At 53.8% G+C, this 70,084-nt stretch overlaps 8 non-coding genes across 8 annotated transcripts; 3 read left to right on the forward strand and 5 right to left on the reverse strand.

Annotated features, from left to right (window-relative positions):
* Window positions 1-16,220: 16,220 nt before the first annotated feature.
* Window positions 16,221-16,292, reverse strand: TRNAQ-CUG. Its single transcript has one exon. It is a non-coding gene; the product is annotated as a tRNA-Gln (tRNA).
* Window positions 16,293-24,605: 8,313 nt separating this feature from the next.
* Window positions 24,606-24,679, reverse strand: TRNAT-AGU. The gene has a single exon. It is a non-coding gene; the product is annotated as a tRNA-Thr (tRNA).
* A 6,828-nt stretch (window positions 24,680-31,507) lies between these two features.
* Window positions 31,508-31,579, reverse strand: TRNAQ-UUG. Its single transcript has one exon. It is a non-coding gene; the product is annotated as a tRNA-Gln (tRNA).
* A 7,586-nt stretch (window positions 31,580-39,165) lies between these two features.
* TRNAS-GCU lies at window positions 39,166-39,247 on the forward strand. The gene has a single exon. It is a non-coding gene; the product is annotated as a tRNA-Ser (tRNA).
* A 1,762-nt stretch (window positions 39,248-41,009) lies between these two features.
* Window positions 41,010-41,083, forward strand: TRNAT-UGU. The gene has a single exon. It is a non-coding gene; the product is annotated as a tRNA-Thr (tRNA).
* A 7,359-nt stretch (window positions 41,084-48,442) lies between these two features.
* TRNAI-AAU lies at window positions 48,443-48,516 on the forward strand. The gene has a single exon. It is a non-coding gene; the product is annotated as a tRNA-Ile (tRNA).
* Window positions 48,517-61,297: 12,781 nt separating this feature from the next.
* Window positions 61,298-61,370, reverse strand: TRNAF-GAA. The gene has a single exon. It is a non-coding gene; the product is annotated as a tRNA-Phe (tRNA).
* Window positions 61,371-62,581: 1,211 nt separating this feature from the next.
* Window positions 62,582-62,663, reverse strand: TRNAL-UAA. The gene has a single exon. It is a non-coding gene; the product is annotated as a tRNA-Leu (tRNA).
* Window positions 62,664-70,084: the final 7,421 nt, after the last annotated feature.

The following is a 70,084-nucleotide window of genomic DNA, read 5'->3' on the forward strand; positions in this document are numbered from 1 at the left end:
GGCAAGACAAGGTTTTCCCACACTCACTGCTTCCATTGGGTCACATACCTGTGTGGATTCTCTGATGGCAATTAAGCTGCTGGCGGTGAATGAAGTTTTTTCCACAATCACTGCATTCATAGGGCCTCTCTCCCGTGTGGATTCTGAGATGGGTAAGAAGGTGTGATCTGTGATTGAAGGTTTTCCCACACTCACTGCATACATAGGGCCTCTCTCCTGTGTGGATTCTCTGATGCCCAGTAAGGCCTGAGCTGCGAGTGAAGCTTTTCCCACACTCACTGCATTCATAGGGCCTCTCCCCTGTGTGGAGTCTCTTATGAACAACAAGATGTGATCTGTAAGTGAATGTTTTCCCACACTCACTGCATTCAAAGGGCCTCTCCCCTGTGTGGATTCTCTGATGTTGAGAAAGGGCTGAGCTGATAGAGAAGCTTTTTCCACACTCATGGCATTCATAGGGCCTCTCCCCTGTGTGGATTCTCTGATGTTGAGAAAGGTTTGAGCTGCTAGTGAAGGTTTTCCCACACTCACAGCATTCATAGGGCCTGTTCCCTGTGTGGATTCTCTGATGTTTAGAAAGGCTTGAGCTGCTAGTGAAGGTTTTCCCACACTCACAGCATTCATAGGGTCTCTTCCCTGTGTGGATTATCTGATGTTTAGAAAGGTCTGAGCTGGTAATAAAGCTTTTCCCACACTCACAGCATTCATAGGGCCTCTCCCCTGTGTGGATTCTCTGATGTTTAGAAAGGCCTGAGCTGCTAATGAAGCTTTTCCCACACTCACTGCATTCATAGGGCCTCTCCCCTGTGTGGAGTCTCTTATGAACAACAAGATTTGATCTGTAAGTGAAGGTTTTTCCACACTCAGTGCATGTATTTTTCCTCTTTCCGCTCAGGATTTCCTGCTGGGTTGTGGTTTCCTTGACGCTCTTCTGAGTTCCCCGACAGGAAATAAATTTACCCATTTTCTCCTCTGGCTGGTTTCCTTGCTCTCTTTCTGGTCTGTGCTGAATCTCACAGGATTTTCCCTGCTTATGACTCCAGGACACATTCCTTTTCGATCTTTGCGATAATTCTCTGTGTTTAGCCACTTGCTCAACGTTTTCCTGCTGAGAATTCTGCTCCTCTTTCTCACATACCATTGCGTCACCTGCTGTGATAAGAGACAGAAACCTCAGACAGGGATGGAAAGGGGAAGGCATAACCAAAACAAATGCTTGAGAGAGGTCAAATAAAAACAAGAACTGAACTCCCCCAAACTCTTCCCTAAACAGGAGAGAGGAGGGGATCAATTTGGCCCTCACATCCCATCCAAATTCACAGGGGGAAGGGAGGAAGCTACTGCCTGGTGTCTGCTAGTGTCTACAGGAAGCCATGAGCTATATTTACCCTGAGGATACGATCCCTGCTAGGGACAATAATGAACTGAGAGACCTTCCAAGGGCATTGTAAGGCATCCCAGATGTTTCCTTCAGGCACTTACAGATTCTGAGTTGGTTTAATGTTTCCTCACCTGTGCAAGGAACTCTCAGAATCTCTCTTTCCTCTGAACCCTGGAGGTCTGGGGCCCATGGCTTGTCTCCTTGTTCCAGCTGGGAGATTATATGAGGTTTGGAAAGTGGAAACCCTGCTCAGATGAAAGAAAACAAAGGAGTTCAGTTGATTTCATATGACTGTCATAAAAAACATTATTAATTTAACTTCAGTGCTTAGTGTGAGCTGGTGTGTCTGGGGCAGTCCACACTGAAAATGCCAAGATCAGGGCAGGCTGAAAAAGGGAGAGCAGATGCTCCCAAAACTGGTGGTTAACACGGAAGTTAAATTCACCGATCAGTCACCAACTGCGCTTCTGATCCCCCACACTGGTTATCGAGAAACTAAAAAGAAGACATCACACGGCCCCCTTTACTGCATTCCAGTTCTCTGACTGCCAGTCAGCACCTAGGTCCGGCACAGTGAGAGGTTATTTAAAAACTCTGCTCACATAAACAAAGTGTTCTTCTGACCCCAGAGTCAGCCACATTACCAGGTCTGTATAGGTTTGGATCTTACCCAGAATACTATGATGCCAGCCAATCTTTAGCATCTAAACTAAAGGTTTATAAGCAAGAAAGCATCTAAACTAAAGGTTTATTATAAAGGAGGAAAGAAAAAGGAAGTTGTTAAAATGGGAAAACAGTCAGATACGTTCAGAAATCTATACATCCGGTTCTTAGCAGTATTGGTGAGTTTCTGGCTTGAAAGGCTCTCTGGTACACAGCCACATCATTCAGTTCAGGGTTCAGGGTTGTAGAGAAGTTGCTCCAGAGGTAGGAAGAGGGATTGAAGACAAAATGGAGATGATGCAGCTGCACTTTATATTCCTTTCCCCATGTGTCTTCTACTTCCTGTGTCCCAAACACAAGCTTCACAGCACATGGCATGGAAAAGCCTTGGAGGTCTCAGTACACAGGCATACCCCTGCATGTCTTGCTGACTCAATAGGTGTCTCCCCTTGATCCTTTGAATGGGTTCATCGTTGTCAAGGAGTGTGGGGGAGTCAGGACCCTGCACCCCTGGGCTCCCTGCGATTCACCAGGACTCTCAGCCAGCCAGTAAAGCAGAAGGTTTATTTAGCCGACAGGAACACAGTCCAACACAGGTCTTGCAGGCACAGATAACAGGATCCCCCCTGTTAGGTATCTAGCAAAGCAAAAGGCCAGCGCAACCGAATGCCTGACACTCTGTCTCCTAGCAACTGATGGCCTGGGCACCTCCCCTGCAAAGGTGCAACTAAAGGTGTTGGAGACAAAGGGGTCAGGTGACCTCCTGGCCCGGGAAAGAAGCTGAGCAGAGAGGAGGGGCTGGAGGGGGTTGGGCAGACTGGAGCTGGCTGGGGAAGGAAGAGAGGGTCAGACAGGGCTCTGATCCCCAATGGGGGCTATGGGGCTCCTGGGGCCCCAAGATGGACCTAACAGGGGGGATCCAGTTATCTGTGCCTGCAAGACCTGTGTTGGACTGTGTTCCTGTCGGCTAAATAAACCTTCTGCTTTACTGGCTGGCTGAGAGTCCTGGTGAATCGCAGGGAGCCCGGGGGTGCAGGGCCCTGACTCCCCCACACTCTGTGACAACTGGTGGTAGCGGTGTGATCTACTGCACCCCCTGGACAGCGCTTCCTGCAGTAAGTGACTGGGGAGCAGTAAAACGAAGGGGTGATTAACCCCTGGGAGAATGTGACCAGAGAGAAGGACTTTGCAGTAACAGGGTCCCCCGGGGGATCACAGCGAGCGGTCCCAGGGGTGGAGGAGTCTGCAGCTTCACATTTGAGTTCTTTCAGAACTCTTGGGTGAATGCCATCTGGTCCCGGTGACTTGTTAATGTTGAGTTTATCAATTAATTCCAAAACCTCCTCTAGTGACACTTCAATCTGTGACAGTTCCTCAGATTTGTCACCTACAAAAGCCAGCTCAGGTTTGGGAATCTCCCTAACATCCTCAGCCGTGAAGACTGAAGCAAAGAATCCATTTAGTTTCTCCGCAATGACTTTATCATCTTTAAGCGCTCCTTTTGAATTTTGATCATCAAGGGGCCCCACTGGTTGTTTAGCAGGCTTCCTGCTTCTGATGTACTTAAAAAACATTTTGTTATTACCTTTGGAGTTTTTGGCTAGCCGTTCTTCAAACTCCTCTTTGGCTTTTCTTATTACACTCTTGCACTTAAGTTGGCAGTGTTTGTGCTCCTTTCTATTTGCCTCACTAGGATTTGACTTCCACTTTTTAAAGGAAGTCTTTTTATCACTCACTGCTTCTTTTACATGGTTGTTAAGCCACGGTGGCTCTTTTTTAGTTCTTTTACTGTTTTTCTTAATTTGGGGTATACATTGAAGTTGGGCCTCTATTACAGTGTCTTTAAAAAGGGCCCATGCAACTTGCAGGGATTTCACTTTAGTCACTGTACCTTTTAACTTTTGTCTAACTAACCCCCTCATTTTTGTATAGTTCCCCCTTTTGAAATTAAAGGCCACAGTGTTGGGCAGTTGAGATGTTCTTCCCATCACAGGGATGTTGAATGCTATTGTATTATGGTCACTATTTCCAAGCGGTCCTGCTATAGTTACCTCTTGGACCAGCTCCTGCGCTCCACTCAGGATTAAATCTAGAGTCGCCTCTCCCCTTGTGGGTTCCTGTACCAGCTGCTCCATGAAGCAGTCATTTAAAGTATCGAGAAATTTTATCTCTGCATTTCGTCCTGAAGTGAAATGTTCCCAGTCAATATGGGGATAATTGAAATCCCCCACTATTATTGGGTTCTTAATTTTGATAGCTGCTCTAATTTCCCTTAGCATTTCATCATCACTATTACTGTCCTGGTCAGGTGGTCGATAATAGATCCCTACTGTTATATTTTTACTAGAGCATGAAATTTCTATCCATAGAGACTCTATGGAACCTGTGGATTCGCTTAAGATTTTTACTTCATTTGAATCTACACTTTCTTTAACATATAGTGCCACTCCTCCCCCTGCACAGCCTGTTCTGTCCTTCCGATATATTTTGTACCCCGGAATGATTGTGTCCCATTGATTGCTCTCAGTCCACCAGGTTTCTGTGATGCCTATTATATCTATATCCTCCTTTATCACAAGACACTCTAGTTCACCCATCTTATTATTTAGACTTCTGGCATTTGTGTACAAGCACTTTAAAAACTTGTCCCTGTTTATTAGCCTACCTTTTTCTGATGTGCCAGATTCTTTTTTATGTGACTGTTTATCATCTGATCCGGCCCTTACATTATACTTCTCATTCCTCTGCTCCTGACTATAACCTGGAGATTCTCTATCATCAGACTCTCCCCTAAGAGAAGTCTGTGTCCGATCCACACGCTCCTCTGCAGCAGTCGGCTTTCCCCCATCTCCTAGTTTAAAAACTGCTCTACAACCTTTTTAATGTTTAGTGCCAGCAGTCTGGTTCCACTTTGGTTTAGGTGGAGCCCATCTCTCCTGTATAGGCTCCTCCCATCCCAGAAGTTTCCCCAGTTCCTAATGAACGTGAACCCCTCCTCTCTACACCATCGTCTCATCCACGCATTGACGTGTTACCTCTTGGACAAGATCCTGCACTCCACTCAGGACTAAATGGAGAGTTGCTTCTCCCCTTGCAGCTCTTGTACCAGCTGCTCTAAGAAACAGTCATTTAAAGTATCGAGAAATTTTGTCTCTGCATTTTGTCCTGAAGTGACATGTACCCAGTCAATATGGGGATAATTGAAATCTCCCACTATTATGGAGTTCTTTATTTTGATAGCCTCTCTAATCTCCCTTCGCATTTCATCCTCACTATCACTGTCTTTGACAGGTGGTCGATAATAGATCTCTATTGTTATATTCTTATTAGAGCATGGAATTACTACTCATAAAGAGTCTATGGAACATGCGGTTTCATTTAAGATTTTTACTTCATTTGAGTCTACATTTTCTTTAACATACAGTGCCACTCCCCTCCCCACCCCCCGAGTATGACCTGCTCTGACCTTCAGATGTATTTTGTACCCTGGAATGATTGTGTCCCATTGATTATCCTCACTCCGCCAGGTCTCTGTGATGCCTATTATGTCAATATCCTCTTTTAACACGAGGCACTTTAATTCACCCATCTTATTATTTACACTTCTAGCATTTGTGTACACGCACTTTAAAAACTTGTCACTGTTTATTTGTCTGCCCTTTTCTGATGTGTCAGATTCTTTTGTGTGTGAATGCTTCTCGTCTGATCTGGCCCCTACTTTATCCTCTTCCAGCCTCTCTTCCTGACTAAAACTAGAAAAATCTCTATCACTACACTCTCCTCTAAGAGAAGTCTCTGTCCGATCCACGTGCTCCTCTGCAGCCATTGGCTTTCCCCGCAGCTCTTAGTTTAAAAACTGCTCTGCAACCTTTTTAATGTTAAGTGCCAGCAGTCTGGATCCACTTTGGTTTAGGTGGAGCCCACCCTTCCTGTACAGGCTCTCCATCCCCAAAGTTTCCCCAGTTCCTAATAAATCTAAACCCCATCTCTCTACACCATCATCTCATCCACGCATTGAGACTCCAAAGCTCTGCCTGCCTACCTGGCCCTGCGCGTGGAACTGGGAGCATTTCTGAGAATGCCACCATAGAGGTCCTGGATTTCAATCTCTTTCCTAGCAGATTAAATTTGGCCTCCAGGACATCTCACTTACCCTTCCCTATGTCATTGGTATCTACATGTACCATGACCACTGGCTCCTCCCCAGCACTACACATAAATCTATCTAGATGCCTTGAGAAATCCGCAACCTACGCACCAGGCAGGCAAGTCACCATACGGCTCTCCCGGTCATCACAAACCCAGATATCCTTGTTTCTAATGATCGAATCTCCCATTACTAACAGATGCCTTTTCTTAATGAGTGGAGTTCCCTCCCCCGGTGAGGTAACCTCAGTGCAAGAGGTTACCCCAACACTATCTGGAAGGAGGGTCCCAACTATGAGAAGCTTTCCCTCTGCTCCCGTTGACTGCTCTCATTCCCTGGGCCTTCCATCCTCCTCAACAGTGCGGGGGGCTGTCTGACCGTAGTTGGGACAATTGTATAGTGTCCCAGAAAGCCTTATCAACATACTTCTCTGCCTCCCTTAGCTCCTCCAGTTCCAACACCCTGGGCTCCAAAGCCTCCACACGGTCTCTGAGGGCCAGGAGCTCCTTGCACCAAATGCCCACATACATACATAACATAAGAACGGTCGTACCGGGTCAGATCCAAAGGTCCATCTAGCCCAGTATCCTGTCTACCGACAGTGGCCAATGCCAGGTGTCCCAGAGGGAGTGAACCTAACAGGCAATGATCAAGTGATCTCTCTCCTGCCATCCATCTCCATCCTCTGACGAACAGAGGCTAGGGACACCATTCCTTACCCATCCTGGCTAATAGCTATTGACGGACTTAACCACCATGAATTTATCCAGTTCTCTTTTAAACGCTGTTATAGTCCTAGCCTTCACAACCTCCTCAGGTAAGGAGTTCCACAAGTTGGCTGTGCGCTGCGTGAAGAAGAACTTCCTTTTATTTTCTTTAAACCTGCTGCCTATTAATTTCATCTGGTGACCCCTAGGAAGCTTCTGTTGATTATGCTGCACTTAACCCTCAGTTTTAATTGAGCAAACAGGAGATATCTGACACTGTGGGATACGGCTCCTGTGCTCTGTTCCCAAAGTGTTCTGCAGCAGGGGAGGGTCTCTGGTAATGTGTGTGTCACTGGCATATTGGGGTGATGCTGAAACTGGGCAGAGTAGAGGTGGCATTGTGGGGCTGGCGTAAACCTTCTCTCTCCATTTCCCCTTCCAAGAACCGAGGCGACAGTAACCCTTACCCAGTGAGGTCACATTCTCATAGTTCTCCTGCATGACATCCCAGTAGAGGGCTCTCTGAGTGGGGTCCAGCAGAGCCCACTCTTCCCTGGTGAAATACACAGCCACCTCCTCGAAGGTCACCAGCCCCTGAAAGAGCAAGAGTCCAACACTCAATACCTGCTGCCCCATTCACAGCCCCACTATTTGTGAAGAGAGGAGCCCATCAAAGGGAAGCCCTGGGTGGATTGCAGTCAACAAAGTCCCACCCCCACCCTGCTCAGAGCATCCCAGAAACATCAGAGTGAGGGGACAAAGAGAGCCCCTTATCTCTCCCAGCAGATCCATCACACACCTACTAGCCACAGACTGATAGAGGAGAGGGAGCCACTAGCAGGGACCAGGGAGAGATCCCTGGTAGGAAGCCCAGCACCCTCCTCATTGTGAGGAGCTGGATATGAAGGGAGGGAAATCTCCCCTAACCCTCACTAGTGGGTGCCCCCTTCATATCTCACAGCAGCCACTGGTTAGTCGGGTCAGGCTCCAGCACTATGAGTCTGGTCAGTTTTCCCAGCCCCATTCAAGTGGGTTATTTTCTGCTCCACAAACTAGAGCATTTACACCTCTGAACCTCATGGGTCTGTTCCTAGAATCTAAGCCACTTATTAAACAACTCCCAGCAGGTCTGTCACACCCTGTCCTCCTCCCTTTCTCCACCCTGTGCATTTCCTGCCCCGCTCCAAACCAGACTCTGCAAACCTTCCCATCTCCGCTGTATTTGCTGTCCATCTCCCTCCTGTAGGAACCCACCAACCCCCCCTCAAAAAAATAATCCCTACCTGAGCTGGCTCCACTGCAGCCATTTCTCTTCCCTGTCCCATGGGAGGATGAGATGAGCTGGAGCGAAACACGGACGTCATTCTGCAGCCCTGGCAGGGCGAGAAGGGCAGTTGTGGAGGTTTCAGAACAGGCTTTAGTTAATTTCACATTACGATTCCCCCAGGCCCTTTCCCTCCAGACAGGCATCCTAGACTCTGCCATGCTGGGAACATGCTTGATCTCTTTATTACAGTGTAGACCTGGCCCCTCCTGCCAGGCTAAGCCCACAGAGATATTTTTAACCTCCCTTCTGCCTCCCCTCACCCCGTAACAAAGTCTCTGAGCACAAGGCTAGAAAAGAGCAGAACCAAAGGAGTCACTGTGGGGGATTCCCTCAGACACTGACCCCACGGCAGCCACACCCCAGCAGGGGAAATATGGAGTCAGGAACTGGCTTTTCCTCTGTCTGAGCCTTTTCTTGATCACTGGAAAGTGGTTCTGCCCAGGGATGCTGCAATACATGTGTCTGGGTGCACTAGAGAGCTGGAAATCTCTCCCCCCCACTCATTTCTCCCACTGCCCCTTTCAGTGTCTCCTTCCCCAGTCCTCTCTCCCTGCCCCTCTGGCTGGGACAGTCCCATTCCTGGGGGCTTTGCTCTCCCAGGGCTGGATTTTCTCCTGGCAACTACTAATGGGAGGAGAAATTGGCGGGGGGGGGGGCTGTTTGTGCCAGTCCCCAGCACTTTCCCTGAGGTCTTTCAGTAACCTGGAGTCTGTGGCTCAGAATTTGCATTAACAGGGCCCAGGGCTGCCCTAGGGGGCTAGTACCAGCTGCAGAAAGTCATTACCTAGGCCAGGCAGAGAAAAAAGCTTTAATTAAGGTCACATCCCAGGACAGAATCCCGCTGGGGGAGCAGCAGCTGCTAAGCCTGGCCTCCCAGATCACAATGGAGGCGGCAGCGTCTGACCCAGGAAGCTGAACCCCAATATCCTGAGCAGAGAGGGACAGAGCGTTTGAGCAGCTTCCCTCCTTTAGCTCTCTGGGGAGAGCAGCTAATGAGAGCCCCTCCTCACAGGGAGAGCTGCTGATCTCATTTGCCCCACTGTCCATCTGGAGTCACTCCTTGTCTTTCCATGCAGTGACTCTGGATAAACAATGGTCTCAATGAAACCAGATTTCAGAAAGAAGGAGTCCAGAATGCTGTGGAAGAGACCATTGTGTGGCATTTCTAGCCCCCTTCCCACCTGCCTCACCCCCCAGATCTAGTATAAGGACTCGGGGCACAAATTTTCCCAATGGAACTGGAAGGTCCTGGAGTTTTCAAGATGTTTGATAAGTGGATAGAAAGTTATCACGGTGACTGGGCCTGGCTGGGGAATGCTGGGACGTGCTTGGAGCCAGGATTCTGGCACAAGCTGATGAGCTAGAAGGCGCATGGTTAGTAGCAGCCCCCAGAGCCTCCATCCAGGGGCCCCCAGATACCCCCAGATCCCGCAGCCAGGGTCCCACCAGATATTCCCTGGGACCCATCCCCCAAAATCCCTGAACAGGGACTCCAGATACCCCTCAGCACCCCACTGGCCAGAGAACCCCCACCAGACCATCACTGGCAGGCTGGGAATCCTAAAGGGTTCCCCCCACCAGGTACCCCCAACAGCCAGGGACCACCCCCCCAGGGGACCCCTCACTGGGAATTCAGTCCCTCACTGCCTGCCCAGGATTCCCCTACTGCCTGCCTAGGACCCCCACCTGCCCTCCAGCAGGATCTGCCAGGCCGTTTGCCTGGGACCCCCTGATGCTTTACAACGGGACCCCTCCCTCTGCTTGCCTGGCATCCCGACCTAGTTCCTGGCACTCCCCCACCCAGCTCTGTGCATTGGGCACGACTGAGCCCCTGGCATAGCACCAGGCTCCCTCCAGCCCCCTGCCCCGCCTCCCCAAGAGACGCCCACCCTCACTGCTCTGCACCAACAAGTCCCCAGTGATACCCACCTCCAGGACCCACAGCCTCAGGGCTGGGCACATCAGAACCCACCCCCCCAAACCTCCAGACCCCCTGCCCAGTCACCCAGAGGCCTCCCCCTCCCACAACGCCCCTTCAGCTCCAGCTGCAATCTCCCCACACAGACACCCCATTCCCTACCCCAGCAACAGTTACCTCACTGTGTCTGCTAAGTGGATAGAAAGTTATCACTGCCCCCTGCTGGCCAGTCACCGGGGCAGAGGGATCCCTGGGGGGTGCTGCTTTAACAGGAGAATGGAAGGCCTGGCGGGCAAGAAAGGTCCATGCCCTGTCACTAGCTACATCTTCGCACTGCGGGAAGCAGCCCCTCCCAGAGACCATTTGTCATGGGCTTTGGGACACTTCTGGACCCACGCTGCACTCAGAGTGACCTCCTCATCCAGTGCCAGCTGGAGAAAAGAAAAGGGTCCAGCCAACTCTCCTGTTACCAGCTGGGAACCACTGATCCCCCAAACAGGGGGAGGCCTCTGGATTTGATGGGTATTAAATCCGTTTAGAGAGGAAAGTGGAAAATCAGAGGGATTTTATATCAGTTGTTGATACGAGGTAAAATCTGAGTGTTTCACATCAATATCTGATAACTGAATAGAGAGAAAATGGGCAACATTTGCCAACATTTTATATCCATGTTCAGGAATCTGAGAAAAGGTGTAAATCTGAGATTTTCTTAGTATTTTATAATTAAAGAGACAGGGAAAAATCTCAGGCCATAGTCATTTAGAAATAGACAATTAGAGAAAAAGTGGGGCTTAGGATAATTTTTAGATTTGCAGAGAATACGTATCAGAAACTACGAAGTGATAACATGAGAGGGCGGAGGGATAGCTCAGTGGTTGGAGCACTGCCCTACTAAAGCCGGGGTTGTGAGTTCAATCCTTGAGGGGGCCATTTAGGAAACTGGGGTAAAAATCTGGGGATTGTTCTTGCTTTGAGCAGGGGGTTGGACTAGATACCTCCTGAGGTCCCTTCCAATCCTGAGAGTCTATGAACACCGTCGAGATCTGAGGGGATTTTATATTACTGCTACATAACTAGAGGGAAAAGGGGGGCTGTTGGACTGGATTTTATATTACTATCCAATACATATACAGAAAGTGATGGTTTCCCCCACCATTCCCATGGGCAGCAGGGAGCCCTTTGAGGAGCTGATTTAAGAGGGCAAAGGGGGGGGGGGAGCTGGCAGGTCCCTGGAGGAGGGAAGGGGGCAGCAGTGGGGGATGGGCAGGTGGCTGTGGTGGTAGTTAGGGGCAGTAACTGGGAAACCAGGGTCCGGGCAGCCCCCACGGGGGACACGTGCCCCTCCCGTCCCCCCCCGGCAGAGAACCGGCATCTCACCCCCCCCCCCCGCGCCAGGGGCAGCCACGTGCTGGGGACTGACCCAGGGCAACAATTTCCCACCCGGACAAGGACAAATCGCTGCAGGTAAAACGGGGGGGGGGGGGAGAGACTGAGGGGGGGGGGAACAGGGGAGCCGAGAGAGCGGATCACGGGGGGGGGGCGAATCTCCCCGGATGTTACAGCCCGAGCGAGACCCCGAGAGAGAAACGGGGCAGAACCGGAGAGACTCTGTACCGGGGGCGAGAGGCGCAAACAGGGACAGGAGCCAATTAACTCCCCCCCCCCGCCGCTTCCCCCCCCTGGGAATTTCCTGGCTGCCCAGAGACAGTTCAACCCGCCCCCCCGTCCCACCTCCCAGCGGGGCCGGGGCGGATCCTGCTGCAGCTCCCGGGGCCGAGGCGGCTCCGAGGCTTCTCCCGGGTTCCCCGGGGCAGAGTCACGTGCCCGCCCCCCCCACGGGGTCTCTCACTCACCGGCTCACACGGAGGCGGCAGCAGCAGCTTTGTTCTCCCGCCCCGAGCGGGGCTTGCACGGAGCATGCGCAGTTCTAGCTGCTGACCCCCTCCCTCACCTGGGCTGGGGAGGGCGGACGCGCCCCCGGGGCAGGCTGGGAGATGTTGTTCTGGACTCTTAGTGGAAAGGAAGTGACGTCAGCGAGGGAGGCGGTGCCGGAGCGCGAACGCGCGCGGGGCGCTGCGTTTCTGCCTGGCTCGTGCGGGGCCGTTGGAGCCTCTCCCGGGCCGGAGAAGGGTTTGTGCCGCTGGGGCTCTGGGCATGCGCAGATCGCGGCGAGAGAGACCTTCATTAACCCCCCCGTGGGGGGCTGGGAAAGGGGGGGGAAGTGTCGGTGCAGCCCGGACATGGCCGGGGGGAGGAGCCGGTGACCCCCGAGGAGCGGGGAGAGAAAGGGGGGGGCTGAGACCCCCTCGGATTTACCGCTGCCCCCCCCGTGGGGACTCCCCGCCTCCCCCCGCCCTGCCCCCTTTCTCCCTAGAGAGCCACGAGCAGCCCCCAGGGTGACCCCCCCTCCCCCAACCCCTGAGAAGTTCCCTGTTCCCCCCCCCCCCGATTGTGCCCCATTTTCTCTCCCCTTCGCCAGTGTCCAGCTCTCACTGGGGCTGGTGGGGCTCTGGGGGTGTCTGGGGCCCCTGGCCAGGGACTCTGGGGACTGGGGGCTAGGGAAGATCTGGCAGGACCCTGGCTGGGGCTGTGGGGGTGTCTGGGGACTCGGCTGTGGGGTCTGGGCTCTGGGGGGTGTCTGGGGGCTGCTGCTAACCGTGTTGAAGGGCCTTAATGGAGAGAAAAGATTGGGTATTAAAGCAGAGAAAGGCCTAACAAGCCCCAATGGCTGGACGGTGAAAAGAGACAAATTCATATTACAACTAAGGCACAAATATTCAACAGCGAAGATGATTCACCACAGGAACAAGCTACCAAGGAAAGTGGTGGATTCTCCATCTCCTGATGTCATTTCATGAAGACTAGATGCCTTTCTGGAATGTGTTTGCCCCAAAAGTAGCTCTTGTGTCATACAGGAGGCCTGTGATATGCAGGAGGTCAGATTAGATGCTCTAATGGTCCCTTCTGGCCATAAAGTCGACTAATTTCTGAAAAATTGAGTGTAGCATTGGGAGCAGCATCTGATGTTTTCCTGTCTAGCCGGCTTGCTTCCTAGAACGAATGCTCCTTGAGTGGGGTGATCCACAGGGAGTAGCTCAAACCTCCAAAGTGCCTGGCCAGGGGCAGGACATTAGCACAGCAAGGGAGGGGTGTGGCAGTGACATCACAAAGGCCTTTTGCAGGACCTCAGACTATTGGTCGAAGGTGGTGTGGAGGTGGTGACCTCACAGAGAGATGCTGACATCAGCCAGGCAGGACAGGGGCGAGGGGCCAGGGAAACCTCAGAGACCCCTGTGGCTTTGCTTCAGCAAGTCTCCTTCTCGAGGTCTCTCTTTGAGGACTGAGAGAGTATTCGGGTTCACGGATGTGAGCGCCAGGAGGAACCTCTTTCGAGTTTTCTCCTTCCCTTTTCCTTATTTTACTAGAAAACAGCCTCCCTGTTTAGAAGGTAAGAGCCTCCTCGAGGTTTGAAACCTGTTCAGTCTGATCCATCGGGTGACAGCTGAATTCTAGGCATGGAAAACACAAGCTTAAGGAGGCAGAATTTTATTGCGCACCTGGGATTTTGTCCCTTAGAATCACTGGGGACATTACGGTTTGTCCTTTTTGTTTCACCTTTTCCTCCATCCATCCCTCCCTCCTTTCTCTTTGTCTCTTGCTTCTTTTGTCCTTTCACCTGTGTCCCTCCCAACACCAGGAGGGGTGTGTGTGTGTGTGTGTGTGTTGCGGGGGAGCAGTGTGGTTTTTCCCCGTGTAGCCAGCACCAGACCAGCTCTGCTCCCTTCCTGCCACTGCGACCCCATCTCACCTCCTGACCCTGGCTGGGCGCCCCCGGCTCCTCGTAGCAGGGGGCTGTGCAGGGGGGTCTCCTTGCAATCATGAGTGGGTGTCTGGTGGGTGCTGTCACCTCCGCCAGAGACCCCCAAGAGACTCACTAGCTTCCTCTGCATGCGGGGAGGGGCTCCTACTTTCTGACTTGGGGGGGGGGGGGGAGATTCTGTGATATCAGAGCCTGTGGGGGGAGGGGCTCGAATCATAGTCTGGAGTGGCAGGGCAACCCCCTCCCCCAGTCAGATTCCACTAGGGGGCTGGGCTGGGATCTCTAGTGAGGGAGTCACAGGAAAAAACAGCCACCACTATGGAACCCAGGAGTCCTGGCTCCCACTTCCCCTGCTCTCATCTCTAGTCCCCACTCCGCTCCCAGAACCAGGGATAGAACCTAGAGGTCCTGGTGCCCAGCCCCCTCCCTGCTCTGACTACTCAACCCCACTCCCCTTTTAGGCTCGCTGCCTCTTCTATCCACCCAGCCCACCTGTCCATCCCTTTGCTGCAGGTTTCTGGGGTGTCACCCCTGCTCTGTGCTCCCCCAGTGCAGCCCAAGGCCTTTCTTCCCCCCAATCACACATCCTCTCCCCCCTCATGCTGGATCATCTGCTTGGCCCCCTGCCCCCTCTCGGGGTGCGCTGTGCGGTGTGGCTGGGGATTGTGCAATGGCCCAGCACCAGGCAACGCAGAACGTAAACCACAGGCCCTGCCCTGCCCTGCCCTACCCCACCGCACTGGAGCTGCCTTCCAGGTGCATTGGAGCCCAGCGCCCTGCACCTGTGCCCTCCTGCCCCACAAGGGGTGAGCTGCAGTCCCCACCATGCTCCGCAGAGGGGAGAAGGGTCAAGCCAACCAGCCCATTTAGGATGGGGGAATCAACACCCTTTTTTCTGCACAGCCACTGACCATCAGCAGGATTCCTCCTCCTCCTCCTCCCTTCTGTGCCTCATGTGACTAAATCTCCACACCTAGACAGCCGGTCCATCTGCTGCACCTCAATCCCCCATGCCTGAGCCTCCCTGTCAAAACCCTGCACCTGGCTCCATAGAATCAAGTCTCACATCTCACTGGGAACTTGACTTCTTGTGCCCAGACAGTCTCAGCCCCCCTCAGTAGATGACCTGAGAAACACAGTGTCTGTCTTCTCTAAAGAAGTACTTGGAGACATTTTTCTTGTGTGATCACGTGGCCTAATGGAGAAGGCATCTGACTTTGGATCAGGCGATTGAGGGTTAGAGTCCCTTGGTGGTTGTGTTTGTGCAGTTTTACCTTTGTGTTGAAAGTCCTGCTCCCTTCAGGGCTGGAACCTCTTCTTGGCCGCTCAGGCCAATGCTCTGGCTTCAGCTAGAGCCTCGGGAAGGAGTTGGGGGTTGGGCATCACAAAGGCTGGGGCATGAGCCCCAGGTGCTTCCAGTCTCGCCTTTGCCCTTCCTGACTTGCCAAAGAAACTGGGTGGCTGCCCGGGCTAGCGTGTGGAGCAGTTTCCCTCTTCCAATTGTACGCCTGTCCCTGAGCTTGAGGGGGTTGCTACATAGCACCTTGGGAGCCTGGGTGTTTCTCTGCTTCTCGCCAGCTGGGGAAAAGCCTCTTGGGAAAAATCTCCTGCCCCACTGCCAAAGTGAGCACCGTGAGTGGGAACGGTCAGAGTCCCTACCAGGGGGGCTGGCCCTGCTTTCCTACCGTCTTCTGATGCTGGCCACAGAGCATCAGCAGCTGCCCCGCATGCTGGGTGGCTGTTGGCCTTCAGTGGGGGTTTGGCATGCCAGGGAGCAGGCTGGCCAGGTACCTTTGTGGCTCTCTGCTGGCCACGCATAGGCATGGTTCTCCCCTCCTCTTGCCCAGCCCTTGGTTGCTCTGTGGCTTATAAGCCTTCCCTTGGAGCTGTCAGCACCAGCCGCCTCTGCTCCAAGTGCCCAGAGGAGGAGAGGTGCTGGGCTCCAGCCTGGGACTCTTCCTCCTCCTTACTATGAAGCCTGGCCCTGGCCCTGCTTTCTTCAAGCGCCAGGTGGGCAAGAGGAACAGCACAATGGCAAGTGCCAAACTTGTGGGCATCAGGTGAAGCAGTGAGAATCCCAACCCTCAGGTGTCAGTAGCCAGTTCTAGAGCCCTGACCCACTGCAGCCGTCCCACCCAGAGGCCTGACTCCAGTGGGTGTGAGTCACCCAGCAGGAGGGGAAAGATTTGCTCTTGCACAGCTGGAGACAGGGAAGTTGAGCACTGTGAGCTCCACAGCTTTACCACAAGCCAACACAAGGTCCCACTGAGATTTGAACTCAGATTGCAGGATTCAGAGTCCTGAGTGCTGCCCGTTACACCATGGGACCAGCTCATGCTCCCTTCTCTGCACATCAGTGACCCTCACAGGACTGGCTTGTGTAAGGGACTGTTGATCCCTTAATAAAACTTAGTGGGGGTTTGGTTGGATAGTTCCCAGTCCCAGTAGAAGGGAGAAGGACCAATGAGAAATCAGGACCCTGAGACTGACAGTCCCCAGGGGCAATGGGGAGAGGCCAAAGCTCCAAGTTAGCCGCACTGACAGGCCAGGCAGTGTAATGAGGGAGTCACCAGGCCAGGGGGTCCCATCCTCCGTGGGAGCTGGAACTGCCTGGGCCAGAGTGGGGCAGAGCTAAGGAGAGAGCAGGAGCCCGAGAAGAGCCGGGGAGCAAAGCTGCACAGGTGTAGTGCCAGAATCTGCTCCCTGTAGGACTTTGCTACCTGCAGCAGTTACTGAGACCTGAGGTTGTTCTCATTTGCGGACTTGTCCTAATTGGCTAAAACTTGACAGTGGTGGGGGATGGAAGCATAAAGGCTTCGTCCTCCAAACGACTCTGCCTGGTGTCCATCTGTATCTATTACCTCTTCACACAGGATAGTAAAAAATAGAGTGAGGTCATTTAAACATCATTTATTTTGCAGCTTCATTTACTGTGCTAACAATGTAGCATCCTGACACTGATACTTCTGCCCATGTGACCTGTGGGTTGGATTCATTATAATGGGATGCGGGACATGTGGAGGATAATTTAAACTCTTAATTTCCTTAGGGTTTCCCTGCAATATATTTCGATGCTGGTGCGATTTCTGACCATTGCACGTCTATTGTATTTATTACAATAGCACAAGTAAGTCACACAAGTGACATAGTCTAGGGCAGGAGTCGGCAACCTTTCAGAAGTGATGTGCTGAGTCTTCATTTATTCACTCTAATCTAAGGTTTTGCGTGCCAGTCATACATTTTAACATTTTTAGAAGGTCTCTTTCTATAAGTCTCTAATATATAACTAAACTATTGTTGTATGTAAAGTAAATAAGGTTTTTAAAATGTTTAAGAAGCTTCATTTAAAATTAAAGTAAAATGCAGAGTCCCCCAGACTGGTGGCCAGGACCTGGGCAGTGTGAGTGCCACTGAAAATCAGCTCACATGCCACCTTCGGCACCTGTGCCATAGATTGTCTACCCCGGTCTAGGGGCTTGGCTACATTGGAAGTTAGCGCTCATTAAAGCAGCCCCGGGCGCCCTAATTCCTGACGTGTTCACACTCGCAAGGCACATGGAGCACCTGGGCTCTGGTGCGCTCCTGGTAATCCACCTCCATGAGAAGCATAAAGCTCGCTGAGCCTCGGCTGAAATGCCCGGGCGTCAGGGTGGATGACGTGTTGTGTTACTGCACTGTGATCGGCCTCAGGAAACATCCCATAATCCCCTGAAGTCAAGTGCCCACTCTGGTCATTGTTTTGAAATCGGCTGCAGGCATGCGGATATCCCCTTTCAAAGCTCCGTTTCTGACAGCCGGCTGCTTATCTGCTCTGGGACAAAGCAACCATTAGTGTGGAATGCTGCTGTTGTGAGTGTGTGTGTGTGGGGGGGTGTCTGCTGCTGTCTGAACACACAAGACAGCATGCTGACACACTCTCAGCCCCCAAACACACTGTCACTCCCCCCACGTACACACAACACACTCCCTGTCACACTCCACCGCCGTCCCCCATTCCAAAAGCACGTTGCAGCCACTTGCATTCTGGGATAGCTACCACAGTGCACTGCTCTCTGTGGCATTGCCAGAGCTGCTAATGTGGCCACTCCAGTGCGCTTGCAGCTGTCAGTGTGAACAAACGGCAGCGGTTTCCCTGCTGTGGTTTAACTCTCAGTGCTCTGCATCTGCAAGTGTAGCCAAGCCCTAAATTTGCCAGACCAACCGAACTCAGTAACTGCCCTCCACCACCATGTGCAGGGAGTAGGGGCACCGTGGAGCACACGCCGCACTTACTGGCTCAGCCTTGTGCATGCTGGGGTGGCCACCTCCCCGTTGATGAGACCTGGTCCCACCATCTCCATGGAGCTCCAGTCTGCCCTGCTGCCATCCCTGTCTGTGTTGTCTTCTCTAGCAGTTGACTGGAAGGTGCACATTGGCCGCACCTTCCATGTAGCTGTGTTGTCTCGAAGGGCGAAAGCAGGAGGAATGGTGCCTTCATAGCCCACCCAATATTCCATAACAGAGTTAAGGAAAATATTTCTCAATGAATTCTCAGTAAAAGATCAGAAGCAGCCAGTGTCTGTATCAGTCTATGAGCATTGGTATTTTCTTGAAATTTGTCAGACCAACCTAACTAACACCTAACACACATTTGAAGTTCTTCTTTTCACACTGTTGGCTCATTCTCAGGTTCTGCTTTGTCTCCAGACAGATCCATTCTCTATCAGGACGGCCTTGCTCTTTCTGTCTGTTTCACTCACTGAGGTGTCGGAGTAAATGCTCCCCTTCCTTCTATTCTCAGACAAACACTAGTATTAAGTGTTTCCTACTGATGGGTCTCAAAAGCATTTGTCAAGTGGAAGAAGCCATTTCTGGGGGATTGTTCCCAAGATCCAGTACTTTGTGTTCAAACGTCTCCCAGCTTCCTTGGCGAAAATAACACCAATGCTTCTTTGCAATGTACAAGAAGAAAGGAGTTTTTCACCCCAGATGGGACTTGAACCCACAATCTCTGACTTAGAAAGCCTTTGCCTTGTCCATTAGGCCACTGGGGCCCTGAAGAGATGGGTGGAAATTCCCTCTCAGGATTGCACATTCCTCACATTCACTCAGAAGCCAAATACCCATTTAATGGCCTTACAGAAACGTCTGCATCCCCTGGCAGCGAGGCACCTGGGCAGGTGGCTGACAGAGCTGAGCACCACCTTTCTCCCAGCCACCTTTAGAGAAGAACCCCACCCTAGAGTCAGCACCTCCACGGCTGTGGCTCTGAGTGGCAGTAGGATGATTAGGGGGTGAATCCGGGGCTGGAAGGGAGGTAAGGTCGGCCTGTAAGGAGTAACCAGGTGGGGCAGACCCAGGGGAGGCTGTGGGCTGCTGGTCGGTTGTTGGGATCCGAGCTCTAGATCAAAGCTGCACAGTGACCTGACACCCAGGGTTATAGGGCCGACATAGTGACCCCTTACTGGCCTCGGTGACCCCAAACCCTTGTTACTAAGGGCATTGAGGAGTCTCTGTCCCTTAATAACTTCTGGGAGCTCCCCAGCAGGCTGCGGGCGTCAGCCGCCTCCTCCCACACAGGTTAGACTCTTGGCGCTGTGCCAGCCACCCCCTCGCTTGCAGGCCCAGTGTAGGAAGAAGGAGGCCCGGTGCTGGCAGAAGAGGGTTTTGATTAATCGACCTCTGTGTGATGGGCACAGGACTCTTCCACTCAGTAGCACAGCTGGTGGGGAGCAGGGGGAGCAGCTAAAATTGGGGAGGGGAGGCAGAAGCCAAAATGATTCCCAGAGGGGGACACCAGGACAAAAGGGTCGGGCGGCAAGTGGTGGCCAGACTTTGGCCATCACGGTCTAGTCTAGCTCAGGGTCCAGCTCAACTTCCTCCCCGTGCCACTGGCCCCCAGACCCTTCCACTGCCAGGTGAACCCGGGAACTCAGGCACTCCTCTGTGGTGTGAAAATCGGGGAGGGGAGGCAGAAGCCCCACTTCCCTCCCGAAATGACGCCCAGTGGGGGAAGCCAGGACAACAGGGTCGGGCGGCAAGTGGTGGCCAGACTTTGGCCATCACAGTCTAGTCTAGCTCAGGGTCCAGCTCAACTTCCTCCCTGCGCCACTGGCCCCCAGTCCCCTTCCCCCACCAGGTCAACCCGGGCACTAGGGCAGGAACAGGGTGAGGCAGCAAGTCAAGCTGAGCAAGGCAGGCAAAAGCGAGTCCTGTCTTCATGGGCCGCTCACAATGACGTCCTTTTTGGGTGCAACTGCTGCAAAAACATCCCGGGCAGAGAAGCAGGAGGCCAAAATACTACTATACAGCTGCCAAAGTAGCTCAGTCGCTAGAGTGGTAGACTGATGCTCTGAAGGTCCCTGATTCAATCCCTGGCTTTAGCAGGCCCTTTCATCCCTTTTTTGTGCAGGGGTGGCTTGTTTTCTAGGAAGGCAGCAGCACCTTTATCTGAGGCAAGTACCTGATTTTGAGCTCTCCAGCAGGATAACAGAGAGCATGGGCTTCTCCCCCTAGTTGGCCCACCTGACCTATAATGATGAGAGATGGGAGCTGTCTTTCCCACATGACTTATTCGTTGACCCAAAATGGCAGGAACAGAGTGAGGCAGGACGGCCCTTGGAGATGGTGCCAGAGTGGGCAGGGACTTGGGAGGAAAGCTCCTCTGCAAAGCTGAGTGATGACAGTACTGGGGAAGGGGCATCTGGCACGTGGAATGTGGCAGGGATTCAGAGGCCCAAGAGGAGGCACTTGATGTTAAGGTGTGAAAGGAAAGATCTGTGGTAGGAACTGGCTCCCTTCCTCTGGACCACACGGTGTTTGGTGTCGGGGGGGATTTTAATTGTCTCAGCCGGCCTGAGAACCGCTGGTCCCATTTTCTCGACCATCAGAGGAAACGTTTTTACAATGAGCACTACCTGGCGCAGGTCTGTAGCGAGGTCAGCTTAGAGGACGTATTTCTCTGTAGTGGAACCAGTGGAGGACAGGCGGTAGCCTCCTATTCCTCTGACCCGAGTTCACACCAGCCGCAGAGGGGATACACCTTTCTGCGGGGACAGGCCAGGAGTCGCACTGACCGGATTTCCGTGAAGGAGAGCACGTCGACAGCCCAGTGCAGGGTGGTGCCAATGGACAGTTCAGATCACGCAGCTCTCATCATGTGCTCAGTGTGGGCAATTCCCTGACCCACAGCAGAGGATATTGGAAGCTGAACATCCAGAGCTTGCAAGATAAAGGAGCAGGGGGGTGAGGCCTGTCAGTGTTGGCAGAATGGGAAAGCATCAGAGGGTCCTATGGCAACTGGGGGGATTGGTGGGAGTCAGTGAGGGTGGAGTTGGCGGCTTTGTTCCGGCGGTCAGGCAAACACCACAACATTAAAGAAACCAATGGTGCCAAGTCCTGCAGCGTCGCCCGTGGGATTTCCACAAGAGCATCCAGGCAGGGGAGCCAGTCAGCGTGTGACTGTATGACCGGGTCAAGTGACAGCTGCCCGAGTTCCAGGAGATGAGGCTCCAACTGGCTGATATGAGCGGGAGCACCGAGTGAAGGGAGGGGGTGGCCTCCCCTGACATTTTTGCAGCCTGCAGGGAACAAAGACAAAGTAGGGGGATGCGGGGAGTCAGGGCAGGCCCCACGGACACGGTAGATCAGGATTATAGTTGATGGAGGAGGAAAGAGAGTCCTGCGAGAGGAAGCTGCTGGTGGGACGAACATGGGGCTTTTAACTGGGGGGTCCAGTGTTTGAGCCCTAGTTTTAGCAGCTGGCTTTTAAGCTGCTGTGCAGGCCAGTTCAGCTGTCAGAACACTGACTAGTGCAAGCTGAGCTCAGATCTCAGTGGGAATTTGGGACCTGTTGCTTCGTACCTAAACATAGGTGGAGTTTCAAGGCTTTGTCTTGCTCTTTCAAATGACGCAGGAGCCGGTGTTTTGCCTGCTGGCTGTTGTGACTTGCGCACCAGAGGGGATGCTGGTTCCAGCAGGCTGGCCTTGCCTGGAGCCCTGTAGGAAAGGATGGGAGCTGGCTTTACTCTGAGTTCTGCAGCCAGGCACGGGAGGCCGCCCTCTTGGTTGACCTACTGGCCCAAAGTCACTTTGGCAGCGTTGGTCTTTCCCCAGGAATGCTGAAGCACAGGCCTGAGGGAGGGAGACTCAATCCCCCTCCCTCTTGGTCAGGGCGGAAGAGGCAGCTGTAAGAGCGGCCAGGTTCCTGAGCTGGGCCTGCCAGCCTTCGGGGAGAGTGGAGCTGACTGGGGCATGGTGCTGGCAAAATGCCTCAGGGCGCTGGTGGGAGGAGCAGGCCAGGGCTAGGGCTGGGTGGAGAGAGAGAAAGACCAGCAGGTTTCCTCTATTGTTTCCTGCTCTCTTTTTCTTCCATAGTTTCTCTTCTGCATGAACTTGCTCACTTTCTGTGAGCCTGGTTAGCTCAGTGGGCCAAGCGTCAGACCTTTAATCTGAAAGTCTAGGGTTCAAGTCCCTGGTCAGGCACTCAACTATTCCCCAAGGTCTTAGAAAGCTCTGTCTCTGGAGTCCTTCTTGATGACGCTTTTTCTCTTCAGGATTTTGCCTTTCCTAAGAAGGGGATTTGTATGTGGGTTTGAAGGGGCAACTTCCTGACACCCCCTCTGTCCTCGCAGGCTGGAGGAATAAAGGCCTCTGGGTAGGGACAGCCCTAGACTAGCCGCCAGCACCTGGCGCCCTAGGCGAACCCTGCAATTGTCACCCCCCACCCCCGAACCCCAAGGGCAGAGCTAGGCTGAGGTATTTTGGTAAACGGGGAAACATTATGCCCCTTTTTTCCATTTAATGTTTTTAAGCGTTTTTATGGATTTTTTTAAACAGAGGCTTAATTATTTGGTTTGTCCATCCGTCCGTCTGTCCAACCAATGTTTCTTTCTCCATTCTTCTGGTTCTGGCTGCCCCTTACTACAGCCATAACTTTGGTCTTGAACTTTATAGAGTAGTGAGGTACTTTAAGGGTTAAATGCTAAATACCAAACCCAAACAAGACTAGTTACCTGTGTCTGGCAAAAGGTGTTTTTCAGTGGCATTATAAAAAAATCCCAGCAAAGCAGAACCAAACCAATTCATCTTAAACCTTCAAAACAAGAGTTTTACAAACCATGAGTGTCAGTTTAGGTCCTTAAAACCTTACATCATCACACACAAAGTTCTCCTTTGCCTAACATCCCTTGCACTGCGATTACTCTTTTTTACACAACTCTTCCCCGATTGCACGTCCATCTTGTACAACCAGAGCCAGCCAGGGGCAGGCAAGTTAAGTGCCAATAGAAACCCCGGACATTCCTTTAGTGATTTTGCTTACATTACCCAGGAGTCAAATCATTTTAATGACATTATCTCTCCGCCTGCTGCCTGCAGCCATCCCCTATAGACCATTTCTATGAGCAACGGGCCCATTTCCCCTCAGAATGGCTGTAAAGACTTCTCGGGACAAAACATAGTGGTGGTAGTAGCCACTTTACCTGACCCTCTTGTATAATGTAATTACCAAACTTCTATCAAATGTGACTGCACAGAGCTGCACATACAGTTACATTCAGTGAAAGTGAGCAACTGTCCCCAAAACTCACTGACGGGAGCCTTTAAGTATCTGCCAGTGGCACAGGTACCTTTTAAGTACTGAGTCATGCAGTGGTGCATGTGCAGAGCAAAGGCGGCCCGGGGCGCTGTGTCAGGCTCTGGCACCGCTTGAGACAATGGACCACTTTCTGGTGGCTGTTTTTTTCCCCCGGCAGATGTGGGGACTTCTGGCTACATGATGGTGGCTGCCAGACTCAGATGGACAGGATTATTTTCAGCTCACCTGAGGCTTGTTCCTGGCCGAACGAGGGCAACCACAGGGTGCCAGCAGAACCAGCTGCAGCAAGGGCGCCCTCAGCAGGGGCCGCCGTATAGCGGGCGGGTGTCACGGGACACACTGCGCCTGCTCAATGACAGAGCGTTGTATCACCTTTGGCAGAGTCGCTGTCAGCAGCATCTTCAGTGACAAAGGCATCTTCAGTCCCTGCAGCAGTGGCTAACCGGGTTTCTGTGGCTGTTAACCGGCTGGCCGCGGTGGGAAAAACAGTGAGTTACTGGCAGAGTGGAGGCAGGCGTGGGCTGGGCTCTGGGGCCAGGACGGGCCCTGATTCCCTCCTGCTGGTCTTTGTTTCTAGGCTGGAAGGGGTTTTCCCACAGCAACTGGGAGTGGTTGAGTTTCGTGTCCAGGCACTGTATCAGTTCCTCCAGGTTTCTGGTGAGCGCACAGGGCCCTTAGCAGGTACTCAGTACACAGGATTGGCCTGGGAACCGTGCATTACTAGTGATTGTATTATTCCCGTTTTTGTATTTCCAATGGCATTTCTGGCTGGGATTGCATTGTGCTTTGTCTAACGGGGTTTTCTACTGGAGCCGATATTTTAATTAACAAAAAAGAAAAAAGACACAGGCTCCCATGTCACAGCAATTACAGCCAAGGCAGCCTCCTTGCCAACACAATCACGTTTTCATCAGCTCCAGGGGAGTGATTTGATTCTTTCCAACGCTCCTCTGCAAAGAAGCCTTTTCCATAACAAGCAATTACTTGACTTGCTGACCCAGGTCTCTTCCATTTCCTAGCAAAACATTGCAAACTCTGAGCAGAGGAGACAGAAAGCAGGCAGCAAGGCACCACTGGGAGTTGAACCCAGGATCTCCTGTTTACTAGACAGGTGCTTCAGCCAGCTAAGCCATGGTGCCATCCTTAGGGAGTGCTCCACAACTGCTCCACTTGGTGCTCTAAGACAACACGTCCAAATTCCAGATCATTTCCTGCCAGACCCACCAACATCGAGCTGCCTGGCTCTCTGCACACAGAAAGCCACAGCTGAGGGGAGAGAGGGTTTCTGCGGCACTCTTTTCCTGCTAGCAGCCGTGATTGGATAGGGGTTAGTTTGCTGCATTGTGGTCGCAGCAACTTTGGCTCGACTCTGGGTGACAGTCACCTTTTCATCAGCTCCAGACTCGTCATTTGCCACATTCCAAGACTTACCCACCAGGAAGGCTCCCTCTGTCTTGAACAGGATTGTCCGGGAAGGTCTTTTCTGTTTAGAGGAAAGAGATACCAAAAAGGGAACCCGACAGATAAAGTCGGCTCCACAGTGAAAAACTGGCAGGCCAAGGCGGGAGCTCCTGGTTCCTAGAAAGGCTCTTCAGCCAGCTCCTCTGGAAGGTCACTCCCTAGAGGCCTTGCAAGAACCACTGCCGATGCTCCCTGAGAAAGAGAAGCCAAAGCAGAGTTCTCCACAGCCTGCAGACATGCAGCTCTGGGCACAGAGAGGCCCCTGCTAGCGGAAAAAGGCTTTGCCAGAGTGTGACACTCTGGAGCTAAAAGTAGTACCCTGGACCCCCATGTTCACAGCTGTGCTGTGATTGTGATATGCTTTGTACAAAACAGGCCTTGTTAGGTGTCATTTAAAAAGTCATGGTCCATTGAACATCACTGTCCTGTTGGATTGCATGTGCTATCGTGGTATGTGAAGTTACAAAGTGTGGCAGCAGGGAAAGAAAGAGAGGGTTTAAGTGCAGCCATTTCAGTGTCAGAGACAGAGCAACTGTTGAGCTAAGTCTTAGCCTAATATCGTGGGACCTGTAGAAGCAGGGCCCACGTCAGAAGCGAGTGGAAAACAGCAGAGTAACCAGTGTGACCCAGCCTGGAGATAACGATGTTTGAGAAGAGAAAGTGAGAAAATACTGGACTAGATAGCAAATAGCCTAAATAACATGCAGATGTTTTAATTAATGCACATCACAAAGAGGTATAAGTGCTTGTGTGATTTTGCTTGTACAGTGGAGAAACTGAGGCAGAGCTGCTCTCTGCCAGCTGGATTCTTCCCTTGCAGTTGTTTGAATAAAGCTGTCTCTGATTTTGTTGCTTCCAACCTGAGAGTGGAGTTCGTTTCTTCCACACCAGTGTTGCTGTCTGTGCATCCCGGAGCTATGGGGTGAGTGGGAAAGGCCCACAACTAGCTTGTCAGTATCAGCAAAGGAGCAGCCGACATCAGGACCAATGAGACGTGCTGGTGGCCCATCAGGAAGAATCCACTCTCCCAGAGACTTCTCGGCGAGGGCACGGCCCACAATGGGGGCTACCTACCCCCCATGTCCCTGCAAGGGTCTTTCTAGTCCCACTTCAGTGTTACCCAATTTCTAATCAGTCTTTGGCCCAGAGTCCCTCCCTGAGTGGCACCAGCACATGCCTGGGCCCCCTGCTAGTGTTAAATCTGCCTTGAGCTGGGACCCAGAATGGCAAAGAGCCTGCAGCCCCCTCTGTGCTGGGGAGTGAGAGCAGCCCTGGCACAGGGCAGGGCAGCCCTGAGGGAATGAACCCAATGTGCCAGTGAGGCCCTGATCCAGAACCTCTGCCAGGCAGCTTGTGCTGCTCGGGCGTCTCTAGTCTCCAGCGAGGATTCAAAGCTTCTCTGCTCCAGGGGAACCCCTGGGGGAGGGAGGCAGGGCTCCTGGAGGATAAATCTTCCTGCCGGCAGAGCTCCGGTCCCCTCCTCATGGGCACAGGGCGTTGCACACAGCACCCACCACACGCACACACTCCTTTGTGAGGAGAATCAGCTCTGGGATACTGGGGTCAACCCCCCCCCACCTCCTCCCTGCAAACCTTCTCCTGGCTTCAGTGAGGGAATGGGGGCGTGAGGGGCTAGTGCGGTAACAGCAGCAGCGTGGCCGTGGGGCTCGGCCGGTGGCTGGGGCCAGTCGCCTGAGCATGAACCCAGCCGACCCCAGGAGATGGACCTGGGTCACCAGCCCAACCCACCACGCGGCTGCTGCCGCTGCCCTGTTAGTGCACGAGCTCCCACAGACCACGCTGGGGAGAGCCCCCAGCTGCAGGGGAGACGCCCCTGAGTGCCTGGCAGGGCCCAGCTCCTGGCTGACCTGCACTGCTGGGGGTCAGGGGGCTGGGTGACAGGGAGGCGTTGGCTCTGGGGTGGGACTGTCACTTCCCCCCCTGCCAAGCCAACAGGATCACAGCAAACGAAACCAGCTCGGCCGGCAGGGGAAGAGTTCAGTCCAGGGCCTGGTGCATTCTGGGAGCAGGGGCGGTGCAGAGAAAGGGCAGATAGGGGGCAGCTCTGAACACTCCGCGCAGAACTGCCTGTCCTGTCCCGCAGCCCCTGGTACAGGGGGCTTTTAGCCATAGTTTTAATCAGGCCAATAAATTGAAACAAACCCCTGTTAAATCATTGCTCAGCCCGAGTCCTTCACCCACATTCCTTAGGGCATTGGGTGTTTCATTTCCTGCCTCAATTTCACACAGAGACACAATTTCCTTTGCACAGATCCGTGAACAGCAAAACCTCCCTGTGTCTCTGGTCTGAGCCAGGGCATTCGATTCCAGTGAACCCTTCTCTCCTGCAATGGCGATGGTCAGACAGAGGGGACGTAGCACCTGCATCCCTGCCAGGGAGATATTGGCTCCGCTCTTTCTTTCTGCTGCTGTTGTTAGTCCAGGAAACATCAAGGGTGGAATACAAGGCTGAGTTCATGCACCAGCCCCCTGCAAAAATTTCAGTGCCCCAGAGAAATCCTGCCACCTGCTATTGGAACGATGTGCCGGAGATTTGAATGGGAAAGGGACTGTCTGAATTGTCAGAGTGGGGAATGAACAACAATCTACAGCAATGTCATTAACACAAACACACTCTCATTCTGCTCCAGCCGGAAGGGAAATGGGCAGGAATTCTCACTGTTCACCCAAGGACACACTTACACTGAGTGTGCTGGGGAAGCTGGTCTGGGCAAACAATTTGAAGTGACAATTCAGTGAGAACAGAATCATCATGTAGTGATCTATCAAGTTGTTGTGGCTGAGTGGTTAAGGTGATGGACTAGAAATCCATGCGGGTTTCCCCATGTAGGTTCGAATCCTGCCAACTATGCAAGCACTGTGCTGTAGTTATTATTACTGTAGACTTAGTGCCTGAGCATCCAGAGTACAAACTGGAGCCAGATCTATTTTCACTCTGTTGACACTTAAAACGCTGCTGTGGCACCGCTATAGCACTTTGGAGTAGACACTGACTGGAGGGATTTTCCCATCCATGTAATAGCTGCATTGACAGAACAATTCTTCCTTTCCTTTAGCATTATCTAACCAGTGCTTAAGTCACCTTAACTCTATGGGCTTGGGGTGGGGGGTTTTCACACCCTGAGAGACGTCGCTCTGCCAGTTCAGTGCCCAGCGTACACCAGCCCTTAGATCCCTCTGGGTATTTCAATGCAGGCACTGACCTGTGAGAGGAAAACATCAGCTCACAAACACAGAAACTGAATTCCCCACATTTAATCTCGCTGCACGTTCCAGAAAGTCACGAAATTCAATTCATTCTTGCTAGGCCAGAAAAAAAATAAGTGACACTAAGTTTTTGGCTTGGTTAAATAAAATTAAGTGTTTAATTAATATAGTAAAAATCTGTCCTGATTCCTCTAACTAACACTGTAGTGTGAAATAGGAACAGAGACAAATCTTGTCAGTGACGACTAATTTCGCAAATGATCTTCCCATTATTAATTTCCACATTGCCCCCACTGGAAGTCTGGGCACCTGCAGTGTCATTGCTCTGCATTTACCTTCCCCTTAGAATTGTTCTCGGACATTCACCTTCCTCTGCAGCGTGGGGCACGGGGTCACTTGCTGGAGGATTCCCTGCACCTTGAGCTCTTTAAGCCACGATTTGAGGACTTCAGTAACTCAGACATAGGTCAGGGGTTTGTTACAGGAGTGGGTGGGTGAGATTCTGTGGCCTGCATTGTGCAGGAGGTCAGACTAGATGATCATAATGGTCCCTTCTGACCTTAAGGCTATGAATCTAGTCCCAAATTTGGAAAATTGTGCAGTTCAGAGTGTGAATAGTGACCCCGTCGCCTTCCTGCACCTGCTCTACATTGCTACACAGAAGCTTCTCCCCCTGCAGTCACCCCAGCACTGCAGTGCAGCTGCCCAGGGTTCAGCAGGGGTCCCTGGCAAGGACAGTGGGTGCAGCTAACAGCCCAGTGTGCCTGGCCCTGAGGCAGCTGTAAAAAAGCAACGCCCCCCCCCACAAGTACAGAGACTGAATCCCCCAACTTTAACATCATGACCCCCTGTAGAAAGCCACACGTGTCAGTTGTATTTTCACAGGGAGATGCAAAAATCAAGTGACACCAATTTTTAAGTTGAGTAAATAAAGTTGAGGAGATAGTTATTAACCTCACAAAAATACACTAAAGATCCCGCAACATAAAACCTGAAGGTGAAATATGAACAGAGACAAACCTTGTCAGCAAAGGCTCATTTCCCAAACGATCCTCAAAATGTTCGGGCTCTGGAGGCTGCTACTTTTAGGGAGGCTGTTCCGCTCCTGGTGGGACCAGAGCAGAGAGGGTGGCCAGCAGAGCGGTGACAGGGGGGAACGGCAAGTGGCCAGCAATGTGGCCAGACAGCGGAGGGAGAAAGGGGCTTTCCCCCCAGGAGGTGAGAGATGAACTCTGGGTTTTCACTGACCCAGGGCAGCAGCTGTGGGTGAGGTGCAGTGAAGGGAGGGGCACATCCAAAGAGCTTCTGGTGTCTGGATTTAGGAGCCCGAGGCAAAAGGCCACTACCCAGCGCACTGTGGGGGGGTGGTTTGCTCATAGTGTTATGTTATGCCTAGCCACTTTGTAATGACCGTAAGGGGAGTGAGGCTGGGGAGGGGGCGGAGAGCAGTGAGCGGGAGGAGGGGTCTTGGGGGAAGAGGCAGTGTAGGAGTGGGGCCTTGGGGAGAAGGGGGGGCAGGGGCGTTGCCTCGAGTGGAAGGGGTGGGGCTACTGTTCGGGCTTGGGTGGCCACTAATTTTAGACAGGGCTGCCCGGGGGGGGACATGTGGGGCAATTTGCCCCAAACCCCGGGCCCCACAGGGGCCCCGCGAGCCCTGGCCAAGAATCCCTTTCCTGGCTAGAGGCGCCTTTTAATTTGTATTCATCCGGCAGCAGTCTGGGTCTTCGGCGATACTTCAGCGGTGGGTCCTTCAGTGCTGCCGAAGACGCAGAGCGAGTGAAGGACCCGCTGCCACTGAAGACTCGGACGCCGCCCAGTGAGTACAAGCGCCACAGCGCGTGGCACCTTTTTTATGTCCACTCCCCCTGTTTGCCCCAGGCCCCCGAATCCTCTGGGCGGCCCTGCTTTTAGGGAGCCTGTTCCGCTCCTGGTGGGACCACAAGACGTCCCAGAGCAGAGAGGGTGGCCAGCAGAGCGGTGACAGGGGGGAACGGCAAGTGGCCGGCAATGTGGCCAGACAGCGGAGGGAGAAAGGTGCTTTCCCCCCAGGAGGTGAGAGGTGAACTCTGGGTTTTCACTGACACAGGGCAGCAGCTGTGGGTGAGGTGCAGTGAAGGGAGGGGAACATCCACAGAGCTACTGGTGTCTGGATTTAGGAGCCCGAGGCAAAAGGCCACTGCCCAGCGCACTGTGGGTGGGTGCTTTGCTCATAGTGTTGTGTTATGAATCCTGATTGTGGTGTTTTCCCAAGTTAATACAAGGTGATTTTCCTCCTTTTTATTAAAGTTTCTTTTCTACACTCAGTGGTTGTGAGTGGGGAAAGTATCACCTCTTAGAGGCACCCAGTGGCCAGAGTTAGTTTCCCCAGGTTACTGGGTGGGGGCTTAAGCAGATTGTGTGTTGTATTGTTGAAGAGGAGCCCCAAGCACCCAAACAGGGAATTGTAACTTCAGCCTTCAGAGTAAGAGCCAGAGGTGCTGCCAGCTGAACTAGCCAGGCCGCCTAAACGTATTAACCCCTTTCACCGCAAGAGCAAACACCGGGTACTTCTGTGCTTCTCAGCAGCTGGGAAAAAGCCTCTTGGGGGAAATATCTCCTGCCCCACTGCCAAAAGGAGCCCATTGAGTGGGAACAGTCAGAGGCCCCACCTGCTTTCCAACCACCTTGTGATGCTGGCCGGCCGCAGAACGAATGCTGGTCTGTGGGTGGCCTTCAGTGGGGGTTCGGCATGGCAGGGAGCAGGCTGGCCGGGTGTCTCTGTGGCTGTCTGCTGGCCACGCATAGGCATGGTTCTCCCTTCCTCTTGCCCTGCCCTCGGCTGCTCTGTGGCTTTTAAACCTTCCCTTGGAGCTGTCAGCACCAGCTGCCTCTGCTCCAGGTGCCCAGACAAGGAGAGGTGTGTTGGGCTCCAGCCTGGGACTCTGCCTCCCTCCTGCCTAGCCCTGACTGTGAAGCCTGGCCCTGGCCCTCCTTCCTTTAAATGCCATGTGGGCAAGAGGAAGAGTGTGACAGCTGCAGGGACCAAAGTTGTGGACATCAGGTGAAGCAGCGAGAAACAAGCATATGGTCAAACCACAGGAATCTCTAGCAGACTGTTAAGTTCTAGGACCCCAACCTATAGCCGCCAGCCCATTGAACCAGACAGACCAAAGACCTATCTCCAGTGGCCATCAGTCACCCAGCATGAGGGAAAAAAAACTGACTCTAATTTACCCAGAGAGAGAGTAGTCAAGCACATTGAGCTCCAGGGCTTTGCAGCAAAGCAACATATCTCCAAGAGGTCCCACTGAGATTTGAACTCAGATTCCAGGATTCAAAGCCCTGAGTGCTGCCCATTACACCATGGGACCTGCTGCTATTTTTTTTTTTAGACCCTTGTGACTCTTGGATGGTTTGCACTCTGCACTTATTGCTTCCCACCAGCGGCTTCCTCTCACAGGACTCTCTCTCCTCCTCCAGCGACTATAGTCCTGCATTACCGGATCCATGGGTCCTGTCCTGAGACCCCACATCCCCCTGCTTTGTCTCCATTCCCTGCAGGCTGCAAAAATGTCAGGGGAGGCTGCTTCTCCCTTCACTCGGTGCTCCCGCTCATATCGGCCAGCTGCAGCCTCATCTCCTGGAACTCGGGCAGCTGTCGCTTGATCCGGTCATACAGTCACACGCTGACTGGCTCCCCTGCCTGGATGCTCTTGTGGAAATCCCACGGGCGACGCTGCAGGACTTGGCACTGTTGGTTTCTTTAATGTTGTGGTGTTTGCCTGACTGCCGGAACAAAGCCGCCAACTCCTCCCTCACCGACTCCCACCAATCCCCCTGGTAACCACAGAACCCTCTGATGCTTTCCCGTTCTGCCAACACCGCCAGGCCTCGCCCCCCTGCTCCTTTATCTTGCAAGCTCTGGATGTTCAGCTTCCAATATCCTCTGCCCTGGGTCAGGGAATTGCCCACATTGAGCACACGGTGAGAGCTGCGGGATCTGAACAGTCCATTGGCACCACCCTGCACTTGGCTGTCGACGTGCTCTCCTTCACGGAAATCCGGTCAGTGCGACTCCTGCCCTGTCCCCGCAGAAAGGTGTATCCCCTCTGCGGCTGGTGTGAGCTCGGGTCAGAGGAACAGGAAGCTACCACCCGCCCTCCACTGGTTCTGCTATGGAGAAACACGTCCTCTAAGCTGACCTCGCTACAGACCTGCACCAGGTAGTGCTCAGCATAGAAGAGTTTCCTCTGACGGTCGGGAAAACAGGACCAGCAGTCCTCAGGCCGGCTGCAACAATTGAAATTCCCCCCGACACCAAAAACCGTGCGGTCCAGAGGAAGGGAGTCAGTTCCTTCATAGAACTTTCCTTTTACGCCTTAACTCGGGACCACACACTCTAATAGAGTCATAACCAGTGCTGCAGAGCACAAAGCCCACCAGTAATGCTCTCCCTGGTCAGAGCTCCAGCCCCTTCTGTACTCACACCATGAATGTGAAGAACAAGACTCCAACCCCATCATTCTTCACTGGCCTAGAGGACCAGAGAGATGGGCCCTTCCACCAATCACCGTCTGCCCATCAAGCTACCTTAGAGTTAGTTAATGTGCATTTCCTGAACACCCACCCTGTCGAAGTCCAGCTGCTCCAAGGCACTGAACATCAAGTGCCTCCTCCTGGGCCCCCAAATCCCTTCCACCTTCCACCTGGCCACTTTCACAGATGCCCCTTCCAGGGCACTGCACTCGCTCAGCTGCACAGAGGAGTTTTCATCCCCTATTCCCGCCAGTCACTGTCCAGCACCCCCTCTGGCACCATTCCTGAGGGCCCCCCTGCCTCACTCTCTTCCTGAGATATTGGGTCCACCAATAACTCATGTAGGAGAGACAGCTCCCATCCCTCCTTGTTAAAGGTCAGGCCAACTAGGGGCAGAAGCCCACAGGTTTTTTTCCTATTGCAGAGCCCAAGCTCAGGGACTCACCTTGGGTGCAGGCACCGCTGCGCTCCCAGAAGACAAGCCCCCACTGTGCGAAGAGGGATGAAAAGGCCTGCTAAAGTCTGAGATTGAACCAGGAATCTTTAGATCTGAGCTACTTTGGCAGCTGTGTAGCAGTATTTTGGCCTGTTCCTTCTCTTTCCGGGATGTTTTTGCAGCAGTTGCACACAAAAAGGACGTCATTGTGAGGTGCCCATGAAGACAAGACTCGCTTTTGCCTGCCTTGCTCAGCCTGACTTGCTGCCTCACCCTGTTCCGGCCCTAGTGCCCGGGTTGACCTGGTGGTGGAAGGGGACTGGGGGCCAGTGGCGCGGGGAGGAAGCTGAGCTGGACCCTGAGCTAGACTAGACCCTGGTGGTGAGAGTCTGGCCACCACCTGCCGCCCCACCCTGTTTTCCTGGCTTCCCCCACTGGGCGTCGGGAGGGAAGTGGGGCTTCTGCCTCCCCTCCCCGATTTTCACACCGCAGAGGAGTGCGAACAGGAAAACGAACGGCTGCTCCACACCCCCACCGGAGGAACCCGACGCCCTTAGCTGTGGTGAGTAAGAAGTGGCTGTTGGCTGACAGGGCCTGTCCCCGAGCAGCTGGAACAGCAGCTGCCGCCTCCCGCTCGGCGCCAGGCTGTGGGAAATGCTCATTGCCTGGCTGCATGGGCGGCTGCTGCTCCCTGCTCTGGAGAGCGTCTGTATTGCTCTGTCCACCCCCCGTCTTCACTGAGCCAGTCTGGTAAGGGCCCAAGTGCCCCCTCCGGCCTGGCAGCTGAGAGTCTGTGCAGACATCGGCCCCCCTGCCAGCCCCACAGGCAGCAGCAGCGCCAGCCCCCCAGCACCACAGGGGCACTCAATGCACTTCCTGTGGGGAAATGGCTCCTTGGCGTCCAGCTGCTAGAGTGAGAGCCAGGAGAGAGCAGTTTCTGGCTCACCCTGGGGAGAGAGGAGACCTGGTGAGTGCGGATCTCCCTCAGCCTCCCCCGCAAGGCTGGTCAGTTGTATTGTCACTGTGATAGTCGGTGCTTCCCTTCAGGGCCGGCCCTAGAGGGGTCTGTGACAAATCCCCCCCTTTCCACCCCAGGCCCTGCCCCCACTCCACCCCTTCCCCCAAACCCCCATACCCAGTCCCATCTCTTCCCACCCTGTCCCCTCCTGCCCCATTCCTCTCCCTCCCCCACCTCTTCCCGTCCCTGCTCCTCCCCCTCCCTGCCCAGCGCCTCCTGCACCCCACTAAACAGCTGATCACTGGCAGGTGGGAGGTGCTGAAGGGGAAGAGGATGAGCTTGTCAGCAAGGCCTGTACTGGGGGGAGGGGAGCTGGCTGCCAGTGGGTGCTGAGCACCTATTTTTCCTCTGTTGGTTCTGCAGCCCCGTAGCTCCCATGGAGTCGCTGACTCGGCTCCTTTCACACCCTAGAGAGAGGAGCAGAACCAGGGCTATGGCTGATCTTTGGGGCACCAGGTGAGTGGCAGAGGCTTCAGGTGCTGAGAGTTTGCATGACCCCTCAGGGACACAGTGTGAGGGGGTGTCCCAGGGATCTCTATGAAAGGAGCAGAATCTCTATGTAGTGGGGAGAGAATTGAGAGTGTCTCAGGGGGTTGTACAGAGGTATTGCCTGGGTGAGAGACTGGCTAAAACACAGGCCTCGCTGTGAGCAAGATTTGAACGTGTGCAGGGGAACGCTATTGGATTTCAACTCCAACGACTTAACCACTTGGCCATCACAGCTGGGAGCACAAAAGTGCCCCCATGCCAGAGAAACTGGTAAAGAATCCCAATGCCCAGGTGTGAAATCATCTGAACTACAGAATTCCCACAGCAAACCTGGCTCCCAAAGCACAGGGGGGATTTGGGGTTTGTTCTCTTTGCTAAGTCATGTGCAGTAGCTCATGCTCCAATACGTCTATAAGGTGCCACAGGACTCTTTGCTGCTTTTACAGATCCAGACTAACACGGCTACCCCTCTGATACTCCTAGTGACACTCTCCAATGGATCCCCATCCTCCACCCACCGTGAGGTAGTTAGGAGCGGATCATTATTATCCCTACTTGAAAGAGGGAGAAGCTAAGGCTGAGAAAGGAAAATTGACTTGGCTTAGGTCACACAGCCAGCCAGTAGCAGAGTTGGGAATAGGACCCAAGAGCCCTGATTTTGAAACTAACTATCAGATCTTGAATTTCACACATTGAATGGCCTGAATAAAGTGCAAAGTAATTGAATGACCAACAACAGTGCACAGTAATTATTCAGCAAGTATTTTAGGAGAACTGCACTGTTAGAGAGAATCATCAACTGCTCAGAGACCATTAATGCAGCGAAGCAGCAAAATTTGTCAAACATATAACAGGTTCTGACTTATTTACTTGGGCTTAAAAGAGAACAACAAGGACCTGAGTCTCCTCCCTGTCAATAACCCCCTGCTCAGCCAATCACGGTAGAGACTGAGGACGGGAGGCTGAGGGTTCTCACCAGAGAGCCCAAAGGATGGTCCAGGTCACCGTTGGGGATCACTGTCCGAGCACTATTTCAGCCCCACATTTTTGGGTGGACCTCCCACAGTGGGAGCTGCCGAGCACTCCCCCGCAACACACACACACACACACACACACACACACACACACACACACCCCTCCTGGTGTTGGGAGGGGAACAGGAGAAAGGACAAAAGAAGCAAAAGACGAAGAGAAAGGAGGGAGGGATGGATGAAGGAAAAGGTGAAACAAAAAGGACAAACCCAAATGTCCCCAGTGATTCTAACAGACAAAATCCCAGGTGCAGAATAAAATTCTGCCTCCTTAAGCTTGTGTTTTCCATGCCTAAAATTCAACTGTCACCAGATGGATCAGACTGAACAGGTTTCAAACCTCAAGGAGGCTCTTACCTTCTAAACAGAGACGGCTGTTTTCTAGTAAAATCACTAAATGGGAAGGAGAAAACTCGAAAGAGGTTCCTCCTGGCGCTCATGTCCGTGAACCCAAATACTCTCTCAGTCCTCAGAGAGAGACCTGGAGAAGGAGACTTGCTGAAGCAAAGCCACAGGGGTCTCTGAGGTTTCCCTGGCCCCTCGCCCCTTTCCTGCCTGCCTGATGTCAGCATCTCTCTGTGAGGTCACCACCTCCCCACCACCTTTGACCAATAGTCTGAGGTTCTGAAAAAGGCCTTTGTGATGTCACTGCCACACCCCTCTCTTGCTGTGCTAATGTCCTGCCCCTGGCCAGCCACTGTGGAGGTTTGAGCTACTCCCTGTGGATCACCCCACTCAAGGAGTGTTCGTTCTAGGCAGCAAGCCGGCTAGACAGGAATACATCAGACGCTGCTCCCAATGCTACACTCAGTTTTTCAGAAATTAGTCAACTTTATGGCCAGAAAAGACCATTAGAGCATCTAATCTGACCCCCTGCATATCAGAGGCCTCCTGTATGACACAAGAGCTACTTTTGGGGCAAACACATTCCAGAAAGGCATCTAGTCTTCATTAAGTGACATCAGGAGATGGTGAATCCACCACTTTCCTTGGTAGCTTGTTCCTGTGGTGAATCATCCTTGCTATGGAATATTTGTGTCTTATTTGTAATATGAATTTGTCTCTTTTCACCTTCCAGCCATTGGATCTTGTTATGACTTTCTCTGCTGGATTAAAGAGCCCTTTTATACACAACCTTTTCTCTCCATTAAGGCCCTTCAACACTTCAGTGAAGTCACCTTTCAATCTTTTTTGATAAGCAAAACAGGTTGAGCTCTTTCAATAGCTCACTAGAAGGCATTTTCTCCAGCCCTCAGAACATTTGTCATCAGACTCCTGAACTGCAGCTGGATGTGGTTCTTGTTCTTCTGCACAACATAGCTCCTGGAGAAGAGGGATCTGCAAATGTGCATTCATATGATCCCTTTGTTTAATTGAAGAAAACATAAACTAGACACTTACAGGATTGGAACTGATTTCAGCGGATGAACAGCTTTGCTAGGTTTTTATGCATTTGGACAGCAAAATCTTGAGCGTTTACATTCATATCAAGCACTCCCGTATAGAGGAGCCCCTGAACAGAATGGAGAATGGAAATGAAAATGGTTTCCTTTTTTTAAAAAAAAGGAAAGAAGGTTATAAGAGAACACTGGGGTTTGAACTGAGGATCACTGGAGCTGCAATCAACCACTCTACCTCTGACTATACCAGCACAATGTCCTGAGTAGGGAATTGTGATTTTCAGTACTTTGAAGGACAAACCCTGCTTCATCGAGGTCCTTTGCCATTCCCAGACCACAGGTGGTTTTAAAAATGGGGTTTGATTAAACTTCTTAAATGTGGTAAACACCACAGCTTGCACACCCACCGATACAGCTTCTCGCACTGACATAGCTGCTACCTCTTGCGAAGTGGATTAACTGCACCCACAGGAAAACTCTCTCCCGTCAGCATAGAGCAGTGGTTCTCAAACTGTGTCAGGACCCCAAAGTGGGATGTGACCCTGTTTTAATGGGGTCGCCAGGGCTGGCATTAGACTTGTTGGTGCCTGAGGCTGAAGCCAAATGTCTGAGCCCCACCACCCAGGTCTGAATCCCTCAAGCTCTGGTTTTGCCCTCCCCTAACTGGGGCAGGGCTCAGTCTTTGTCTCCCCTGCCTCTGCTCAGTGGGGAGGGGCTTGGTCCCTCTTTCCAGGGTCAGGTAGTAAGTTGGGTTTTTTTTGGCAGAAGGGGGCTGTAGTGAAAGGAAGTTTGAGAAACCCTGGCATAGAGCCTCTGAGTATGTCTAGACTTGGCTCCCTGTGGCAGATAAGACACTGAAAGTGCAGCCATGGAGACACCACACACCAGCCTTGCCCAGCAGGCAAGAATCAAACCTCCACAGAAAGACGCCTGTTGCTTTCTAACCCATCTCCCTAAGCCCTCAGCCACCACCACTTAACAAAGGGGCTTTTCTACACTATGGTTCTGGTTTCACTGAAGGGTCATTTCCAATTGTTTGCTCAGACCAGCATTAGGGAAAATGGTGCCCTGGCCAAAGCTTGTACTTTGGCACTTCCCCATTGCCCCTGGACGATCCCCACTCCCCCTTTACCGCTAGCTCCTGCACTCCCAACCCTTGTGCCTCCTTCACCCCTAACTCCTGCCCCTCCTGTGCCCCCTTTGCCCTTAACTCCCTGGGCCACCAGCCATTGCCCCTCTCCTGCAGCCCCTTCACATGGCTCCAGTGCTGGGGGCCCCGCACTTGTTCTCCCTTTCCCTGGGCTTTGGCATCACTAGCCCCTGCTTAGTGAGTAGGGTTCACTGGTTACCAAAATGTGGGGCATGACTCCTAGGGGGATACAGAGGAACATTCATGGGGGCACCTCAGGGCCTGAGCCAGCCCCCATGGAGGGAGCAGCACTCAGCCCCACTCTGCCCCAGCTCTTCCCCAACCCCACCCTCAGCCTGGGCCTCTGGTGCCCAGCTCGGCCTCGACCCCCTTACCCCTGTCTGCACCCCTCTCCCCAGCAAGTAACAGCCCCACTCCCAGCCCCAGTTCTTGACTGCGGCTTCCGCGGGGTCACAGCCATGGCTAAGAGGGCACAGAGTGAAATGTTTGGGGACCACTGGTTTAGGGTGATGTTCTCAATCACTTCTACGAAGTCCAATAAAAGCTATTCCTCACCCACCCACCCCTCCATCAGGACGGTATAGGTATGTTCTGCTGCCCTTCACTCATGCATGAAGGATAATAACATTTCATTCCACTCAATCCTAAAGTGATTTGTAACCCGCCACCAGCCAAAACTGGTCATTTTGGGAAAGCGGCCCCATCATGCTGCATAGCTAGGCAGAGTAGGTGTCTATGGAAAAACGGTCTGTTCCTGAAGTCTTTCCCCCAGTTCCTCACTAGATGTGAGGGGGGAGCTCATTCAGCCCCTGCTTCCACTTAGTATTTAAAAACTCCTTATTGTCCCTAGCTCTGCTGGCCTTAGATTTCTCCTCCTGTCCTTTTTCTAACAGCTCAGATGAGGTGGCTGAGTGGTTAAGGTGATGGACTGCTAATCCATTGTGCTCTGCATGCATGGGTTCGAATCTCATCCTTATCAGATGCATTTAGTTTTCACCCCTCCCTTTGTAGACAACCATCTCCCCCTTTGGTACAATGACAGATCAAACAATGTTGCTTCTTGCAAAGAAAAACCTTCTCAGAAACTCAGAACACCCTTGCTTTAAATAAAATGTCTAAATCCCAGTTTTCTTAAAAAAAGAAATTCTCTAGTGCTGTATTTCTTAGTTTTTATCTCAAAAGGGAACATCCTCATCATCTCCCCCAAACACCCTGGGACCTGCCCAAATTATTAAAATACTCCCATCCTGAGCAAGGCCACAACCGTGAACCAGAGCTAGTGTCTAGGCCAAGCTGATCTGAAGGAGGCAACTCAAACTTTTTCTCCCTGCTTCCCTTGGAAAAGTCTGACTGAGAAAACAAAATTCCCCAAACTGAAAATTTTCTGCTGAAAAACCAATACTAGTCTGTTTGGGGACTTTGGTTTGCAAGTATTATTGTTATTATTCTCTTCTGATTTCTGAATCAGTTCAGTTCAGTCTTTGTCCTCCAGGTGTGTTTCCACCTGCTGAGGTGTGGGGGAGAGAGGCCAAGTCATGATGTCTCTTCCCCTCTTTCATAGTTTCTTCCAACTTGCTAGGAAGCTCCTTTGCTACAATATGAGTCAAGCAGTGTCCATTGTCTCTGTGCTATCTCAGAGAAGCCTGCATTGTACACGGTTCCTGGGATAGTCCTTCGGAGTGTGGATCCCTTCAATGGGCCAGCAGCGAGTCTGGCTCCTCCCTTGTCACACCTGAAAGGCTGGTGGGGGGTATTTCTCAACCTCATAACATATTTCAGTAACACAGAGCAAAACTTCATAACTTCCCAACCAAAGCAAGCACACACAATTCAACAGATCAAGACTTTTGAAATGATACGTCACAAGGCAGACTTTGTACAAACCATGTCATCATTATATGAGAGTGGTGAATATGGGGCTTCCAGGTGCTGCTCTGAGCACAGCGTGCCACACCTGGGCTTACATTGCAATGGAGAGGTACCCTTAGAGTCCATCTCTCCTGGGATAAAGATGGCCCACACCTGACTCTCTGCCAATCCCCACTGGGCCCTGAGAAGTGTTGTTCGTGTTTGTATTCTATAAAGCAAAGGAGCAGATGAAGTTTTGCTCCCAAGGTGTGTGTGTGATTCTTTGGACAGGTCTACACTACAAAATTAGGTTGGTGTAATTACATTACTTAGGCTGGCAATGCAGTTCTATCAAGCTAATCCCGGTATAGATAGTGGCTCAGCTGTCAGAACTTTCTGGAGCTATGAAAGGGGGAGGGGCCCAGCCTCTGTAGCAGGAATGCAGGGCAGGTGAGATCATGGCAGATGTGGTGGGATACTGGTGGAAACCAGTTATGGTGATATAATGACCAGCAGCATTTACACTGACAATTTGTCACTTTAAGTTTGCTGCAAAAAGCACTAGGCCTCTCGTCGAGTTGGTTTTATTTTATCACCAAAACAGGGCAATGTTGTCGCCAGACGTGGTATTGCAGTGTGTGCACCAGCCAAAAACTGCTGACCGAGGGAGCGTTGTGTGTTTTTCACACATCTGAGCAATATAATGATGCTGAAGTAACCTTGTAGTGCAGACCTGGACAAAGATTCACACACACAAACACACACACAGTTTGCAAGGAAATCCTTACCTGCTCCTCTGCTTTGCAGAATCCAACACAAGCAAAGCTTTTCAGGTGCCAGTGGGGATGGCAGGGAGTCAGGTGTGGGCAGATGCTGTGTTATTGCCACAAGCAGGCACCATGGCTTAGCTGGCTAAAGCACCTGTCTTGTAAACAGGAGATCCTGGGTTCCATTCCCAGTGGTGCCTTGTTGACTAACGCTTGGGCAACCTCTTATTGGCTACTGTGGGAGGACAAAACACAGAGCTTTTTGGTCTGTCCAGCCCGGTATGGTTGTTTAAATCATACTCACAGGCACTGATAACAGAATTACTGAAAGTTTGGGAGTTAAGAGCTGATAGGTCAGTGTTCCAGCCTGTCACAGATGATCCTGCTTCCTCTGGGACAGAGGCAGGTCTGGGCTCTCACACCAAATGACTCATTGTGGCTGCCAGAACCTGTGGGCAGCTCATTTAGTTTACACCAAGGATTGAGTCCTGCTTTGTGCACCGTGTGTGACAATGAAAATCCTAAACCACCCTTTGAAATAACGAATGCAGCAGGACGTGTTATTGTCCCTGCCCCAAAGCAGACAGACCAAGGGAGAAATGCCATTGAGTCCAGGGTAATACTCCACTGCCATTCTACCTTGTTTGCTTGCTAAACTCCCTCCCAACCTTGAGGGCTCCCAGAGCCCGGTATTGAGCCTGAGCCGAGATGTCTACGCTGCAAATTTACCACCCCACGGCCCTAGCCTGGGAGCCTGCACTGGCACGGGGCAGCCGTGCGTGTTTCATTGCAGTGTGGACATAGCCTAGCGTTATGTCTACACTGCCATTAACACACCCAAGTCACTATTCTCAAACCCTGGGTCAGTTGATTCAGGCTTGTGAGGCTTGTGCTGCAGGGTTATAAATTACAGTGTAGACACTTGGGCTTCAGCCCAGCCTCCGAGACCCCACGAGGGGTGAGGGTCTCCGAGCCTGGGCTCCAGTCTGAGCCCAGATGTCTACGCTGTAGTTTTTAGCTCCACAACCTGAGCCCCAGGAGCCCAAATCAGACCATCCAGGCCAGCCGGGCCAGCGGGATTTTGTCACAGTATAGATGTCCTCTCAGGATATGTCTACACTGCAATGTAAGCCCAGGGTTAGTAGAAGTCATGTCAGCAGCCCCAACACATAAACATAAACCACGAGGGAAAGACCCACCCCCAAATAAGCTGGGCAGTGTCCTTCTCCCTACGGTTCGTAAGTCCAGCAACCAAAAGTCCTTTAACATGAGCCATCCCCTGTCTGCACCCCACTCACAGCTGTTGTCCTTAGTCAGTGCAAGCCCAGAGGTGCCCCTGTAGAGTTCACCTGCCAGCCTAGGTGGAAAAGGGGGAAAATAAGAAGGCACCATAGTCACTATGTCACCTGCCTAGCAAGTTGTATTGAATTGAGGGTGTCTCTCTGAATCGGGGGCTGCCAAGCACAGTTGTGCTGCCCTCGATTCACACAACAAGGATAACAACCCTTTATTTCTCCTGCCCCTATAACAAGGAGACTGAGAATCCAACACCAGCCAAAAGTGATCATTTCGGCAAGCAACCCAACCTATTTCCAACATACTGTAAAATCCACATGCAGACTCATACATGAAACCTTGCAAGAAAATCTTCCTGAGGGGGTCTGAAGCACCTGCTGCTGGAGGGAAGGAGGGAGCCATGGGTTGGGATTGAGGGGCACTGGGAATAGGAGGGGGCTGTGGGTTGGGATTGAGGGGCACTGGGAATAGGAGGGGACTGTGGGTTGGGACAGAGGAGAAGGGTGAAGAGGAGCAGGCTCTGGTTGGGAGTGAGGAGCAGTGAGCATAGGAGGGACTGAGGGTTGGGACTGAGGGGCACTGGGAAAAGAGGGGACCTGGGTTTAGGCTGAAGAGCATCTTCATTTGGGGATCCAGCAGGACAGGGGAAGGCAGCAGGTGATTCTAATTCCTTAGGGATATTCTATGTGTTTGTATGTGTGTGTGTGTGCAGGGAAGGAACATGCTCTATGCCCAGAGGCCTTTATTCCTCCAGGCTGCAAGGACAGAGGGGCTGTCAGGAAGTTGCCCCTTCAAACCCACACACAAAAAGACCCTTCTGAGGAAAGGGAAAATCCTACAGAGAAAAAGTAACATCAAAGAGGACTCCAGCAAGACAGTTTAAGATCTTGGTGAGTAGTTTATCACCTGACTCAGGATTTGAACCCTGGACCCTCAGATTAAAAGTCTGACATTCTGCCAACTGAGCTAGCCAGGCTCACAAAGCAAAATGGCAAGTTGGTGCAGAGGAGAAAGTAGTCAAGAAAACAAGAGCAGGAAACAATAGGGGAAACCTGCTGCTCTCTCTGGCCTGGTCAGGGGGCTGTGCCGATCGGGTGTCCTCACTAAGTTCAGCATCAATATGGGGATCCCGGGGAAGCTTGGGGTCCCCAGGTTGCCTAAGGAGGGGTGAACCAGCCCAGGTCGGAAACGGAGCAGGTCAAAACTCCCGTGCCGATCAGAAGTGGGGTCGCGCCTGTGAGTAGCCCCTGCAGCGTAGCCTGGGCAAGACAGTGAGACACGGTCTCTTTTTATACACCCCCCTCCCCCGCAGAGACTGTATGGGGGGATGGGAGCACCCATTGTGGGGATCCTGAACTGGTGGGAGGGAGGCACCATGTACCAGGGATCCCGAAACGCAGAACAGGGACACCCACACACCAGGTATTGAGCTGCGATCTTGATTTACAAACTGCAAGTGATGGGGAATTTAGCACCTCCCTTGCGGAGCTTGTTCCACTAGTTAATTAGCCTCACGGTTAAAAAACGGTCATTTCCAGTTGGGATTTTCTGACATCGACTGCAAGCCAATGGGGCCTTGTTCAATCTTTGTCTGGTGAATTAAAGAACCCTTCAAATCACATATCCCCCACTCTGGGAATTTGTAAAACGTATTTAAACCAGTGATTAAATCGCCTCTTAACCTCCAGTCAATGAAATCAATTGAGCGTCTTCAGTCTCTAGCTGTAGACATTTTCCTTGTTTTTAAAGGCAAAAATCCTGCTCTTTCCAATGGGAGCTGCTGCTTCAATGTTCAGTTTGGGGAGGGATTTGCTGCTCTCAGAGATCAGCCCGCGGGTTACAATCTGTGATCCGAAGGGCCGAACGCAAACAGCGTTTAGATGGGACCGTTAGTGCCGCCCCCGTGTGGCCAAAGACTAGAACTGACCAGCAGAGTTTACAGCTGGAGCCTGGGATGCTCCTGCACAAACTGGGCACGAAGCCTCTCGCGTGGGACCCTCGCTGTGCAGCAGGAGGCGGAGGAAAGCTGATTGTCAGCGCTCAGGGCAGCTCCCTGCCATGCTGAGCTGGTGTCTGTGCTAAGCTCGGCATCAATCAGGTGATTCTGGGAAGTTCGGGGTCCCAGGGCTCCCAAAGGAGGGTGAAGTAGGTCACCCCTGGAGCAGGTTAAAGCTGCAGGTTGACAGTGGTGTTGCTGCCCCTGTGAACAGCTGCTGTAGCACCGCCTGGGCAGGACAGGGAGAGCCAGTTATAGCCCCCCCCAGCCTGTATCGGGGGATGGGAGCACTCACACCCTGGGGACCCACCCACCAGAGATCTATTTGGGGGGAGAGTGGCACCCACACACCCAGGATCTTGTAGGGGGGGACAAGGGCATCCACACTCCGGGATCCTCTGCAGAGGGACGGACACCCACACACCCAGGATTCTGTATGGGGGGCAGAGGTACCCGGACACCTGGGCGGGGAAAGGGGGCACCGAAACATCCGGGATCTTACCTGGCAGGACAGCGGCGCCTGCAGCTCGACATGAGATGTGGGCTGGGGGAGCAGGAGCATTTCCCATTTCCAGGCTGTCCCCGTCTGGCCAAGGCACAGAGCTCACAAGCAGAGTTTAAAGCTCCAGCTGCCAAGCTGTGAAACAAGCCGGGCTCTGTGGCTGGTGCCTGTGATCCCAGTGCCTGGGGAGGCTGAGGCTAGCGGATCGCTTGAGCTCAGGAGTTCTGGGCTGCAGGGGGCTGTGCCGATCGGGTGTCCGCACTAAGTTCAGCATCAATATGGTGATCCCGGGGAAGCTTGGGGTCTCGAGGTTACCTAAGGAGACGTGAACTGGCCCAGGTCAGAAACAGAGCAGGTCAAAACTCCTGTGCTGGTCAGTAGTGGGATCGCACCTGTGAGTAGTCCCTGCAGCGTAACCTGGGCAAGACAGTGAGACACGGTCTCTTTTTAGACACCCCTACCCCACAGAGCCTGGATGGGGGGATGGGTGAACCCACACGCTGGGGAATCTGACTTGCACCCAAGCAACACGGATCTTGAAAAGAGGAACAGCGACACCCACACACCACAGAGCCTGGATGGGGGCAGGGGAACCACACACGGGAGCTAGTTCATGGGGTGGGGGGGACACCCATATGCTCCGTTGCACCATTCTTAATGAGAAGAACGGGGGCATCCACACAACACAGATCCTTAACGGGCGGGGGGGACACCCACACACTCCACTATTAACCAGGAGGGGATTGTAATGGGGCCCAGCGCACCCACGCACCAGGGATTGTTAAGGGTTGAAGGGACAGGGACACCCACACACACTGAGATCACGGCCTTGGAGGAACGCAAACCCTCCACAGAAGGACCTGGTCTGTTCCATGATGGCAGCCCAGCCTGGGTGCGTCAAAGTCTCTTTTTATACAGCCACACCCCAGAGATCCTGACTAGGGGAGAGAGACACCCACCCACCAGAGATCCTTAATGTTCTAGGGTGCACCCACACACCAGGGATTCTTATGGGTGGGAGGAATGGAGACAGCCAGACACACTGAGATCACTTCCTCCAAGGAGCCTGGGCCAGACAGGGAGACACAGTCCCCCTTTACATATCTGCCAGACAACCTTCCTCCCACTCCCTCCACAGAATGTTCTTATCTGGAGGTGAAGCCAGGGAAACCACATGGAGGATTCTTATCTGGGGAACTGGGGGGACCCACTTACTACCAGAGATTCTTAAGGGCAGGAGGAATAGGGACTCCCACCTCTGCAGCATGGGGGTGGGTCACCTGCTGGGATCATCTGGGCATATTTCACCTCGTCAGCTCCCTGCCATTGCCTTGGGGGTCCCTTGTTCACTGCCTCTGGTACCCAGTTTAGCCTCCTTCCTGAGGGCTGAAACGCTTTGATCTGTCTAAGGTCTGTGGGATCAATGTGTGTCATGGTGTAATTCTGTGTTATTCGGGGGTCAGACTAGCTGAGCTAATGGCCCCTTCTGCCCTTAAACGCCATGAAAACATTTCCCTGGTTTCTCCTTGCGCCTGACAGACGCCACGGTGAGGGGCCCAAGAGAAGATCCTGGACACAGCGCTCTGGCTCTTACGTTACTTGGGGACGTCAGCGCTTTCCTAGCAAAGCTGCTGCTAAAGCGCTGCATTTTTGGAACATTTCGCCTCCGATTCAGAGATCTGCCTGCGGGGTGTGAACCTGCCACGAGGAGCGGGAAATGCAACCAGCAACGGGGGCGTTGGCTGAGCTCCAGGCTGCCCCCGTGTGGCCAACGCTTAGAACTGAGCAGCGGAGTTTGAAGCTGGAGCTGGGAGGGACCTGAACACCCTGGGCACGAAGGCTCCTGCGTGTAACGCTTGTTGGGTGGGCAGCTGAGCGTAGCTGATTGCTGGAGTTCAGAGCTGCACCCGGGGTGCTGAGCAGGTGTCTGTACTCAGGTTGGCCTCACTATGCTGGTTTCTGGGAAGTTTGGGGTCACCAGTCTCCCTAAAGAGAGAGGAGCCAGGTCAGCCCACGAAAGGAGGCCGGCAAAACTCTGGTACCAATTGGCTGTGGGACTGCCCCTGTGAAGAGCCGCTGCAGCCCCGCCAGGGAGAGCTGGTCTCTCTTTATGCAGCCCCCCCGCCCCCGCCACCATTCCTCAGGACGTGGGTTGTGCTCAAAGATCTGTGCCCCGTGTTTTCACCTCCATGTGAAGCGCGCAGTGCAAATAACCCTCAGCGCCTCAGCTCAGTTCCAGGCTCCACTTCCACCGGCTCAGGCAAGATGGTGCAGAGGAGCCCCTGGGTGGCTGTGGGCCTGGGGAGGCTTTTGATTTTTCGGCCTGACCGCTACGGGCAGCAAGGCCAAAAGTCAGATGGCCGGCTCTCCCGTCCACCACGCTCATCAGGAGCCCTTAGTCGACAGGCTCGGAGAATGCGGGCAGCGTCCCCCACTACCTCTCGCATGCAAAGCGAGCGCTTTGCCGCTTGAGCTAATTCCCTGCAGCTGGCCTGACTCTCAGGCACCGGGCAAAAAAAGGCAAGGGCTCTGTGGCCTTAAGCAGAACACAGCCTGAAATGGGTGGGAGGGGGGCGTGCTACCCAGAGCTGGGGAAGGGGGTCCGAGTCCCAGCCACGCTCCTCGGCACAAACACCAACGCTCCCTCCCTGGAGTGTGTCTGGGCTGAGAGTTAGCCCCTGGAACAAGCACCAAGCTTCAGAAGACAACGCAGGGATAGATCACTTGACGATTGCCTGCTCTGGCCATTGCCTCTGAAGCGCCTGGCATCGGTTACTGTCAGAAGACGGGATAGTGGCCTAGCTGGACCATCGGTCTCACCCCGGAGGGCCGTTCTTATCTTCACCACTTTCCTCTAACCCAAGCAAAGCCCGGAGCAGGCTCAGCAACTCTAGCAGGCTCCCTGGCCCCTGGCCCAGCATACAGCAAAACGACCCTGCCTCCGCCAGGATAGACAGCCACCGACTCCCTCTTCCAGACCAACGCAGCCCTTCCCCGCTTTGGCTGTCTCCAAGCTGTCTGTGTGCTCTGCTCTGCTCCACGGCTGCCATGCTGCCTGAGATCAGGAGGCTGCGAGGTCTCACGGTCCCAGCTGAGCTGGTATCGCATGCCACCCCGCCCATCTCCTCATTCCCTTCATGGACCCCTGGGATGTGAGTAATTCTGTATTTGAGTGGCTCTCCCTCCCGGCCAATGAGCTTGGCGTAGACTAGCAGGGAGGGAGGAGGAAAGGGATTGTGCTCCAGTGAGAGCTCAGAAAGAAAGGTGCAGGTCCCCCAAAAGAGCCCAGCACAGCAGAGCAGAGCAGAGCAGAGCAGAGCAGGCTGGAGAATGTGTGTCTGGGTCTGACTACTTCTCCCCTGCTCTTCCATTTGAGCTAACTTCCCCCAGCTGTCTCCAGCCTCCCAGTCAGCGCAAGGGGGAGAAGGGCCGGGGAGGAAGAGCTTTGTGCTCCGCAAGGGCTGGCTTTTTGGGAGGCCAAGCGGGGAGAGGGATGGAGGCCACTGGAGGAGCTGAGCCGGCTGACTGTCCATGGCTTCTAAAAGAAGGGCAAGAGAAGGTCTTGCAGCTGCCCTGCCGCTGGAGAACGCGGGCATTGATCCCACTGCCTCTCGCATGCGAAGCGAGCGCTCTACCACTTGAGCTAATTCTCCTACCTTGGCAGGTGGCGTCTTGATCCATTCATTTGATAACGGAGGCCACATCGGTCCCCGCGCCAGCCGGTGACTCCTTCTAAAAGGGTCAGGCAAGAGAAGGTACCCCGTAGGCTGGCTAGCTCAGCTGGTTAGAGCGTGGTGCTAATAACGCCAAGGTCATGGGTTCAAGCCCCATGCTGGCCGCTCCGGGTGCAGGAGGGAGAGGGCGGCTTCTGCTCTTTTGGCTGACTGCTAGGGGTGGCAGAGGCCAAAACCAGGTGGGCCGGGAGCGGGCAAGAGCCCTGCTGGGCGCAGGCGCCGGGCAGGATGAGGCTCCGGACACCTCCTTGGGCTCCCCTCCCTGGGCTCCTCGCTCCACCTGCTGCCTGAAAGGAACTTGGGCCCAGGGAGGAGACGGGTGAGCCCGGCCGGCTGCCTTCCAGGCTCATAGGAGGCCAGGCTTGAGCTGCCCGCCCGCGAAGCCAAAATCGCAGGCCTGCCGGCTCACCCCCATTTCCACAGAGGGTTGACCTGATGGCCCGAATTCTTGCCGGCCGCCAGCTCCACCCAAATGGACCCGACGCCGGATCACACTCCCCAGCCCAAGCCACAGAGGAAGGCTTAATCCTCGGCACCCCAACCTAGGGGAGAGGCTTCACACTCCGCCGGCGCAGGGTGACCTTTGGGACTTCCCTGGACACCATCCTCCCACCGCCCACAGCCAGACCCCCCAAGCCCACCCCTCCGACAGGAAGGAGCAGGAGGACCACTCCGCCCAGGGGCACCACCACTAAAAGTCAGCTTCACTTGCTTCCTCTTCTACCCCTTTCCTCCCAAGTTATGCGCGCCTCACGGGAGCCGGCCCTGGGAAGACGCAGGCACCGCACTCTGACTGGCGCAAGCCAAACGCCCACACCAAGAGTTTAGCACGGGCTCTTGAGGCACTGGAGGAACCCCATGCAGACGCACTGACGGAGCTAAGCTTTACGGCCAAGGGCCCTACCTGTGCAGAAAGCCAACTTGCTTGTGAAAAAGACTCCTCTTTCGGCTCCCCTTCCAAACTTCCAAATGCCTCCCAATGGGAAAACACACGCACTGAAACACCCAAATGGTCCTAACGCTGGGGCCAGGCGAAAAAGAAAAGCAAGGAAAAGATTTCTAAACGGCCACCCTGCCAGAGTCGTACAGCTCCGCAAGTGAAACCCGTGGGAGGGACATTACACAGAAAAGGGGAATGGAAAGCTGCCCAAATTGAGATGCTGTGGAAAGCTACAGCCCCATCGCTACTCCTACTCTGCACACTTCTTGCAACAGCTGATGAATGGCCGGGTGCTTTTCGCATCCAAGCCCACACCAGGGGAAGACCTTGAGAAGTTTCCCGTGGCTTGCCTGGTTCAGCTGGTCAGAGTGCGGCACTCGTGGAGGCCAGGGGCACCAACTTATATGGGCTCCTGGGGCTAAAGCCCCAGGAATATTCACAGTCAGGGGCTCTGCTCCACCAATATTTGGAGCTAGGTTTCTCCCCTGCTTGGAGCGCCCCGCCCCCGCCTCTCACCACCCTCCCGCCGCCGCCGCCAGGGCTCGAGCTTCCCCCCCGCTCCCCGCCCTGGAGCTTCCCTGCCTGAACGTAAAGAGTGCGCAGCGCGCGTCTCTCTCCCTTGCTGCTGCTGCCGCCGCCGCCTAAGGGCTACAGCATAAGAGCAGTGCAAGCTGCTGGTGCTGTAGCACCTCAGGAGGGGAGGGGGCCGTGCCGTGCCTGGCAGCCCTCCCCTCCCCTGCCCCTACCTGGAGGAGACGCGAAGGGACTTCCGGCCAGGAGACGGACATCACTCACCTTAGCAGCTGCTGGGGCTTCCGTGAGTGTTTGTCCCTATGATTCCCCCCAGCCCCAGCCCCAGCCCCCGCCCCCACTCCTGCCCAGTGCTGGGGAAGGGGAAGCCCCACCCCCTCCCACCGTCCCCCAGGGAAGCTGTGGTGAGGGGCAGCAGGCTGCAGCAGGGGTCAGGGAGGCAGGAAGCCACATGTGAAGGCAGTGCCCCTCCCCACCACAGGGCAGATGGGGGAGGGGGTTCATAGACCTACCTGAGCAGCTGGGGCTTGGGTGTATTTTGTGCCAACTTGCCCTCCCTGTCCCCCCCCAGCCACCACCCTGCAGCCCCCCCGCCACTCCTCCCCCACGCTGGGGACGGGGAAGCCCCATCCCCTACCCCCAGTGAGGCGCAGCAGGCTGCACAGGGGAGGCAGGAAGCCACATGTGAAGGCAATGCCCCCTCCTCCAGCACCCACCAACCCACCCGCCACAGGAGGGATGGGAGAGGGAGGCTTCCTAGACCTGAGCAGCTGGGGCTTGGGTGAATTTTATGACACCCTGCTCCCCCACCCTCATAGCCACCACCCTGCCTACCCCACTTCTGCCCCATGCTGGGCAAGGGTCAGCCCCATCCCCCATCCACAGTGAAGTTATGATGAGGGGCAGCAACATGGAAGGCCACCTGTGATGGCAACCCCCCCCCCCAGTACCCATCATAGGGGAGGGGAGTGAGCTTTCTGGACCTGAGGGGCCCTAGGAGCATGTGCAGTGACTGTGGTGCAGAGTGAGTGTGCTGTGGGGGGCAGGAGGGAGAGGAGGGGACCCTCCCCTGGAGCTTGCTGCTGCCAGTGGTGGTGGTGGGGAGTCCTCTCTGGCCCTAGCCCTGGGGCAGCCTGTCTGCACCCCAAGTTCCTCATCCTCAGCCCTGCCCCACCCCAAAGCCTGCACCCCCAGCACCGAGCACACTCCTGCACTGTGAACCCCTCATCCCCAGCCCCACCCCAGAACCCTCACCTGAGGGGAAAAACGTGCAACTTAAATTTGGTGGTCAGTTTGGAGTATCATTCTATTTAGCACAATATTTGATTATTTTACACCCTTCAAAGTATGTAACTGGTCGTATGCAGGTGTTACGGAGTGGGAATGTGCTTAATGTTTTCTCTGAATACTGTCTGTGTGCCTCAGTTTCCCCAATGCATTTCTTAAGGCTCTAGATGGTGGGATAAGGGGGTGTGATTGTTGTAAAGCCCTGGAGGGCCAGTGTGATGCCGTCTGCACAGAGAATGGCCGAAACCCTGTCTCCAGGCAACTGATGGCCTGGGCCCCTCCCCTGCAAAGGTGCCAGCTGAAGGTGTTGGAGACAAAGAGATCAGGTGACCTCCTGGCCCGGGAAAGGAACTGAGCAGAGAGGAGTGGGGACTGGAGGGGGTTTCAGTCTGGCGCTGGCTGGGGACCAGGCGTGAAGTGCAGACAAGGAGGGTCTGGCTCACTGCCCCCAGAATGGACCCGGTCGAGGTGTCCGGTTCACTGTACCTACAAGCTCTGTTTTAGACCCTGTTCCTGTCATCGAATAAACCTCTGTGTTACTGGCTGGCTGAGAGTCACGTCTGACTGCGAAGTGGGGGGGCAGGACCCTGCGGCCCCCCAGGACCCCGCCGGGGCGGACTCGCTGGGGGAAGCGCATGGAGGAACAGAGGATGCTGAATGCTCCAAGGAGAGACCCAGGAGGTGAAGCCATGTGAGCTTCTTGCCCTGCAGACAGTCTGCTCCAAGGGAGAGGAGGCTCCCCAAAGTCCTGATTGGCTTTGTGGGGAGCAGTTCCAGAGCATCGCCCAGGGACTCCGTGACACCCGATACCCACCACAGGGGAGGCGAGTTGGCTTTCTGGACCTGAGAGAGTCCCTAGGAGCATGTGCAGTGACTGTGGTGCAGAGTGAGTGTGCTGCGGGGGGTGGGGAGGATGGGTCTCTCCCCTGGAGCTTGCGGCTGCCGGTAACAGCAACGGGGAGTCCTCTCTGGCCCTAGCCCTGGGGCAGCCTGTCTGCATTCCAAGTTCCTTATCCCCAGCTCTGCACCCCCAGCACCCCAACCCTGAGCACCCTCCTGCACTGTGAACCCCACATCCCCAGCCCCACCCCAGAGCCCTCACCTGAGGGGAAAAACGTGCAACTTAAATTTGGTGGTCAGTTTGGAGTATCATTTTGTTTAGCACAATACTTGACTATTTTACACCCATTTAAAGTGTATAACTAGTCGTATACAGGTGTTACAAAGTGGGGCTGTTCTTAATGTTTTCTCTGACTACCGTGTGGTTGCCTCAGTTTCCCCTGTGCATTTCTCAAGGATCTAGATGGTGGGAAAGGGGGTGTGATTGTTGTAGAGCCCTAGAGGGCCAGTGTGATGCCATCTGCACAGAGAATGGCCGCAACCTTGTCTCCTGGTGGCCTGGGACGCTCTCCTGCAAGGTGCCAACTGAAGGTGTTGGAGAACAGAGAGATCGGGTGGCCTCCTAATGCCTGGAAAAGAGACAAAAGCCAGAGGAGGGAGTGTCAGTGCCTGTGCGGACTTCCGGGAAGCGCATGGTGTGGAAGGGGATGCTGGGATGCTTTGGAACTACTCCATACAAAGCCAGTCAGGACCCTGGGGGAGCCTCCTCTCTCTAAGCAGACCGTCTCCAGGGCAAGAAGCTCACACCTTCCTGGGTCTGACCTCGGAGCATTCAGCCCTTCCACACTGTGTGCCTTACGCAGCGAGTCTGCACAGGCAGGTCCTGGGGGCAACCAGAGGTCCCTGCACCCCAACTCTGCAGTCAGATGTGACTCTCAGCCAGCTGGTAAAACAGAAGGTTTATTAGACAACAGGATCACAGTCTAAAACAGAGCTTGTAGGTACAGGAAACAGGACCCCTCAGTCAGGTCCATCTTGAGGGGTGCCCAGAACTTGGGTCTGGGCCTCTCCCGATTTCCCCAGCCAGCTCCATAGAATCATAGAATTCAAGATCAGAAGGGACCATTATGATCATCTAGTCTGACCTCCTGCAAGATGCAGGCCACATAAGCCGATCCACCCACTCCTGAACTAATTCTCTCCCTTGACTCTGCTGTTGAATGCTCCAAATCTTGATTTAGAGACTTCAAGTAGCAGATAATCCACCAGCAAGCGACCCCTGCCCCATGCTTCGGAGGAAGGCGAAAAACCTCCAGGGCCACTGCCAATCTACCCTGGAGGAAAATTCCTTCCCGACCCCAAATATGGCGATCAGCTGAACCCCGGGCATGCGGGCAAGACTCTCCAGCCAGACCCTCTGGAAAGGGCTAACAATATCCCAACATTCACCCTTTGTAGTAATTACCAGTGGCACGGTATTGACCTATTGACTAAACCCGTTATCCTATCGTACCATCCCCTCCATAAACTTATCCAGCTTAATCTTAAAGTCATGGAGGTCCTTTGCCCCCACTATTTCTCTCGGTAGGCTGTTCCAGAATTGCACTCCTCTGATGGTTAGAAACCTTCGTCTAATTTCAAGCCTAAATTTCCTAACTGATAATTTATATCAGTTTGTCCTTGTGTTCACATTAGCACTGAGCTGAAATAATTCCTCCAAACTGACACTCCCTCATCTGGCCTTTGTGTCTCTTCCGGACAAGGAGGCCACCTGATCTCTTTGTCCCCAACACCGTCAGTTGGCACTTTGCAGGGGAAACTGAGGCACCCACACAGTATTCAGAGAAAACATTAAGAACATTCCCACTTTGTCACAACAGGTGCAACAAAATTTAATACCGTATATTGAAGCAGGCAAGTGCTGCTTCTGACTTTCCACTTTTAATTGACCCTTGTAATCTTGTGGTGCTGACGCATTGTAGCTTCATTTTATATCAGCTTACAGGGTGAGAGCGGGGGGGGGGAGGACCACCATTTTGGGCCCCACCAAAAATTATACGAACCTGCCGCCTATGCTACCCACAGCCCCCTGCCAGTCCAGCCCTACCCACCCCCAGGTTTGATGGTGCCCCTCACTCTGGACCCGCAGCCCTCTACCAACCCAGTCTTGCCCCCACCCAAGCTTTGATGGTGCCTCTCACTCTCGACCCGCAGCACCCTTCCAGCCGAGCCCTGCCCCCCACAGCTCTGCCAGTGCCCCTCACTCCTGACCCGCAGCCCCTGCCAGCCCAGCCCTGCCCCCCACAGCTCTGCCGGTGCCCCTCACTCCTGACCCACAGCCCCTGCCAGCCCAGCCCTGCCCCCCACAGCTCTGCCAGTGCCCCTCACTCCTGACCTGCAGCCCCTTCCAGCCCAGCCCTGCCCCCCACAGCTCTGCCGCTGCCCCTCACTCCTGACCCGCAGCCCCTGCCAGCCCAGCCCTGCCCCCCACAGCTCTGCCGGTGCCCCTCACTCCTGACCCGCAGCCCCTGCCAGCCCAGCCCTGCCCCCCACAGCTCTGCCAGTGCCCCTCACTCCTGACCCACAGCCCCTGCCAGCCCAGCCCTGCCCCCCACAGCTCTGCCGCTGCCCCTCACTCCTGACCCACAGCCCCTGCCAGCCCAGCCCTGCCCCCCACAGCTCTGCCAGTGCCCCTCACTCCTGACCTGCAGCCCCTTCCAGCCCAGCCCTGCCTCACGACCCGCAGCCCCTGCCAGCCCAGCCCTGCCCCCCACAGCTCTGCCGGTGCCCCTCACTCCAGACCCGCAGCCCCTGCCAGCCCAGCCCTGCCCTCCAAGCTATGTTCAAGAATCTGAGAAAAGGTGCAAATCTGAGATTTTGTTAGCATTTTATAATTAGAGAGACGGGAAAATCTCAGGGTATATTCAATTAGAAATAGACAACTAGAGAGAAGTGGGACAAACGTTTAGGGTATTTTATATCAACCTTTGAGATTTGCAGAGAAAACCTTCTGGCAAACAGAGGCTACAGGCACCATCCCTGCCCACCCTGGCTAATAGCCATTGATGGACCTGTCCTCTATTAATTTATCTAGTTCTTTTTTTGAACCCAGTTATAGTCTTGGCCTTCACAACATCCTCTGGCAAGGAGTTCCACAGGTTAACTATGCAACTGCCCTGAGTTTACCCCCCCCTGGGAGGTATATGGAAAAGAGGATGAGGATGAGGAGAGCCATGATGTGTCTGTCACTGGCTGGTGCCTCAGTTTCCTCTAGGCAGCAGTGCTGCAGGCTCCTTTGGTCAGTGCCCATGCAGCTGTGTCGGGGGAAGGGGGAGTAGAGGCTCATGCTCCCCAGCCCCACACCCCTCCCCCAGCAGCTGGGGAATCCAGGCCAAATGTAACCCTGGTAGCTAGGCAGGGATTAGCCTAGGCCGGGGTAGGGCTGGGGAGGAATTGCGGGGGAGACAGATGCACCTGCTGTGAGGGGAGATCCTCCCATTCCCTGCCAACCCCCCTCACTCCTTGCAGCAGGGCGCCCCCTAGCACTTCTTTCTCTGTCGTGGGGGTGTCTGCTGCCTGCTTCTCTCTTAGCATCATCTCTCCCCACCCTGGGGCACTGGTGTCACCCATCCTGTGCAAACAGGCAGGCCCTGGTGTGACCCATGGCACTGCCCTGCAATTGGGGGGGGCAGCTGTTGGATGGAGCCATATTGAAATATGGGGGTGGGCAAGGCTGGGGATCAGGACTCCTGGGTTCTCCCCCCAACTCTGGGAGGAGAGTGGAGGTTAGGGAGTAGAGTGGAGGAGGGGCAGGGCTGGGATCCAGGGCTTCTGGTTTTCTCCACCTCCTGCAGCTGCCTTCGTCCTTTCAGTGCGTTTCCTGTTCCAAATTCATTTGCTGACTTGTGCAACCCACCCCAGAGGTGGCTGCATCTCAGTGTTGGGTGAGGCACCCTTGGCTGCATCACCTCCAGAGCATGGAGCAGCATCCGCCCATGCAGCCAGGCAATGAGCATTTCCCACAGCCTGGAGCCGAGGGGGAGGCGGCAGCTGCTGTTCCAGCTCCTCGGGGACAGGCCCTGTCAGCCAACAGCCGCTTCTTACTCCCCACAGCGAAGGGCGCCGGGTTCCTCCGGTGGGGGTGTGGAGCAGCCGTTCGTTTTCCTGTTCGCACTCCTCTGCGGTGTGAAAATCGGGGAGGGGCGGCAGAAGCCCCATTTCCCTCCCGAACTGACGCCCAGTGGGGGAAGCCAGGACAACAGGGTGGGGCGGCAGGTGGTGGCCAGACTCTCACCGCCAGGGTCTAGTCTAACTCAGGGTCCAGCTCAACCTCCTCCCCGCGCCACTGGCCCCCAGTCCCCTTCCACCGCCAGGTCAACCCGGGCACTAGGGCAGGAACGGGGTGAGGCAGCAAGTCAAGCTGAGCAAGGCAGGCAAAAGCGAGTCTTGTCTTCATGGGCCGCTCCCAATGACGTCCTTTTTGTGTGCAACTGCCGCAAAAATATCTCAGGCAGAGAAGCAACATGCCAAAATACTTCCCTACAGCTGCCAAAGTAGCTCAGTTGGGAGAGCATTAGCCTGAAATTCTAAAGGTCTCTGGTTCAATCCCCGGCTTTGGCAGGCCGTGTCATCCCTCTTTGCACAGTGGTGGCTTGTTTTCTGGGAGCACAGTGGTCCCTGCACCCAAAGTGAGTCCCTGAGCTTGGGCTCTGCAGTAGGAAAAGATATTGTGGGCCTCCGCCCCTAATTGGCTGGCCTGACATTTAACAATGAGGGACAGGAGCTGTCTCTTCTAAGTGAGTTATTTGTGGACCCAATATGGCAGGAAGAGAGTGCTAGAGGGGGTGCTGGGCAGTGACAGGCGGGTATAGAGGATGAAAACTCTTCTGTGCAGCTGAGGGAGGGCAGTACCAGGGAAGGGGCATGTGTGAAAGTGGCCATGTGGAAGGGAGTTGGGGGCCCAGGAGGAGGCACTTGATGTTCAGTGCCTTGGAGCAGCTGGGCTTGGACATGGTGGGTGTTCAGGAAATGCACATTAACAACTCTAGGGTAGCTTGATGGGCAGAGGGTGATTGGAGGAAGGGCCCATATCTCTGGTCCTCCAGGCCAGGGAAGAATGATGGGGTTGGAGTCTTTTTCTTCACATTCGCAGTGCGAGTACAGAAGGGGCTGGAGCTCCGACCAGGGAGGGCATTACTGGTGGGCTTTGTGCTCCATGGCACTGGTTACGGCTATATTAGTGTGTATGGTCCCCAATTAAGGCATGAAAGGAATGTTCTATGAAGGAACTGGCTCCTTTCTTCTAGACTGCACGGTGTTTGGTGTCGGGGGGGATTTCAATTGTTGCACCGGCCTGAGGACTGCTGGTCCTGTTTTCCCGACCGTCAGAGCAAACTCTTCTATGATGAGCACTACCTGGAGCAGGTCTGTAGTGAGGTCGGCTTAGAGAACGTGTTTCTGCACAGTGGAACCAGTGGAGGGTTGGCAGTAGCCTCCTATTCCTCTGACCCGAGCTCACACCAGCCGCAGAGGGGATACACCTTTCTGCGGGGACAGGCCAGGAGTCGCATTGACCGGATTTCCGTGAAGGAGAGCACGTCGACAGCCCAGTGCAGGGTGGTGCCAATGGACTGTTCGGATCCCGCAGCTCTCACCGTGTGCTCAATGTGGGCAATTCCCTGACCCAGGGCAGAGGACATTGGAAGATGAACATCCAGAGCTTGCAAGATAAAGGAGCAGGGGGGCGAGGCCTGGAGGTGTTGGCAGAACGGGAAAGCATCAGAGGGTTCTATGGCAACCAGGGGGATTGGTGGGAGTCGGTGAGGGGGGAGTTGGCTGCTTTGTTCCAGCGGCTGGGGAAACACCACAACATTAAAGAAACCAACAGTGCCAAGTCCTGCAGCGTCACCTGTGGGATTTCCACAAGAGCATCCAGGCAGGGGAGCCAGTCAGCGTGTGACTGTACGACCGGACCAAGCGACAGCTGCCCGAGTTCCAGGAGATGAGGCTGCAGTTGGCTGATATGAGCGGGAGCATCGAGTGAAGGGAGGGGCGGCCTCTCCTGACATTTTTGCAGCCTGCAGGGAATGGAGACCAAGCAGGGGGATGCAGGGACTCAGGGCAGGACCCACAGATCCGGTAGTGCAGGACCACAGTCGCTGGAGGAGGAGAGAGAGTCCCGTGAGAGGAAGCTGATGGTGGGAAGCAATAAGTGCAGAGTGCAAACCAGCCAAGAGTCACAGGGATCTAGAAAATGAAACAGCAGCAGGTCCCATGGTGTAATGGGCAGCACTCAGGACTTTGAATCCTGGAATCTGAGTTCAAATCTCAGTGGCACCTTTTGGAGATATGTTGATTTGCTGCAAACCCTTAGAGCTTGTTGTGCGTGGTTGTCTGAACTAGAGTGATGTATTTTTTCCTACTCCTCCTGGGTCACTGATGCCCATTGGAGATGGGTCATTGGTCCAGCTGGCCGCTATAGGGTGGGGTCCTAGAACTTAACAGTCTGGCTAGAGATTCCTGCGGGTTGACCAGATGGTTGTTTCTCGCTGCTTCACCTGATGTCCACAACTTTGGTCCCTGCAGCTGCCACACTCTTCCTCTTGCCCACATGGCGCTTGAAGAAAGGAGTGTCAGGGCCAGGCTTCATAGTCAGGGAAAGGCAGGAGGGAGGCAGAGTCCCAGGCTGGAGCCCAACACACCTCTCCTCCTCTGGGCACCTGGGGTGTTGTTCCCCCCTGTTCAGGCACCCCTGGGGCCCTGCACTTCACACAGCTCTCCCTGATTTCAGCTGTTAGTGAGGGAGCCTCACTGCTAGCGCAGACTGGGCAGTTTCTTGCATGAGAGACACTGTCCCAAAGCAGGACTAATGCTTAGAGCTGGTTCTCAGTGATTTCAGATCTGTTGGTCTGCAGCAAGACTCCCCATTGAGTCTTAACCAGCTCTGTTATTACACAGGGAAGAACAAAAGGGTCAAATGGGGCCTGGAACCCTTAAGAAGAATCCACCCCACCGAGTACACTTGTCGCTACCTGCTCTCAGCTCCACTGAGAATGTTTTGGGGTCACTCCTTGCCTGTATCAACCTAGGGGTTTTGGAGAATCATAATTAATGGGTGCTCCTGTGGTGCAATTGGTTAGCGCACAGTACTTATAGGGCAGTGCTGAGAGTAGCTATGTTGAGGTTGGGAGTTCAAGCCTCACCTGGAGCACTGGTTTTCATTAGCCAAATGGCTTCACCCTGTTATTTGGCCCTGTGGAATGTAGAATTCTAGCCCTGGGGACCCTGAGGCAGGGGAAGAGTCAAAAACACCCCCTTCACTTATTACCTCCTCTCCAGAGCACACGTCAGAACCTGCAATTCTTTCTGCCCCCTCCCTCCTGCAGCCCCTGTGCCAGGATCCGTCAAGCAGAGCCTGGAGTCCTGCCCGACTCCAGGGCTGGTTTGGAAGGAACTGGGGAGGAGAAGAGACACAGGGCAGGACACATGTTGGGACAGGGAAACTGACTCACTCCGAATACATGCAGAGCAGGGCACGGCGGAGGCAGATAATGCTGGTCCCAGGGTAATTTCGGGGGATTCTGATGCCCCACTCAGCCGGGGGGGGGGGCTCCCCTCTGGGCTGAGGAGCCCTGGGGTGGGCGGGTGCAGGGGCTGTGTGTGTGTGTCAGGCTCAGGGAGCTGCCTGGGCAGAGGGGCTGGAACTGGCGGGGCTGACCACGTAAATTATCCTGGTCTAAGCGCCATTGTAGAGAACACAATGTTGGCACAGCACTTCCTGGCAGCCAGAGACTGCGCTATCTACATCTGCTCCTGTGGATGTGGCCTCTCTCCTGAGGAAAGGAACCTTTCCAGGAAATGGCCACAGCTTCTGGGAATCCGCATGTGGCTGGGGGACAGAACGAGGAATCATTTGGCTCCTGGCAACTTAAAAGCTGAATGCCCAGACAAGGGCTTGAACTCGGGCCCTCAGATTAAGAGCCTGATGCTCTACCAACTGAGTTACCTGGGCTTGTTGAGACCATCTTCACTGTTCAGCACAAGAGCGAGCAGGCAGGCAAAAGAGAGGCAAAAAAAGTCCCCAGAACCCCTCCTCTTTTCCTGCACAGCCACTGCCTGTCAGCACGGTTCCTCCTCCTCCTCCCTCCTGTGCCTCAGTGCGACTAAATCTCTGCACCTAGACAGCCGGTCCGTCCGCTGCACCCTAATCCCCCAGGCCTGAGCCTCCCTGCCAAAGCCCTGCACCTGGACCCATAGAATTAAGTCTCACGTGTCACTGGGAACTCGACTTCTTGTGCCCAAAGAGTCTCGGCCCCCCTCAGCAGATGACCTGAGAAGAACAATATCCGCTTTTTCTAAAGACGTGCTTGGAGTAGCCTTTTCCCATGTGACCTAATGGATAAGGCGTCTGAGTGTGGATCAGAAGATTGAGGGGTCGAGTCCTTTGGTGGTTGTGTTGCTGCAGTTTTACTGTTGTGCTGAACGTCCTGCTCCTTGCAGGGCTGGAACCTCTTCTTGGCCGCACAGGCCAATGCTCTGGCTTCAGCTAGAGCCCCGGGAAGGAGTTGGGGGGTGGGCGTCACAAAGGCTGGGGCATGAGCCCCAGGGGCTTCCAGTCTCGCCTTTGCCATTCCTGACTTGCCAAAGAAAGTGGGTGGCTACCTGGGCTAGCGTGTGCGCCTGTCCCTGTGCTGGAGGGTACTTGCTACATAGCGTCTTCAGAGCCTGGGTGTTTCTCTGCTTCTCGCCAGCTGGGGAAAAGCCTCCTGGGGTAAAATCTCCTGCCCCACTGCAAAAGTGAGCATGGAGAGTGGGAACGGTCAGAGGCCCCACCATGGGAGCTGGCCCTGCTTTCCTACCATCTTGTTACCTTGGCCACAGAGCATCAGCAGCCGCCCCGCATGCTGGTGACCTTCAGTGGGTGTTTGGCATGGGAGTTTGCCAAGAGGAGGAGAGGTTGTTGCTGGGTCACTTTTACAGATGCCCCTTCCCTGGTACTGCCCTTGCTCAGCTGCACAGAGGAGCTTCCATCCCCAATCCCTGCCTGTCACTGCCCAGCAGCCCTCTGGCACCATTCCTGAGGGTCACCCTGCCTTGCTCTCTTCCTGCCACGTTGGGAAAGACAGCTCCCATCTCTCCTTGTTAAAGGTCAGGTGGGACAACTAGGGGCAGAAGCCCTTTCTATGTTTTCCTACTGCAGAGCCCAAGCTCAGGGACTCACCTTGGGTGCATGCACTGCTGTGCTCCCAGAAAACAAGCCACCCCTGCACAAAGAGGGATGACAGGGCCTGCCAAAGCCCGGGATTGAACCAGGGACCTTTAGATCTTCAGTCTAACGCTCTCCCAACTGAGCTACTTTGGCAACTGCATGGAAGTATCTTGGCCTGTTGCTTCTCTGTCCAGGATGTTTTTGTCAGCAGTTGCACAGAAAAAGGACAGGAAAATGAACAGCTGCTCCACACCCCCACCAGAGGAACCCGGCGCCCTTAGCTGTGGGGAGTAAGAAGTGGCTGTTGGCTGACAGGGCCTGTCCCCGAGGAGCTGGAACAGCAGCTGCCGCCTCCCCCTCGGCTCCAGGCTGTGGGAAATGCTCATTGCCTGGCTGCATGGGCGGCTGCTGCTCCTTGCTCTGGAGAGCGTCTGTATTGCTCTGTCAACCCCCCATCTTCACTGAGCCAGTCTGGTAAGGTCCCAAGTGCCCCCTCCGGCCTGGCAGCTGAGAGTCTGTGCAGACATCGGCCCCCCTGCCAGCCCCACAGGCAGCAGCAGCGCCAGCCCCCCAGCACCACAGGAGCACTCAATGCGCTTCCTGTGGGGAAATGGCTCCTTGGCATCCAGCTGCTAGAGTGAGAGCCAGGAGAGAGCAGTGTCTGGCTCAGCTTGGGGGAGAGAAGAGACCTGGTGCGTGCGGATCTCCCTCAGCCTCCCCCGCAAGGCTGGTCACTTCTATTGTCACTGTGATAGTCGGTGCTTCCCTTCAGGGCCGGCCCTAGAGGAATCCGGGACAACCCCCCCCCCCTTTCCACCCTAGGCCCTGCCCCCACTGCACCCCTTCCCCCAAGCCCCCACCCCTGTCCCATCTCTTCCTGCCCTGCCCCATTCCTCTCCCACCCCCACCTCTTCCTCTCCCTGCCCAGCCCCTCCTGCACCCCACTGAACAGCTGATCACTGGCAGGTGGGAGGCGCTGAAGGGGAAGAGGAGGAGCTTGTCAGCAAGGCCTGTAGTGGGGTGGAGGGAGCTGGCTGCCAGTGGGCGCTGAGCACCTATTTTTTCTCTGTTGATTCTGCAGCCCCGTAGCTCCCATGGAGTCGCTGACTCGAGTCTTTTCACACTCTAGAGAGAGGAGCAGGACCAGGGCTATGGCTGATCTATGGGGCACCAGGTGAGTGGCAGAGGCTTCAGGCGCTGAGAGTTTGCCTGACCCCTCAGGGACACACTGAGAGGGGGTGTCCCAGGCATCTCTATGAAAGGAGCAGAACAGGATTTACTTGGGGTGGGGAGAGAATTGAGAGCGTCTCAGGGGGTTGTACAGAGGTATTGCCCGGGTGAGAGACTGGCTAAAACACAGGTCTCACTGTGAGCAGGATTTGAACCTGCACAGGGGAACCCTATTGGATTTTAACTCCAACGCCTTAACCACTCGGCCATCACAACTGGGGGCACAAAAGTGCCTCAATGCCAGAGAAACTGGTAAAGAATCCCAATGCCCAGGCGTGAAGTCATCTTAACTACAGAATTCCCACCGCAAACCTGGCTCCCAAAGCACAGGGAGGATTTGGGGTTTGTTCTCTTTGCTTAGCCATGTGCAGTAGCTCATGCTCCAATACATCTGTTAGTCTATAAGGTGCCACAGGAGTCTTTGCTGCTTTTACAAATCCAGACTAACACGGCTACCCCTCTGATACTCCTAGTGACACTCTCCAATGGATCCCCGTCCTCCACCCACGGTGAGGTAGGTAGGAGTGGATCATTATTATCCCTACTTGAAAGAGGGAGAAGCTAAGGCTGCGAAAGGAGAATTGACTTGTCTTAGGTCACACAGCCAGCCAGTGGCAGAGTTGGGAATAGGACCTAAGAACCCTGATTTTCAAACTAACCATCGGATCTTGAATTTCACACATTGAATGACCTGAATAAAGTGCTCTAGGATGAACTCCAGACCAACAACAGTGCATAGTAATTATTCAGCAAGTATTTGAGGAGAACTGCAATGTTAGAGAGAATCATGAACTGCTCAGAGACCATTAATGCAGAGAAGCAACAAAATTCATCAAACATAGAACTGGTTATGACTTATTTACTTGGTCTTAAAAGAGAACAACAAGGACCTGAGTCTCCTCCCTGTCAATAACCCCCTGCTCAGCCAATCAGGGTAGAGACTGAGGATGGGAGGCTGAGGGTTCTCACCAGAGAGCCCAAAGGATGGTCCAGGTCATCGGTGGAGATCACTGCCTGAGCACTATTTCAGCCCCACATTTTTGGGTGGACCTCCCACAGTGGGAGCTGCCGAGCACTCCCCCGCCACACACACACACACACACACACATACACACTGCTCCTGGTGTTGGGAGGGGAACAGGTGAAAGGACAAAAGAAGCAAGAGACAAAGAGAAAGGAGGGAGGGATGGATGGACGAAAAGGTGAAACCAAAAAGACAAACCCTAATGACCCCAGTGATTCTAAGGGACAAAATCCCAGGTGCGCAATAAAATTCTGCCTCCTTAAGCTCGTGTTTTCCATGCCTAGAATTCAGCTGTCAACAGATAGATCAGACTGAACAGGTTTCAAACCTTGAGGAAGCTCCTACCTTCTAAACAGGGATGGCTGTTTTCTGGGAAATCAGGAAAAGGAAAGGAGAAAACTTGAAAGAGGTTCCTCCTGGCACTCACGTACATGAACCCGAATACTCTCTCAGTCCTCAAAGAGAGACCTCGAGAAGGAGACTTGCTGAAGCAAAGCCACAGGGGTCTCTGAGGTTTCCCTGGCCCCTCGCCCCTCTCCTGCCTGGCTGATGTCAGCATCTCTCTGTGAGGTCACCACCTCCCCACCACCTCTGACCAATAGTCTGAGGTCCTGCAAAAGGCCTTTGTGATGTCACTGCCACACCCCTCCCTTGCTGTGCTAATGTCCTGCCCCTGGCCAGGCACTTTAGAGATTTGAGCTACTCCCTGTGGATCACCCCACTCAAGGAGTGTTCGTTCTAGGAAGCAAGCCGGCTAGACAGGAAAACATCAGACGCTGCTCCCAATGCTACACTCAGTTTTTCAGAAATTAGTCAACTTTATGGCCAGAAGAGACCATTAGAGCATCTAATCTGACCCCCTGCATATCACAGACCTCCTATATGACACAATAGCTACTTTTGGGGCAAACACATTCCAGAAAGGCATCGAGTCTTCATTAAATGACATCAAGAGAGGGTGAATCCACCACTTTCCTTGGTAGCTTGTTCCTGTGGTGAATCATCCTCGCTGTTGAATATTTGTGTCTTATTTGTAATATGAATGTCTCTTTTCACCTTCCAGCCATTGGGTCTCGTTATGCCTCTCTCTGCTCGATTAAAGAGCCCTTTAATACCCAATTTCTTCTGTCCATTAAGGCACTTTGCTGCCCCAGCTCCAATTTCACAACATCTTTTTCAAATGAGGACACCAAAACTGGAGACAGTATTCCAGTATCAGTCTCACTGATGCTGTGTCACCTTCTGTGACGTTATTAACATAATCTGTAACTCTATAGATCACCATTATATATTTGCAGCCAATATTGTAGAAACGTTGTTGTCTAAGAGGTGTATGGAGAGGTTCTGATTGGCTGATTATAACCTCAGAGACATTTTTCATTTTGATCACACACCCCTACATTGCTATATGCATTGCCATACACAGCTCCCTCAGCCCCCGGGTTTTCTCATTGAGCTGTACCCATGTGGGTTTACCAGTGTCCACAGTGAGCAGAACTTTTACAGTGACCAAGTGTCATGAATAGTTAGTAAAGGGTTAAAGCATAGTACTGGTGGGCACCTGACCTGAGGACCAATCAGGGAAGAGAATTTGAAACTCCTAGGAGGGAACTTTTCCCTCTGTTTGGGGGGGGTCTTTGTCTTTGGCCGTTTGGAGTTCAAGAGACCAGACGAGTTAATCAAGTCCCTACAAGTTCCACCTTTCTGAACTAATTTCTTCTAGTCAAGATAGTGAGTATTAGAAAGATACTTTGTGTCCTTATCTAATAATCCTATGTTTGCAATTCTGTGTGTTTGTTATTGATTATTCTTAATTCTGCTTGTACTGGTTGTACTGAGAAAGAGAGAGGATTCTCTCCAGAACTTAGCAAGGTTATACCCTATGAGTGACCAGCTTGGATTCATAGAGATTCTGTGTTTTCTTTTGTTCTCTTAATAAATTCTTTTCTTTTCTTTGGACTTGGTTAATTCCTTCCCGTGGGGAAATTCAGGGGAAGGGGAGGGGGAAGTGGGCTGCTTCCCTGTGTGTAGAGATTCAAGGCGTTTGAATCCAGGCATACCTGTCTCCGGAGCAGGCTGGAGAGAGGGAAGAGGGGGGGAGGTTCCTCCTCTGTGAATTGATCTGTGTTCCCAAGGGGGGAAACAGGGGTGTCCCGGCCCACGGAATTGACCGGGTGGTGGCAGCCGAAGGGGAGACCTACCCTAGGATTTTGGGGTGGGGGGAAGACATGCGGGTCCTCACTTTGAAACCGCCCAGTTTCAAGTGAGGGTAGACTCTGACACCAAGGAAACTCCCCACAGATTTATCTCCTTCGTCATTCACACCTTCTCTAGCCATGTCTCCAGCACCCCCCTATGTCACCAGTCACGGCATGTGGTCCGAGTCTCAGCTCAGAGTTCCACAGCCAGCAGATACCTGATCAGTTCTGACAGATCCCTCCCTCCGCCCCCATCCTGCCATGTGAGCCAGCCACCTGCAAACACCATTTCCCCAAAGTCAGGACTTAGCCCTTGGGAATCTGAAGTCACAGCCTCTCTCCCTCTGCTCCCATCTACATGCTAGTCTGCTACCTGGTCACCACCACCTCTCCCCAGGCTTGTTTCCTTTCTACTCTGGACATGCTCCCACCCAGCTGGAAGCTCCCTCTGCAAGCAGGACCTGCTTCCTCTTTCCCTGCTCCCCTTGACATTCCTTTCCTGCTGGTGACCTCTGTTCCTTGGGGTGAACTCCAGTGTCTTTAGCTGCTCTAGCTTAATGGCCCCAGTAGTCACAGAGCCACTTGTAGCTTTTCTGGCTACAGCCATGGGGCCAGTTCCCAGAGGCCAGCCTTAGCCAGCTGCAGCTACTAGCCGCAGGAGGGGTGGCAATGCCAGGGCTGAGCATGCTTGAACCTTGCAACGGCAGCACTAGAGACTCTAAATCCTCAGCCCTGGCCCTAGGCAGCTGCAGACTCTGGAGTTAGGCACTTCCCTTTTCTAGGCCATGGCTTTAAGTACCTGAGATGCCCATCACCTGCAGCAGAGGCCACCAATTCCCACGCCCCCCTCAGCCAGCACCTAGTCATGCAGAAAGTGCAGACTGGTTGATTTTGGAGGCTGGGGTACCAGGAGGTTCCCATCCCTGAGCAGCAGCTCTGCAACAAGCTCACATGCCCCCCCCACCCCCTCCGCTGTGGGACCAGGACCCTGTGAAGACAGTGGAGTTACCCTGTGTATAACCAGTTCTGTCCAAAGCCTGTTGAAGTGAGTGGGAGGCTTTTCATTGTCTTTAATGGGCTGTGTATAGAAGCAAAGGGCCCATTCTAGACTCAAGGAGCAAAGTGCCTGCTGTGTGGCACTGGTTTACTAGCGTAACAGGAAGGTCTCACATTACCTAGTGAATAAGCAACACCTCCTACAGCACCTAATGCTTTCTGAGAGGCTTCCCACCCAATTACTAAATGTGAACCTGCTTCGCGTACAAGGGCTGAACATATCAGGTGGGATGCTCACAAAAGCAAGGCACTTCTGCATTCAGCAGGGATTTTGGATGTGCACAGAACACAGACAGGACTGGTTCCCGCATGGCTACAGAACTGTGGTAAAGAGGAACAATGTTCAGCTTGTGTGATTGGAGGATATCTGGATCCATATTATAAGACTGTCCTACATAAATGAGGAAAAGTTGAGGTGCCTCTGTTATTCTTTTGTTCCACTCTTCGTGTCCATGGGGAACTGGCCAGTGCAATATCACTGTCTTCCTTTTCAACAAACCAAACTAAAACAAAATGGTAGTGGCTGTTGAAAATAACAATTCCAGTCCTAGTTAGCACTGGGAAGACCACAGCATTTGTTGCTCAATTGTATCCTACTTTTTCTACAGCAAATGACAGTGGATCAGCATATTTGATTTGGGAGAAATGAAGTACCAGCTGCCCAAATTGAGCTTGAGCACTCCTGAATTTTGAGGGTGTTCAAATCTGGAAGGCAGGTGCTAGATTCCCTTTCAGAATATTGGATAAATCTGGAAAGGAAAAGCCAATTTTTGCTTCCATGCCTCAGACGTGGAAATCCTCCTAAGTGCCGGCACTGTATCTAAAGCTGCCCAGTAAAGCAGAGGTGGGCAAACTATGGCCCGCAGACCATATTTGGCCCATGGGACCATCCTGCCTGACTCTTGAGCTCCTGGCCAGGAAGGCTAGCCCCGGCCCCTCCCCCGCTGTCCCCTCTCCCCTGCAGCTATCCTGCCGTGCGGGCAGCAATCTGGGTGGCGGGGTTGGATGTTCCTGCCGAGCAGCTCTGGGCGGGCGGTGCGGCTGCCAGACATGCGGCTCTGAGTGGCATGGTAAGGGGGCCGGGGCCGGGGGGTTGGATAAGGGCTGGGGAGTCCCAGGGGGCCTGTCAGGGGGCAGGGGTGTGGATGGGGGGGTTGGATAAGCGTAGGAGTCCCATGGGGCCTGTCAGGGGTGGGGGTGTGGATAGGGGTCAGGGCGGTCAGGGGACTGAGGGGGTTTGGATGGGGGTGAGGTCCTGGGGGCAGTTAGGGGCAGGGGGTCCTGGGAGGGGGCAGTCAGGGGACAAGGAGCAGAGGGGGTTGGATGGGTCAGGGGTTCTGAGAGGGGCAATCAAGGGGCAGGGAGTGGGAGGGGGCGGGGGCCAGGCTGTTTGGGGAGGCACAGCCTTCCCTACCCGGCCCTCCCTACAGTTTTGCAACCCCAATGTGGGCCTCGGGCCAAAAAGTTTGCCCACCCTGTAGCAGAGCCTCCCCTCCCTTACTTTTCATTTTCACTTCTGATGGGATCCACGTACCTCCCTCACTGGGCTTCAGACAGAGAGGGGCACTGTGCATTCAGTCCACCCAATTCCTTCTTTGGGGGCTGCCAGGCGGGGTCACACCACATCCCTAATCCAGCCTGGGGAAGTCTCCTGAGCGTGAGATCTGGGCCAAAGCCTCCTACCCCTTGGGCACACTTGTTCCCCATTCACACTGCCACCCCCTTCTAGCAGCCAGCTCCCCATCCACAGCAAGCTGCGGTGCATGGGGGTCTCAGTGCCCCGCCCCCCCGGTCCCTTTCCTGTGGATAGCTGCCAGGGAATTCTGGGAAATGTAGTTCCTTCCCTGCTCCAGGGCCAGCTCTATAGGCAGGGATCTGGCCAAGGAACTACAGCTCCCAGGGCCCCTTGGATTCTCAGCTCCCAGGTTGGATCCCTGAGGCTCTGCTCCTGCAGCGCTGCGAGAAGGGAGGAAGTGAGTGCTATGGGCCCCGTCTGAGCTTGTTCCCGGCGCTGTGGAGCCATTGGTGCCATGGTAAATCCGGTACTGATCTCTGGGACTTTTCTCCTAACTGCTCAATTTTTCATCAGTGACAATCAAAAGGAAGGTAACAGGAGAGTAACTCTCCATTTCCTGCACACCCTGCGGAGATTGTGCAGACATCCCCAGTGAATCACAAAGACGTGTGGCTCGTGTTGCAGCAGTTGCACTCAATGCAACTATCTTGGCAATGCCAATCACAGCAGCCTTTTCGAGGGCTGCCCGGGGGGGGGGAAGTGGGGCAATTTGCCCCAGGCCCAGCAGGGGCCCCCATGAGAGTTTTTTGGGGCCCCTGGAGCGGGGTCCTTCACTCGCTCCGGGGGCCCCAGAAAACTCTCGCGGGGCCTGGGCCTCCGGAGCTTCTTTGCTCCCGGTCATGGGTCCTTCCTCTCCGGGACAGAAGGACCCCCCGCTGCCGAATTACCGCCAAAGCGGGACCCACCGCCGGAGTGCAGCCGGGTCTTCGGTGGCCGGGGGGGGTCCTTCCGTTCCGGGACCCGCTGCCGAAGTGCCCCGAAGACCCGTGGTGGGGGCTGCACTTCGGCGGCGGGTCCCGCTTCGGCCGTGGGGGGTCCCTGCCGTGGGTCTTGGGGCACTTTGGTGGTGGGTCCCGGAATGGAAGGACCCCCCACCGCTGACTTACTGCTGAAGCTGGGGCCCCCCGCCACCAAAGACCCGGGGCCCCCGGAATCCTCTGGGCAGCCCCCTGGCCTTTTCATCAATTCCAGGCTTGTGGTTTGATTCTTTCCACTGCTCCTCTCCAAAGAGCCTTTTCCTTAGCAAGCAGTTACTTGGATTGCCAAGTGAAGTCTCTTCTGTCTCCTAGAAAGACAGAGGAAAAGGTGAGCAGAGAAGACAGAAGCTACACAAGTACCACTAGGAGTTGAACCCAGGATCTCCTGTTTACGAGGCAGGTGCTTTAGCCACTTAAGCCATGGTGCTTGCTGCAAAAGTTTGGGTGCAATTGTTCCACTTGATGGTCTAAGACAACACCTTCAAATGCCAAAGTACAGATGATCCCCATTTCCCTCAAGACTTGCAGACCTTGAAGTGTCTGGCTCTTCGTGCACAGAAAACCACAGCTGAGTTGATAGAGGGCTTCTAACATGCGCTTCTCCCACCAGCCACTCTGATCATATATCAGAGGGGTAGCCATGTTAGTCTAGATCTGTAAAAAGCAACAAAGAGTCCTGTGGCAGCTTATAGACTAACAGATGTTTTGGAGCATGAGCTTTCATAGGTGAATACTCACTTCATCAGATGCATGTAGTGGAAATTTCCAGAGGCAGGTATAAATATGCAGGCAAGAATCAGTCTAGA

This window comes from Mauremys mutica, chromosome 22 (assembly GCF_020497125.1).
Source record: "Mauremys mutica isolate MM-2020 ecotype Southern chromosome 22, ASM2049712v1, whole genome shotgun sequence".
NCBI classification, from domain to species: domain Eukaryota; kingdom Metazoa; phylum Chordata; order Testudines; family Geoemydidae; genus Mauremys; species Mauremys mutica.